Below are 51,924 nucleotides of genomic sequence, written 5' to 3'. Positions count from 1 at the left end.
GACACCAAATCTTGAAATAGATCAAAATGGAGTTATGTGGATGAAAGGACGATTGTGTGTACCTTACATTGAAAATATTCGTCAGGAGGTAATGTCTGAAGCACACAAATCAAAATTTTCAGTTCATCCCGGCAGTACCAAAATGTATAGGGATTTGAAAGGAAATTTTTGGTGGAATGGAATGAAAAAGGATGTTGCAGAGTTTGTTTCCAGATGTCAGGTCTGTCAGCAAGTCAAAACCGAACATCAACGACTTGGAGGATTACTGCAGCCCTTGGAAATTCCGGAATGGAAATGGGAGCACATTTATATGGATTTTATTGTTGGTTTACCCAAGTCAAGACAGGGTCATGACGTGATATGGGTAATTGTGGATAGACTAACAAAGACAGCGCACTTCCTACCGGTCCACATGAATTATAACCTGGATAAGCTAGCTACCCTATATATGGACAATATCGTGAGATTACACGGGGTACCTTCTAGTATTTTGTCGGATAGGGATCCGAGATTTGTGTCCCAATTCTGGAAAAGTTTTCAAGAAGTAATGGGAACCAAGGTTACTCTCAGTACAGCCTACCATCCGCAAACTGATGGCCAAACAGAGAGAACAATTCAAACCTTGGAAGATATGTTGAGGGCTTGTGCCCTAGACTTTAGGGGTAACTGGAGTGAACACTTTCTTTTAATCGAGTTCGCTTACAATAATAGTTACCACAACAGTATTGGAATGGCACCATACGAAGCCTTGTATGGGAGAAAGTGTCGTTCACCTTTGTATTTGGATGAAGTGGGAGAGAAAGCTATCACTGGACCTGAACTCGTCCAAACAACAGTAGAAAAAGTGTCTATCATCAAGGAAAGACTCAAAGGTGCTCAAGATTGACAAAAGATCTGGGTTGATATGAAGAGACGACCATTGGAATTTGAAATAGGTGAAAAGGCTTATGTTAGAGTCTCACCTATGAAAGGGGTGATCCGGTTCGGGAAAACGGGAAGTTAAACCCGAGATATGTCGGACCATTTGAGATTTTGGACAAGGTGGGAACATTGGCATATAGATTGGCATTACCACCAGATATGTCAAGTATTCACAATCTTTTTCATGTGTCTCAGTTGAGGAAGTATATTCCGGACCCAAGTCATATCCTTGAAAGTACACCCCTTATAATCGAAGGGAATCTAAATGAGGAACTTAAGTATGAAGAGGTTTCTATTCGCATTGTGGATGCAAAGGACCAAGTGCTAAGGAGACGAACCATACCATACATTAAAGTACAGTAGTCTAATCATTCTGAAAGGGAAGCCACATAGGAACTCGAAGAGAAGATGCGAAAACAATATCCTTATCTGTTTGAAAAGCAACTCAACTCAAGTTTCGAGGACGAAACTCTCAATAAGGAGGGTGGGATGTGAGAAATCAAATTTCCATCAGAAACAAAGAGTCATAGCCGATGGAATTAAGAGTTGATTTTTCAAATTCAAAGATGAAAGCCAAGAGTTGTAACCACCAAGAAGTTGTAACAGCCAAAATGAAGAGGAGTGATGGCTGATAATGAGAATTATTGTCATTGAATGGAGGGTCTTTCAGATGTTATTTTGCAGCTATAAGTAGTGGCTAAAGCTGAAGGGAGAGCACACAAACTCGAGCAGCACACCTCCATACTCTTGAGCAGAATTTCTGTCGATTTCCAAGAAGAATTCCTGCTCATTTTCGAGCAGATTATAGCCCAAATTCAAAGGAGTTTTCCTGCTCATTTTTGAGCAGATTAGAGCCCAGATTCGAAGGAGTTTTTTTGCTCAAAAATAGAATCCAAATAGCAGCAGTTGAAGCCTTGAATTCTGCTCATTCTCGAGTGCAAAAGCCTGCCCAGAACATCGAGAGCGGCATCGGTTCGAAACATAATTTTTGTCCATCTTTTGAGCAGAGTTCTGGTCCAAAGTTCGAACAACTTCTGGAAATTCTTGAAGCTTCTGAGTCTGCCCAAATCTGAGCTCCATCAGTAGGAATTGAAGCTCTAGGTTCTGCTCATTTGCAAGAAACTTTGTTGTCCAGAAAACTCGAGAATGCGACGTCATTTTGAGAAAAGGATTCTGGCCATTTCGAACAAGTACGTAATATTCTGATATCAAGTTTATGTTCAGTTTTGAAGCATTTGGATTTTTCTAAGCGTTGCAACAAAAACCTATAACAACCATCGAAGATTTAGAAGCGATCAAAGTTCATAAATCTGTCCAAAGCAGTCCCTACAAAAAACAAGCTCTTTAGCCACGGTTTTTAAAAAATCGTGGGTGTTTAACCACTGTATTTTAAAACCGTGGTTAAACAACCACGGTTTAAATAAAGCGTGGTTAATTTAACCACGGTTGTAAATAACCGTGGTTTTTTAACCACGGTTTTAAAATACCGTGGTTAAATTTAGCAACGGTTATAAAAAACCGTGGTTGTTTAACCACGATTTAAACAAAACCGTGGTTAAATAGCCACAGTTTTTTAAAACCGTGGCTAAATTTAGCCACAGGTTTTACAAAACCGTGGTTATTTAACAACGGTTTTTTTAAACCGTGGTTAAATAACCACAGTTAAAAAAACGTCGCTAAATTGACAACAATTTTTACAAAACCGTGGTTATTTACCCACGGTTTTAAAAACCGGGGCTAAATTAACTACGGTTTTTTTTAAACCGTGGCTAAATTTAACCCCGATTTTTTTAAAACCGTGGTTAAATTTAGCCACGTTTTTTAAAAAACATGGTTAAATGTAGCCACGGTTTTTTAAAAAACCGTGGCTAATTAATATGATATACATCTTTTCATTATTTAGATTACTCTGTAATTCATTTATTTTTTGTTGGTTGTAGGTGCTATATTTGAGCCGATTGGAAGTATCGATCAAATTTCTTTTTTTTCAAGAATTTATTTCTTAAATGTATAAGACAACTTTTTTTTTAAGAAAATTTAATCTCCAAAATTGAAAGACTTTTTAAATATTAAAATAAAATTAGGTAATTATTTCATTTCGTATATTAAATATTCTATTGTAATTCGTTTTAAAAATTCAACGACAAAATTTTAACAATTTTATATATTAAAGCATTTATTTGATAAATAATAATTAATTAAATTAATAAATTTGTATAGAATGATTAAAAAAATTTAAAAATAATAATTTATTTATTATTATACTTGTCGTATTTATTTATCTACTTTTTAATGGTAAATTTTTTAGCAAATAAAAATATTATAAACTATGTAAACTTGAGTCAATTATATGTGTGAAATATCTTTATCTATTATATATATATATATATATATATATATATATATGTATGGTATGAAGATATTTAAAATGTGTTTCTTTGCATTTAAAACATAAATAGAAATAAGTAGTGTTTTTTTCCTTTTTAGCTAAAAATTTTTGGCGGAATTTTACTATATTTGGCAAAAACTCAGTTATTATATATACTAGTATTACACCCGTGCGATGCACGGTGTGTTATTTTTATTAATTAGTTGTAAAAATTAGTAATCATAAGTGTTTCAATAAATAATTAAAATACAAATAAAGTAAGGTTGAGTTTGAATAAAATGATTTGAAATTTATGGATATAAATTTATTTTCATCGTTTAGATAACTTACACAAAAAAAAAATTCAAAGTTATCGTTATATTTATTTACACCAATGTTTTCATAACCGAACGCTGATCGAACCGATCTTATTTTTAAAAAAAATGGTTCAACCGATCGCACACTTTAATTGAGTTTATAATTAAGTTAATCACAACGGATTTCAAATCCTTAGAATATTAGAATCATTTGAAATTCATTGTGGTTATAGGGTGTTTGAGAGATCTTATAAGCTCTTTAATTTTTTTTTGGTAAATAAAAAAAACAGTTTCTAAGATGTCGAAATAAGTTGTTTGACATTTTATAAGATGATTTTTTTAAAAAATTTTGCTCCACCCCTGTTTTTTAGAAATGTCTTATTTTAATATTTTACTTCTCCATATTATCTTGTATATTGTTAAATGTCCTCCACCCATTTTTCACATTAGCCTAAAAAATTAACAATCACCCATTTTTCGCATTAACCTAATATAATAATAATAATTTTATTTTTAATATAGACATTTATGATAAAATTATAAAATTATTTTAGTGTATATGTAATTACTTACATTACCTTCATAATATCATATATTTTGTTAATTTTTACAATAAAAAAGATCTCACAATATTAAACATATTAAAAACTTTAAGTTGTTTAAAAGAAGTTCATCCAAACACCTTAAGAGCTTATTTTTTTAAAAATAATACCTAACAGTATAAACGCTCCTAGAATAGCTTATAAGATCTTACAATAAGTTTGATAAATGCAATAATTGTATTATATAAAACAATTAAGGATAAATTTTTTTAAATGTTAAAATGAAATTTTTTTAGTTTTTAAACTTTAAATACCAAGATATAAAAATAAAATATAAAAAATGCTAATATAATATATATCACGTAAAAATTTGATAAGATGATACAATAGTATAAAATGTTCTTATATCACTATAATAAAAAATTAATAAAATATTATTTTATCAATTTATAATTTAATCATAACAATGTAATTATATCAAAATAACCACCTCATTAAAATTAAAAAATTGAACTTTGTTTGATCATGAAAAAGATTAATTTAAATTTTGTTTAAACGCAATTATATTTTTTTTCTTTAATTAGATTAAATAGTCTATCACTTGTAATATTGTCTTTTTTTTGAATCTCTGTAAGCAAAACAACGCACCTATTAAAAGTCACAAAAAAAGTTTATTTTTAATTTTGTTTAAATTCAATCATATTTTTATCTATATTTTAAAATATTTATATAAAATAGTATAACACTAATAATATCACCTATCATGATTTTCAAATTGTTTTGGTAAATAAATATTGTATATGTATATATATCTATATAAAAATATGTAAATATTATAAAATTTTTAATAAAATGAATATTACAACTTAATTATGAAATTTTTTATTTACGTTTTTAGTAATACGGTTTTGGCGGGATTTTGCCAAAAATGGCAAAAACTCAGTTATTATATATATATAGATATAGATTTTTATTTCCGTTTTTAGTAATACAGTTTTGGCGGGATTTTGCCAAAAATAACAAAAACTCAATTATTATATATATATATATAGATATAGATAAGAGAAAGAAAGAACACATTTAATTATTTTGACAACGTTTTTTTTTAAATTTTAAATTGTTTTCTTTTAATTCTTTATTGTTTTTTTAAAAAAATTACTATACACAGGAAGGAATACAAGGAGAAGAAGAGAAACCCTTTTCTCAAATCTCATTCTCGGCTCTCTCACTCTCAATCTTTGAATGTTCGCATCTCCTCCTTCCGGCACTGGGTTTTCTTCATTGTGTCAGTAGCTTAGATTTGAACCATGAATCTCTATTTTTGATGCTCGTTACTTGCCCAAACCGAGCCCTGTTCCTGACCTGCTGTTGCCGTGCGTCTTCTCCGGTGAGATCTGCTCCGATTTCATGCTATTATTAGTGTTCTAGCTTGGGTTCAAAGCTTACGTTAGTATTTGAGCCAAGCCCATAACTTTATGCTCATTTCAACTCTCACATGTTTGCTCTTCAAAACGACATCCAGAACCGTCTCCCGTGCCCTATTCCAATGTCGTTTTGACCATTCTTTCGTAGCAACCCTCCAATCTCTTCTTCACCTTGAATCCTATTCCCGATCTGGAGTGAATTTCCGTGGAAGAAATTTCTCCACCGATGCGTCTGAGCTCATTACTCAAGATCGAAGGGTCTTGAAGATACATTGTATTGAATCCGACATTTTGGTGATAACAAACAATAACTCATTGTATAGGAGTGTGCTGCCAATTTTATGTATCTCAGGTATCTACTGCAACTGCTACCGCAACCATATAGCCCTTCAGATATCTACCGGAAGCTTGTCAACCGCTTATGTCTATCGACCGGTTGCAGTCACAAGTCTATCGACTGGTTACTCAAACCAGCAGAGGATAACTCTATCTACCGGTAGGATGTCAACTGCTTATAAAGATTTGTCAAGTCAAATACTTGAGACAAGACGTTCGTTGCAAGATCTTTTATCAAAAGCAGAACCGGCGTATCAGAAGATCTTTTGGTTCTTGCATCGAGACAACAGGTTGCACTAAAATGGCAAAAACGCAGAATGACTACAGATAAAGCATTCGACCGTTTATCCCATATTTGGACCCTGGAAGTTATCTGCATTTAAAGAAGTGTACGATCTTCATGCAGAATCATCAATGCATTTATGAAGCATTAAATGTGCATTCAATGCAGCCTCAGAATGTTCAAAATAAAGACGTTGATGATAGGCCTATATAAAGGGAAGATTTCTCAAGAAGAAGAAAAAAAAGGGGAACAACACGGACGAACACAATCAACTCAATCATTTGAATATTATCAGAATCCTTCATCTGATATACTGAAGCAATACTTGAGCACACTTATACGATCATTCACTTGCTGCTCAAATCAACCATCGCCTACATTCTACATATCTGATCTTCAAGGATCAATCTAGGGTTTCCAAGCCTCTCGACCGCTCTGCAGTTTGAGAAGCTCAACCGGACCTCGTCCACTATTGAAGATACTTGAAGCTACTCTGAAAGCTTCCACCAGTTTGATAAGAACTGAGAATCTTATCTGTGTGAATCTAGGAGTTTCGGATTAGGCATTGGATAAGTCCTAAGTCTTAAGTTGGTGTATTGCAAGACGTTGTAATAACCAAAGTCTTCTAGTGAATTCCTTCCTAAGTGGAAGAAGGGGAGACGTAGAAGGATTAAGCCTTCGAACTTCCATAATCCGTGTCTTACTCATTATTGCATACTTACCATATATCTTGCTCATACATCTTGTTTTAACTTGCTTGTACATCACTAAAACCTTTGAACTTTTTTCGCACTACTTAAGTTGTTCAAACTGTTTTAGAAGTTGAGAAAATAGATTAAGTGAACTAAACTTCACTTGATCATCTTTAAAAGAAAGAAAATAAGTTTCAGAGTGTATTCACCCCCCCCCCCCTCTACCCTCTGAACCGATCCCAACAAGTGGTATCAGAGCGGGTTTTTCCTCAACTGTTGATCTAAAAGCTTTGAAATCATGACTTCTTTTAACAAAATTCCTATGTTCTCTAAAGAAGATTATGATGACTGGAAAATTCGTATGCAGGCACATCTTGCAGCACAGGACGATGACATGCTATATGTCATAACAGACGGTCCTATCAAAATCATGAAGGTCAATCCAGCTCTAACCGTTGGTGCAGGACAAATGATTGAGAAACCAAGAGCTGAGTGGACCACCGAGGACAAAAAGAAGGCCAATCTCGACAATGTGGCCAGGGAAATCCTCTACAAGACACTGGACAAGAACATGTTCAGCAAAATCAAGTCATGCTCCACAGCAAAGGAGATTTGGGAGAAGCTCACTCAGCTGTGTGAAGGAAATGACCAGACCAAGGAAAACAAGCTCACCATGGCCATCCAAAAATATGACAATGCCAAAATGAAGCCAGGAGAAACCATGGCTGAATTTGATGAACGGTTTAGTAGTATCATTTGTGATCTTATTGCTTTAGGTAAAACTTATACTAACCGTAAAATTGCTGTGAAGGTTATGAGAGCCCTGCCTAAAGAATGGGAGATCAAGACAGTGGCCATGAGGGAGTCAAAAGACTTAAGCAAAGTTGAACTGCATGACCTATTTGCAGATCTCAAAGCCTACGAATTCGAGCTCAACATGAGAACATAAGATGAACCATCCACCTCTCAACCAACCAAGGCCTTAACCTCAACGGTGATGCGTCCACCGGTCGAGGAAGCTCCAAAGAGATCAGCTGAGCAAATCAGCAACGAGGCCATGACACTCTTTGTCAAAAAATTCGGTAGATTTATGCGTAAAAACAATTCCAAGTTTAAAAGTTATCATAAATCGGACCATACAGACGATGGTCCTACCTGTTTTAACTGTGGCAAGCCAGGCCACTTCATTGCAGATTGCACCAAACCAAAGAGCAATGATCAGAAGCAATTCTCCGAAAGAAGAAGGGGCAAGGATGACAAGAGGACGTTTAGAAAAAGGAGAGACCAAAAGGTTCTAGTAGCAGACGAAAGCAAAAGCAAATGGGCTGAGTCTGACTCTGACAACCCCGATACCGGAAGCTCTTCAGATGACAGCGATGATGAAAAGGTGGAATGTCTTATGGCTGACATCGAAGAAGAAGCTAAGGAGGTATTTGACTTTGGTTCACCCGAATTCACTCATAGTGATCTAGTTACTGCTTTATACGAAATGGCTAATGAATACAAAGCATTATCCAAGGAATTCGAGGAAGTAAAGGCAGAAAGAGCTGACCTAAAAGATAAGTCAAGCGAATCAAGATGCATGCAGCGAAAAGAGCTTGATGGTCTTAAGGTCAAGCTAAATTTGCTGGCTACCGAGAATGACACCTTGAGAAGAGTATTCCAAGCAACCTTGACTGAGAACAAAAAACTACTTGAAACCATTAAAGCTTGGAATAAATCTTCTGCAACCATTGACAAGATTCAAGAAATCCAAAGGCCGGCACATGACAAAACCGGTCTAGGGTTTGGAACAAATGAACAGTCTATGGAATCTTGTATTCAGTCAAGTCTGGACAAGGACAGTCTTAACAAAATAAGATTTGTCAGGTCCAGCACGATATATGAACATGATGAGTGCAACTTTGACAAAAATCAGAAAGTATCCAATGAACGAAGCTCCAAGCATAAAGGGCTGGGATATGTGGACCCCCAGATCTCTAATCGAAGAGAAACTTGGATTAAACCAAAACCTAATGAAAGAAGAAAGGGAAACCAATCTAATTTCAAAAGGCCATGGAATGAGTCCAACTACTCTAAGAGAAGATGGTCAAAGGAGAAGCCTTACCAGTACTTTAATTGCAGGCCAGTTCAAAAGAGATACATGCTAACTGATAAGGATCAAAGAAGCAAGCAACACACAACAACTTCACAAGCACACACAGTTACTGCTTATCGACCGCACAGATTTCTGGACACACACATGGGCAAACCTGTAAGGGTGTTCCAGGTGTGGGTCCCGAAAGGGCTAATCCGACCTGGACCCTACTAGATATGGGTACCAAAAGTTTTTCCTTTTTAACAGGTACTAAAAGTTCAAACGGGCGAGAAGATCACTTCTATCAAGGACACTACCTGGTACTTAGATAGTGGTTGCTCACGACACATGACAGGGAATCCAGATCTTCTAACAGAAGTTGTGCAGTGCAAAGGACCAAAGATCAGCTTTGGAGACAACTCCAAAGGTAAAACCGTGGATAAGGGTAAGATTATCCATGATAACATCATTATTAAAGATATTTTGCTTGTTGACAATTTATGCTATAATTTGATAAGCATTAGCCAACTATGTGACAATGGTCATTCGGTCGAATTTCACAAGCACACTTGCATCATCAAAAATGACAAAGGTGAGACTCTTATGACCGGTGTAAGAGACCTAAACACCTACAAGGTAAACTGGTCTTGCTCACATATTTCATCACCTACTTGCCTTACTGCTCATCATGATAAACATTGGTTGTGGCATAAACGGTTAAATCATCTAAATTTTAAGTCCATTTCCAATTTGAGGAAGCACGATTTGGTTTCTGGTCTGCCTGAAGGAGATTTTATAAAAGACAAAGTATGTCCTGCTTGTCAACTAGAAAAACAGGTGAGAGCAACTTTTAAAAATAAAGGGTGTATGTCTTCTTCCAAATGCTTAGATTTACTTCACATGGACCTATTTGGTCCTATACCAGTGAGAAGCATAGGGGGAATGAGATATGCTCTTGTAGTAATAGATGACTTTTCTCGATTTACTTGGGTCATCTTCCTCTCTTCAAAAGATCAAACTGCACCTCACCTGATTAAGCTTTTTAAACGCTTGCAAAATGAAAAATCTACTGTGATAGATAGAATCAGGAGTGATCGAGGGACTGAATTTTTAAACCACTCTTGTGACCTATCTAGATGATCAGGGAATCAAGCATGAGTTGTCAGCTGCTAGATCCCCACAGCAAAATGGGGTGGCTGAGAGAAGGAATCGTACCTTAAAAGAAGCAGCTAAAACTATGATTGCTGATTCTAATGTTTCTCAAAGGCTTTGGGCAGAAGCAGTTAACACAGCTTGCTATACTCAAAACAGATCTATGATTAATAAACGATTTAACAAAACTCCATATGAGATCTGGAATGACACAAAACCTGATATTTCATACTTCAAAATTTTTGGGTGCAAATGTTTTATCCACAACAATGATAAAACTCATTTGACAGCCTTCGATGCCAAAGCAGACGAGGGAATTTTTATTGGTTACTCAGCCGTTAGCAGAGCTTATCGAGTGTTCAATCAAAGATCACTAACGGTCGAGGAAACCATTCATGTTGTTTTTGATGAGTCTACTTTATGTACAGAACAATCTCAAGTGAGCATAAATGATCTGAGTCATAGACTGGAAAACACAAATCTACATGAAGAGTGACAGTGATCCATATCCTCCAAGGAAGGATGATCCAGTTCCCTCTACCGAGTGTGATCAAATAAGACCAGTAGAGGACCCACCGGTTGACAACGATCCTCCTGCCAATGATGATCCAGTGAACGAGGACGCTCATCAACCAATTGATGACAACCCTTTAAGGAATTATTTTAGGTGGAACAAAGATCATCCACCTGGGTTGGTCATAGGTGACCCCTCTGCTCCTCGAAAAACACGTGGTCAAATGATTAATGAATTCTTGCATGCAGCTTTCATATCTCAGATAGAGCCCAAGAAGATAGATGAAGCTCTATTAGATGCCAGCTGGATTGAAGCTATGCAAGAAGAGTTGAATCAGTTCACCCGCAACAATGTTTGGCATCTAGTTCCTCGACCGGAAAATCAAAATGTTATTGGAACTAGATGGGTGTTTCGTAACAAGCTCGATGAACATGGCACTGTTGTGCGTAACAAAGCTCGACTTGTTTCTCAAGGATTCAGACAAGAAGAAGGCATAGACTTTGAGGAATCCTTCGCAGCAGTTGCAAGACTAGAAGCAATCCGCATCTTTCTTGCCTATGCAGCTTTCAAGGATCTTAAAGTTTATCAAATGGATGTCAAGTCTGCATTTCTCAATGGTCTACTTCAAGAAGAGGTGTATGTTGAACAACCACCAGGTTTTGTCAATCCTACTCATCCTCAATATATCTATAAACTTGACAAAGCTTTGTATGGATTAAAAAAAGCACCTCGCGCCTGGTATGATACATTGCTAAAATTTTTGCTGGAACATGATTTCCAAATAGGAACGGTCGATAAGACCCTTTTTAAATTTGTAAAAGGTTATCATGTTTTACTAGTACAAATTTATGTTGATGACATTATATTTGGGTCAACTAACCCCAATTTGTGCTCAAAGTTCTCTAAGATGATGCAGGAGAAATTTGAAATGAGTATGATGGGCGAACTAACTTTCTTTCTTGGATTGCAAGTAAAGCAACTTGAAACTGGAATATTCATCAATCAATCCAAGTATGCCAAGTAATTGGTAAAAAAGTTTGGAATGGAACAGTGCTCAACCGTTTCTACCCCCATGAGTGCATCAATTAAACTTGATAAAGATGAAGGGGGAATCCCGGTCGAGGTAACAATGTATCGAGGCCTTATTGGCTCATTGCTTTATTTGACTGCTAATCGACCGGATATCATGTACTCAGTTTGTTTATGTGCTAGATTTCAAGCAGCACCTAAGCAATCTCATTTCATTGCCGCCAAACGTATTATTAAATATATTAAAGGCACTACTAATGTGGGTCTTTGGTATCCCAAAGATTCAAATCTTAATCTTATTGGCTATTCAGATGCAGATTATGCAGGTTGTAGAATTGATCGCAAAAGTACAAGCGGCACATGTCAATTCCTTGGAGACAGACTGATCTCGTGGTCAAGTAAGAAGCAGACATCAATTGCTACCTTGACCGCCGAAGCATAATACCTTGCTGCTGGCAGCTGTTGTGCTCAAATACTCTGGATTCAACAACAGCTTAATGATTATGGAATCCGGTCGAGTGAAGCTCCAATCTACTGTGACAATACAAGTTCCATAGCCATCACTCACAATCCAGTGATGCATTCTAGGACAAAGCACATTGATGTCAGACATCACTTTATCCGAGATCATGTCTTAAAGAAGGAAATCAGGCTGGAATACATATCTACCGATCAGCAAGCAGCAGACATATTCACCAAGCCTCTAACGGACGCTAAGTTTTCATATTTTCGAAATATTCTTGGCTTAGTAGATCTAAGTTAGTATGCATGCTTTTAGGGGGAATGATTACTAGTATGACTTTAATAGCTTAGCTGTTACATTGCCTTAAATGTTTGCATATCATCCGCCTTTAGCTAGTCCCTGACAGGCTCCGTACTAGCAGCCTTGTGCTTTGAACCAAAAGACACTGATTGGGCGCGGCGATTGTGTACTTCAAAACTTTTTGAATTTCAAAATTTTTTTATATTTGCAAATACATGACATCACCCTATGACCCATAGGTTCCTATATATTCTTGTCAAGTTGCACATAAGCTTTTCACCGTTTTTAAAACTTTCATACTGCATAAAATATCATCTCTTATTACTCTCAAGCTTTTTGCTTACTTCCTGTTTGAGTTCTTATCCACAGATCATCATGTCGATCTAGAAGACTTGCCTTGCCATCAGCTTTGACTCCGTCATTGAGGCAAATAATGCAGGAATCACTGAGGTCTTCACCATTCTTGAAGCCTCCGGACTGAAGAAATTTTTGGGCAGCAGTGCCATCTGCGATCTGCCTATCTTGAAGGACTTCTTTGCTACAGCTCAGATAGAGCATGGGACTGTCAAGTGCTTGATCCGAACAGAGTCATACTCATTCAATCAGAAGTTTTTCGCCAGCACATTTGATCTGCCCTCCAGGGGCTTGACAAAATGCGCAGACCTTCCTGATGGTAACTGCTCTTACTGGTTGAAGGAGTTCTCTGCTACAGACGCTCCGATCAAATTGCCTGCACAGAAGACTTCTCTTAAAGCTCCATTCAGGCTACTGACCAACATCGTGGCCAAGAATCTTCTTGCCAAGGCTGGATCGTACGACAAAGTGACGATGGAGAAGTTCCAATATATGGCATGTATTGCCTCTAAGATCAACATCAACTGGTCCGACATACTGTTCACCACTCTCTGTGAGATGATCAGAGGCAAAGGGAAATCCGAGGGATTTGCTCTGCAAATTTGCCACATTTTGAGTATCCTTGGAGTGGATTTTTCCAAGACTGAGCCACTGCATCCCACCAAATGGCTCAACAAGGCTACCATCTTCAAATTTTTGAACAACAAGGAGGTTGCGGTCGACACTCTGCCGTCAACCGCAAGTGCTGTTTCTTATGCTCAACCGATTTCAATGATACCGGTAGCAGCCAAGCAGGCTCGTTCCAAGAAGTCTGTCAAGCGTCAACTCATCATCGAGTCTGACTCTGAAGAAGAATCTTGTGAGAATGTTCCACTGATTCAAGCCTTCAGCAAGTCCTCTCCTTCAGTATCCAAAGCGGCGGTGCCATCCACGCCTGCAGGTGAGAAGAAGAGGCAACACAAGAAATTGAAGTCCCTTTCAGGACTTGCTCCTACCGTTCAAACTCCAGTGATGCCAACGGTCGAGGAGACTACTACTGCTGCTCCACGTCCTACCAAGGGCGTGATAATCATGGAAGGTGCCACATCTACTGCAAAGATCACTCCCTCTGATCCCAACGACAAATGGAAAGGTGTGATGATCTACTCACCGAAGGCCCTACCAGCAGCTACCATGGAGCTCAACCTGATCACCGCTCATACTCTCTGTACTGTCAAGCGTCATCTACAACACTTTGACAAGTGGCATCATTCCCGCACTCACTTGACACTCACTCAGATATTTCCCAAGTGGAAAGCTCTCAGCACCATTGAGCAGAAGATGCTTTTGCTCGCTGACACTGAAGACATCATGGAGGCTTTGGGAAGAAGACATCTCATTGATTTGAAGCTTCGCGGAAGCCTGACTTCTCTACTGATTTCTGAGCGTGTGAAAAATTTCAAGTCCAAGAGTCCTACCGCAACTGATGATTTTGTGATCTTGACTGGACTACAGAATAGCCTACGTCAAGTCACTCAACTACTTCAGCACTACCAATCTCTCAACAACGTTCAGACGACAACCTCTGCAACTTGCCTACAAGCTTATGGATTAGAGGCACATGCAATGATGAAGACCTTTCTTACCCAAGATCAGGGTGAAGAAGACGTCTCTGCCGCTGCTCTTTCAGATGGGATTCTCACCGGTCTCATTACTGTTGATCTGTTTCAATCATCCGCTCTAGGATCGATTGTGGCAGCATCCTCATCTCAACCGGTCGACCCCGCCTCAACCGCAGCACCAGCAGCCATCTCATTACCTCAACCAGAAGCTGCTGCTGATCATTCATCTCCAGCTGCGACCGCTCACAACTCTCCACAACATATTCAAGAATTTTTCGAGGATGTTGAACAAGAAATTCCTGTCACCGCTGTGACAGAGGCTCCAAGCTTCAGTGAAGCCGTAGTGCCCTCCACCATAATACCAAGCACTACTGTATCACTTGCACTTCCAGAACAGCCACTGACTATTGCTGACCCAGCGCTTCATCCGTCTCCATCAACTGACAAATTTATCGAAGATATCTTGATGGATGCACCGTTTGCTGATCCTGCTACTCCACCTACCATCTTGGCTGCAGTCGAGACCACCACATCTCCCACTGTACCACTACTGGAAGTCCTCCAGCCAGCTCACCAGCCAGATCACCAGCATCAACTCATCACGAGTCTAGCCCAGCTTCACCAAGGAATGAGCCAGAGAGTCAAATGCTTCAGCTTGACGACTCCTCTATTTAAGCAATGGCAGCAGATCTTGATCAAACGCTAGTAACCAGGCTTCAGGAGCTCACGCAAACAGTTCAATCTTTTTCACAATCCATCGCAGGCACTTCCGCATGGGTTGACAACTCAAGACAGACGATGATTCGGCACTTTGAGACCGTATCTAGAGAACTTGCTCTATTGTCCAAAGAGATCACTGCCCATCATCGCACTCAAATTAAATCACTCTCTACCGTCTCCGGTCAAGTCGTCAAATCCGAACAACGCCTTCATCAGCAATTGAACGATCGGATGGACACTATGCAAGCTACTCTGATTGCTCGAATGGATGCAAAAATTGACACTATGCAAGCCTGCCTTGGCACTCAACTCACTGAGATCGTCCTTCGACTCAACCAAGGTGATGCCAAAAAGGGGGAAGAAGAGCAAAGAAGAGCAGCTGAGGCAAGAAGACGAGAAGAAGAGTCTAGAAGAAAGGACGAAGCCGATAGAAGAAAGAGAGAAGACGATAGGTCAGGAGGAGCTAGTTGGTTCAAAAGATGAACTACTTGCCTCTTCTATACTTATCTCAGCTGTCTCTCATTTTATTTTTTCTTCAGTAGGTGTAATAAGACTGCTTCTTGTAATAATGAAATTCATTCTCTCAATGAAGTTCATTTTAATGCTTTCATACTTTATTTCGGAGCACTTTAGTTTTGTCATCACCAAAAAGGGGGAAATTGTTGAATCCGATATTTTGGTGATAACAAACAATAACTCATTGTATAGGAGTGTGCTGCCAATTTTATGTATCTCAGGTATCTACTGCAACTGATACCGCAACCATCTAGCCCTTCAGATATCTACCGAAAGCTTGTCAACCGCTTATGTCTATCGACCGGTTGCAGTCACAAGTCTATCGACTAGTTACTCAAACCAGCAGAGGATAACTCTATCTACCGGTAGGATGCCAACTGCTTATCAAGATTTGTCAAGTCAAATACTTGAGACAAGACGTTCGTTGCAAGATCTTTTATCAAAAGCAGAACCGGCGTATCAGAAGATCTTTTGGTTCTTGCATCGAGACAACAGGTTGCACTAAAATGGCAAAAACGCAGAATGACTACAGATAAAGCATTCGACCGTTTATCCCATATTTGGACCCTGGAAGTTATCTGCATTTAAAGAAGTGTACGATCTTCATGCAGAATCATCAATACATTTATGAAGCATTAAATGTGCATTCAATGCAGCCTCAGAATGTTCAAAATAAAGACGTTGATGATAGGCCTATATAAAGGGAAGATTTCTCAAGAAGAAGAAAAAAAAGGGGAACAACACGGACGAACACAATCAACTCAATCATTTGAATATTATCAGAATCCTTCATCTGATATACTGAAGCAATACTTGAGCACACTTATACGATCATTCACTTGCTGCTCAAATCAACCCTCGCCTACATTCTACATATCTGATCTTCAAGGATCAATCTAGGGTTTCCAAGCCTCTCGACCGCTCTGCAGTTTGAGAAGCTCAACCGAACCTCGTCCACTATTGAAGAGACTTGAAGCTACTCTGAAAGCTTCCACCAGTTTGATAAGAACTGAGAATCTTATCTGTGTGAATCTAGGAGTTTTGGATTAGGCATTGGATAAGTCCTAAGTCTGAAGTGGGTGTATTGCAAGACGTTGTAATAACCAAAGTCTTCTAGTGAATTCCTTCCTAAGTGGAAGAAGGGGAGACGTAGAAGGATTAAGCCTTCAAACTTCCATAAGCCGTGCCTTACTCATTATTGCATACTTATCATATATCTTGCCCATACATCTTGTTCTAACTTGCTTGTGCATCACTAAAACCTTTGAACTGTTTTCGCACTACTTAAGTTGTTCAAACTGTTTTAGAAGTTGAGAAAATAGATTAAGTGAACTAAACTTCACTTGATCATCTTTAAAAGAAAGAAAATAAGTTTCAGAGTGTATTCACCCCCCCCCCTCTACCCTCTGAACCGATCCCAACACATTGCTACTATTTCGAGTTTCTACGCTGCTGCGCACATTGTGTTCGATTAATTGCCTATTACAGAACACTCGATCACCACTGCTGCGTTTGAGGTACATTACTGGTGTTTGAACTCCTCAGCTATTGAATATCAAGTATTTGAGCCTCTACCAGTGCTTGTGTGCAAACTGCATTGTGTTGGATATTAGTGCTTGACTTGTGCTTTGGCGACATGCATTCTTTCCTATAATATGACAGCCTTTGGTGCATCACCCAGCAGCCTCACGAATTGAAATAGATAAGTCCAATGTTTACCTTTCTCTTCGCATTAAAAAAATGGAATCTCAGCTTGCTAAAGTAATTATGTTTCCCGTGATATTGGATACATGATATGTTCATCATCTTTAACAAGTACCTTAATGCTTTCTAATAGTTGTTTTGAATACATATGTAACTATACATATTTTTAATTTAATAGCCTATTTTAATTTGAATACATCTTTAACAAATTAACTTAATGGTGAACGAAGGGGTGGGGCGAGCACTATTTTATTGGCTGATGGAGGCTACCGATCACGCACAACAGAAGCCTCTTGTTCTTTGGCTCAATGGAGGTAAGTACGTCTAATTTAGTGTTGTGTTTTTATTTTATTTACAATAATTTATTTAAAATATGTATGTATAATGGTGAACTTAGATATTATTTTTTATTTTTATTTTTAAAATGGTATAAATAAATATTGAAATAAAATATAAGTCCAATCTAGTACTGCAATTAAATGAGAAGTTCCAGACATTTAAATGAGTGCTGTTGCATTGCTTGTGTCAGCAATTACGCTTCAAAAGTCACCTTCCATGAGTGACCTACTTCCTGTTCTCGCCCATGATACCATCCCCACCATGATCTACCCTGTGCAGCCATTCTTGTTTAACCTTTTTGCTGATCTGGTTGGTTCTTTTCAGTTCAATCGTTTTTTTGATTCTACTGTCGAGAAATGTTAAATGTTTATTTATTTTCTGTAAGTACTAATACTATAAACGGTGACTTTGCAAGTCATGAGCGTAAAAGCACTATGAATTGCATTGAAGTTGACATTATCAGGAATGATTCAGCTAATATATCTGAACTACTTGAATTAGGTAAAAAAATCTTGAGTTTAATTCATTTGTATTGTCATTGATATTTGATTTATTATTGGTTGTAGGTATTATATTGAAGTCGATATATTGAAGGTATTTGATATTTTTTCAGAATTTGTTGGAGCATAATTTCAAATTTCCAAAATATTTAAAATAATGGGTCTTTAATTATTCATTTATAATTTTTTGTTCTTTAAATTGTTGTTAATATTCGTTCATTGCACTAGCACGACTTGGGATATACTGCACAGAACCGTTTAGCATCCCATTAGCTGGAAAGATGAGAGTTTAATGTTTGATATTGTCTGATGAATTGTTAACACTCCTCTTTGACGAAGATGTGTATTTTGAAGTGATTGTTTTAATCGTCCAATTGAACTAATAAACTAAAAGTTGGTCTTTTCGTTAGGAACTCTCTTGCTGTTTGTGTTTTATCCTTGTGATGGGTGGGATGTTCCATTTTCTTTTCAGGAGTGTTAGTCTTTAGTATGTTTTGATGTTTCCCTTCTGCAGGTTGATATGTGATGTTTGATATAAATATTTGATGTTTTTTTTAACACGTATTAATGTCATAGGTCATTTTAGTTGTGGAGTAACAAATGATTAGACATCGTGATTGCTAACTTTAAAGTGAAATCTGAAATATTTGCAGTCATAAAGGTATGGTGACTCAACGTGCTTTTTTTTTTTTACAAGTTTATGCCAAGTACATCATCTTTTATATATTGAACTTGTGGACTATGTTTGGATTTGTTTTACGTGACTAATATCATGACACAATAATATGAATTTTTCTTTATTTGTACATGTATATACAATGTTCATCCTCTTTTGCTAGTGGTAACTTTTTTCTATAAATTTTTTTTATCTTCAACAGTTTGCTCAAGTTCTTCACCTTCTTTCATTTGTACTCTATTATCTGGCTTTAAATTTTTCACAAAGCTCTTAGAAAGAAGAATCAAGAACTTTCTAGGTGAGCGAATTACCTTTTTATTTTCATGATTAGATATATTATTTTTTAGGGTTTATTTGTGGAATTTTGTTGTTTTGTGGTGATTGATTAATTGCTCTAGTTTTTTGTGATGGTATCAAACCCAAATCTTGTTTAATGTGTTGTTCGACATTTGCAAAACTGCTTCCAAGGCTCTAGTGGAAGTAATGGTTTTATATATTATTTTATTTGTCAGCCTCTAAAGCAAGATGCACAAAATTTTTCAATAACATCTGTCACTGACTCTCCTATGTTGTAGTATGATGGACGAGGTTCTATTTCTGCTTGGTTTTCATCAAGCTTACGATTTTCAGCTACCAACTCTCCTGCTCGTGGATGCCCATTCTCAGGTCTACAATATTTTTTAAAATTTTACTCTATAGTATATTGTTGTGTACCTTAATCTTCTTGTAAAGTGTGGATTCAAAACCATTTAGCATTGCTTTCAAATTGATTAGAATTGTGTTTATGATATTTGAATATTCTGAAACAGTTTCGAGTTTTTTAGCTCATTTCAACAGTGTTTGGAAATGTTCTCGCGAGCTACCACCGTCAACCGTCATCAACAGCTACCAGTTTAGATCCAGGTTTTCTAGTTTCGTTCTTCAATGTTTTTAGGCTTGTTTCAGCTTGGTTGCTGCCCATTTTTGCGAGGTACTGTAGGATACCCAGAAATGAGTATCAAAAGCTTTGAATTTAATTCATTTTCAACTCATTTATGATACTATATTGATGTATTAATGTCGTTTATGTTGTAGGTTATACTATCAGACGAGTTCAAGGTGTTGACGCACAAGTTAGTTCTTTTGTATTCTAATTGAAGAATGTAGTAGTTGTTTTCTTCTTCATTTTGTCACGTTTTGGAATTTTTAGGATGAGTTTATTTAATACATTTTAGTGCATGCCATGGATTTTAGGAATTGTTGGTTATCATTTTATTTGGAAATTTCGAATAGAATTAAACTAATGGTTATGAAATATAGGAATTGCTCATATCATTTTATCTAAAAAGCTATTGTTGCTTCATCTCATTCACACAATAAGGTTATGAACGTGTTGTTTTAGCTATGTATTTAGATTTTTAAATGTTAAACGTCTATATAATTTTGATTAGTTTTAGTGTTTGTTGTGGGATTAGTTTTATTTTTTTTGTTTGATTTTATGTGTTCTGGAAGATATTTTTATCTTTGATACACATTTTCATTAGTTTTTATGCATTTGATCTTCTGCGACTAATTTAGATTAGACACAATTTTTTTTCATTTCCGCGGCTAATTTAGCCACGGTTTTTTCTAAACCGTGGTTAATTTAGCCACGGTTTTTTATAATTCAGTGGCTAAATTAACCACGGTTTTTTTATAACCGTGGTTAAATTAACCACGGTTTTTTAAAAAACCGTCGCTATTTTAACCACGGTTTTTTCAAAAACCGTAGCTAATTCAACCACAGTTTTGAAAAAAACGTGGTTAATTTAGCAACGTTTTTTTTTTTCGTGGCTAATTTAGCCACGGTTTTTTAAAAACCGTGGTTAATTTAACCACGGTTGTTTCTAAAACCGTAGTTATTTAGCCAATGTTTTTTCTAAAAGCGTGGTTATTTTAACCACGATTTTGTAAAAACCGTGGTTATTTTAACCACGGTTTTAAAAAAACCGTTGGTAATTTAACCACGGTGTTTTAAAAAACCGTGGCTAAATTAACCACGGATGTTAAAAACCGTGGTTAAACTTAGCGACGGTGGATTTAGCCACGGTTTCAAAAACCGTGGCTAAAACCGTGGTTAAAATTTTTAACCACGGTTTTAGCCACGATTTTGGGCGTGGCTAAATCCAAATTTTTTTTGTAGTGAGTGCTACATTCGATCAAGAAGTTTCATTGTTTCTCTGTCCAAAGTCCAAACAATATCTTCGGTCCTTCACTTGGTTTTGAGGATTTCTTAAATTCGAGATCATATAACAACATCTACTCCTTCACGATTTTCTTAGAAATCGAATACGATAAGTGGGCTTCTACTTCTTTTTTTGTGTGATATAAGTTTGTACACTTATATTTATTTTTGCGTGTGAGTTAAGTTTTATAACATAAATATTTATATTTTGAAAATTCGATCGGCATGATAATATTCGTTTCACTTTGATATATATTATTTGTTGGCTATTCGTGATATTATTTGAAGCATGTTAGAATTATTTGTAAATATTTTGAGATGCACTGTTAAGAGTCGATTTAAAAATGGTTAAGGAATTTCCGACTATTTGATTTGATTTGATATGGCCCTGATGCGGTGGGTTATAATAACCGTTCATTTGGCCTCTCCCCTTAGAGGAGTAACGCATAGGGGACTGATCAGTAAAACCACGAAAAATGAGATAATTAACAGTGCAATATTTGCTTTGTATTTGTTCGGATTCAACATGCTTATTTTGTTTCGAGATTATGAAATATACATGTGTACATGTAAATATATTTTTGGTGTTTATCGTGCTCGATCGGCCCCCACTTGCTGAGTGTTTCTCAAAACACTCACCCCCTTACTTTCCTCCCCAGATACCGAAGAACAGTTAGAAGAGGATGAACGATATGCTTTATGGGGTTGGTGATCAAGTTGAAGTTTTATTAGTAGTTATTTTCTGTTATTTTTGTCGTTTTCGCTATTGTCGTATTTTTTATTTGTAAAGAAATATTTGATTATGTAAAAGACTGGTTGAATGTTATTTTCTATACTATGTGGCTTGTTGTTTTACGATTCGAAATGTTAAACAACGCCGATGTCAACTAGGCCCGGTTTGGGGTGTGACATAACTTGCAGTTATCGGGTCGGTTTTCAGGCAAGTACCCCGGTTCACATAAACCCGAACTATGTGCAAATTTATATCCGAGAAGACAAGTTTTGTCCAAACAAGAGACAAGATCCTAGTTTAAGGATACGATAATAGCAATTTGAGGGATAAGATGATGAAAATGAAAATTAATGTTGTGAAATGACCATGGACAAGGCGAATGAAACACAATGTCATGAATGTGTTGGACAAGGAGCGGTCCACACAAGTACAAAATGTTAAAAAGGTGATTAATGGAAAAAAAAATCATGCTTTTGTAGCCCATTTCATTTTGTCTGCACTTGCAATTATGTATAATGTCAAATTTAAATTCTAAATTCAATTTTGATAAACTAATTTGTAATGGTTGGACATCATAATTTTCCATCCTGATCAAAATATAACGATCAAAAAATATAACGATCAGATTATCGATCAGTATTCAGTTGCATCATTCTCATCATCTAAAATTTTTTATTTCAAAAGCCTCCACCACATACAATTAATCATAGAACCAAGATCATAGACTAAGATCACTTATTTGATTCTAATAATAATGGTGAGGGCTTTTTTAAAGTAACAATTGTCTCCTTTGGTCGATGGTTCAAATATGAATTTAGTTTGATATACTTCTCTAATATTTAAATTACACAATTACGATCATCATTTATACAACAAGTGATTAATGATTTGATTGATATAAAATAAATAATTAATATATGGATAAATAATATGATAAAAAAAACGTGAGATGAAATATGATAAGTTATATATATATTAGTAATATGGTGAACAAAATGGTGTCTATATTATATAGATGATCAGTAAGCTTAATATAAGTAATCAAATACATGTTCGCTGAGTGCAAACTACAGAACAACTTTTTATATATATACAAAAGTTAGTTTAATATATCGTATACAATTATTTTAAAAAATCAAGAGCAAAATTTTTGCATCTCCATGGATTAAATCTTTAAAGATAAATAATTGCATTAAATCGAAAATTATCGATAATCATTTATCAACTAATTCATGATTTTAAGGGTTACATTAGATGTGTACCGTTTGGTTGAGGGATATGATAAATAATACATATAAAAGTAATATAATGTAATAAAAAATAAATAAGAAATGATAGTTAATATAGTATTGGATTTGATTGATAGATTATAGTTTATTTGATTTGATTGATTAAATGTTATATAAAAATGTTAAATGACCATTTTGTCCTTTTAACATTAAATAAAGTATAAATAATATTATTTATAAGGGGTAATATAGTAATTTAAATTCAATGATTTGATTTATACAATATAAATTATTAATGATTTGATTGATATAAAATTAATAATTAATAGATGGATAAATAATATAACGAGAAGAACGCGAGATTGAATGAGATAAGTTATACATGAATTAATAATATATCGTGTACCAAACGGTAAGGTATCGCTTGGTAGTTATGATGAAATAAATAATACATAGATAAGTAATATAATGTAATAAAAAATAAATAAAAAATGATAGTGAATATAATATTTGATTTGATTGATGTATTATAATTTATTGATTTGATTGATAAAATTTTATATTAAAAAATAACAAATTACCATTTTACCCTTTTAACAATAAATAAAATATGAATAATATTATTTATAAGAGGTAATATAATAATTTAAATTAAATGATTTGATTGATGTAAGATAAATAATTGATGATTTGATTGATGAAAATAAATAATTAATAGATTGATAAATAATATGATGAGAAAAGCGTGTAATTTGATAGGATAAATTATACACATATTAATAATATAGGCAACCAAACGAAGCCTAAAGGTTTTAATTAACGATGGCAATATCAAGTAGCTAAAGGATAAATGGGGTGATGGGAAAACTCAATATTTTTATGGATTGTGGAGGGAACAGAAAAACAATAAAAGAAAATTAATGGAGAAATGTCACTTTTGTCGCCCATTCATTTTGTCTGGCCAAACTATATATAGTGGTCATAGAATATTCTAGTGTAAAGTTTATTTATTTCAATCATCAAGAATTTATGTGGCTGACTTGATCAAGATGTGACAATCAGATACAAGATGTGCATGACTTGGACCATTCCAACTTTTCAAGTTGTACCCTACAAATTTATAGGGGCAAAAGTTATGTGTAATTATATATGGGCAGAGATCATGAACATTAGAAAGCACTATCATATTTGTGTTTTTGAACATTTATTTGGTCATGTTTCGATTTCAGTGCAATGATTTTCGGTCTTGTTATCGACCAGTTCACAATTTTAGTCTATTAATTTGTATTTTTAGATCCTCATTTTAATCATTTTTAATTAAAGCGCTGACGTGAAACAAGTCACATGTTAACATTTTTTAGTGTCACGTTATCATTTTCTGATTTCAAGTGAGCATTTTTCTACGTCACTCAAGCATTCCGTTCAAAAAGACTACAAATGGGGGAAAATACAAATCGGTGAACAAAAATCGTGAATTGACAGATAACATGAACAAAAATGAAAAATAAATGTAAGTTACCAAACTAAAATTGTTATAGTCTTAATTTTGCGAAGAGAATATTGATTAAATGATATTTTGACTGTCATATGATTTAAAATATTGAACTTATGATATTACCACTTAATATCTTTTATAGTTTTTGATAATGTGACAACCGTTAAATTGTAAAACTATACTTTTTTTATTACTACTTTAATTTTTTTTTACTATTTATGCTGCACTTAGTATTGTAATAAAGCCTTTAAAAAAACTTTGAAATACTAATATTGGATGAGCTAGAGGCCATGATGAAGGTAAAATCCCCGTTCTTAGAGATGCCGAGTAGATACATTGTCATCTTATATTTAAGATATGATATTATATTACTCAAGAAAGCAAGAAATTACATGGGCTGAAAAACAATTGTAACTATTATATTGAATCAGAGATCACGGGGATCAACGAATATAATCTTGGAATGTGATATAGAAGACGATTTCAACCATTGATCATCACAATTTTGTTCCTTAACATCTTCTTGAAGTTTCTTTATACACCAAACATCCTCGTCCCATGAAAATTTTCTCCAATGGGGGATGGCCTCTCTCACAGGGTCCGTTTGCCCTACCTCGGCCACCACGGCCCTACAGCCACGGTCATCTCTAGCCATATTGTGCGCGAACTTGCACAAAGTTTTCATGAGCCGCGAACCATCCTTGCCTTCCATGTGAAGCCCATACAAGAAATAGAACCCGAAACTCTCGAAAACGTTCGGTATCGACGGTATTTTTAGCCATGGCAGCATTGCATCGACAACCCTAGTACCTAGGCAAGCAGCATGTGTTAGAGATGAAACTCCCTTCACTTGTAACCTAAAGACTTCCTTGGTGTTCCATATGCTACAAATGGAAAACGACGCCGGCAAATCGCCCGTTTCAGGGTTCCAATCCGAGAAATCCCTCTTCGATAAGGCGATGAAAGTTCCTAGATTGAGCTTGTTGTGTAGTAGCACACCAATATCTTTAGGAAAGAATTCTGAGTTTGAGAATAGAGCACAATACATTGTCTCAGCTAAGTTCGGAGAAACACGAACAATAGCTATATCTGATGGTAATGATTTATAGTGGCCGTGAACTGGTTGTACCAGAACCGCGGGATTTCGGAATTTGACATAATTGCTTTTTTGGGTGAACAAGCTTAAGGAGGGTTTGTTGCTACATTCTGTAGCCATGTATGCATATTCAGCACCATTTTGTTTACTCCAACTCTCCAATTCTTGAACAAGTTTTGTTGCAATTCCGAGGCGCCTGAAGTAAAATCAAGAACCCCCCAGGACAAAATTATTAAGGAATCGACTAGTTGACCATAAAGTTATTTCTATTTTGATTATATTTAAGGCCGATTGAAGAAATACCAAAAGAGAAATTACTTTTCAATAAGTTTAATTGGCTTGCAAAATAACCAAAAAGAATATTTTTACATTACTAATGTGCATCGAGACAGAGACTATTTTGTAGATGAAGTTGTAAATCGTTCTCAAATCAATATATTTTATATGAAATCCATTGATCCAAGAGTTGTTGTCGCATCGAACAATCTCTATCATGCATCAAATGGTGGCAAGAATGGACTTTGATTATTTTTTTTGATAAAGATGTACTTTTGAATTAAGGCAAAGTGGAGTACCTATCGATCGCTTTTTTTTTTCCTTTCAAAAAAGTAGAAGATATTGTTTATTTATGCAAATGGGACATATCATGCAATCTAAAACTGTACGGAATATGTTCTTTGACAAAAATGATTAGTTTTGGTGCATCGATGCACCTAATGGAATAATTATTGCACCAAATATATAAAGAAAGAACAAATGGAGATATAGCCAAGGGGACAGGTTGCATCAACTTACCATAAAATATGTCTACTATCATATTAATATATTGAAAAGCACAAATATATTTTCAGTTGACGAAAAATTTATATAATTATATTCATATTCCGTCTCTCTACATATACGTACGTGTATCTCTACGTTATATTATTTAACTTAATTTTTTTTTTTGTATTTTATTTAATGTTAGTTTTACCTTGATTTAAGATAATATTCATTATTTGAGAAAAAAAATTATTATCAAAATATTACTATATAATTCTTTAGTACAACTAATTTTGAAACTTTTTATAATTTTACGTATTGTGTGTGGCAATGACTAGTATAATTGCATCGCTGACATGACATTTTTTGCATCACATCAATCGATACACATATGAGTGGTTGTTCACCATATCAAAATTATATATATATATATATTAAATTTGATATAATGTATTAGAAATTAGAGATGGGCAAACCTGTGAGAAGATGACACCCTGAGTCCAAGAATATAGGCCAATTTAACATACACAGGAAATTCATTCGACCTTAATTTTCCACTTGTCACGGTTTTTATGCAGCACCTTATAACACCCACGATTTCTCTTCCATCACCATGTTCCGCAACCTATACATTTTAGGTCAGCATACTCAGCACCTCGGCCATCTCAAATTTGAAACGAAATGTCGTATTTGATACTTAATCGTAACAAATTTCTCTCGACACAATATGTCAATAATTTGAAGAGGAAAATAATAGAATGTTATATAAATATTAGATTATATATATATAGTTCTCATTCCTACCAGCATAATGTGTGACGAGAAGTTCCGGACTCGAGCAACGGGGTCACCCATGAGGTCAGTGACAAACGCCGGTTTCCCCGGCTGCCCCACCTCGCACCGCCGCTCCAGCTCCTCCACCGCCGCCTTGTCTCGCCTCTCGTCGTACTTTCTCACTGCCACGGACGCGGCCACCGGCGGATGAATCGCGGCTGCTATTTTCTTGGAAGACATGGTGGATAATATATAACTGGTGATATATCAATATGCCTCGGATGAAAGTATAAATATGTATATGTATAAATCCTCGGTTCTTGTGAAATTCCCGTGCTCCGAAATTTTTGCATCCGAATGACCAATATATAGCCAGTGGGATTTGGTGACGTGGCAGCTCCACTGCAAACGTGTATATATACTGCATGCGATGGATGTGCTAGTTCTCGGGTTTTTTTTAAACATATACTAGTTACGAGCAGATGTATTGTGAGTGTAATAAAATAAATGATATTGTGCTTCAAAAATGTATGTGGATGAACAGTTAGATTTTTAATTGAAGAGAAAATGGGAGAAATTGCTTTGAAAATTTGGCTGCAATCAAGAAGGAAAACTGGAAGAAAATTTTGGTGTCCTCACATCATATCAAAAAATAGTTTTTATAAGGGTCTCAAATATTATAAATAATATAGATAGCATAGATATTAAGAATGGTTTTTTTTATATATTAATGCAAAGGGAGCTAGCAAGAACTCAAACTCAAGATTCCGCCAATTGACAGATAAATGAGATCAATTAAATTACAAACTCGATCTCTAGTCTCGTTTTATGTGATAAATAAAAGGGAATATTCCCACATATATCTCTATATGTAGTCGACATTGAGACTTGAAGGAAGAAGTGTGTTATTGTCATCGTATTTTAAATATATAATTTTGTTGCATACAATACAATATTCTGAAAATGTAATTAATCAGTTTCATTTCCTTAAACAAGTACGATAATTAATAAAAATAAGTTATCTAATTATGTAAAAGTTTTGGAACATTGGATGAGATGCGTATATTAGGGTAGATATATATGATTATATGAACAGTCAGTGGTCAGAATTAAATGTTTAACGTTATAGTCTTATAGATTCTCTCGTACCTCTACGGTTTTCTCATTTGTTTCGCTCCATCCGTCTTCGAGTAAAGGGACTTGAACCTGAATTTTTTTTATTTTATATTTATATATATTGTGGGTATATACATATACATACATATATATGCACGAAAACTCAGATTTTATTAAAAATGACGATGAAATTCATCGATTATTTATAATTCATTTAAGATATCAAATTTAGAACGAGATCTCATATTTAAGATCAAATTTGAATTGTATTAAAAAAATTATTTAAGGTTATTAAATATTTCTTAATACTAAGAGTCACTAATTTTGCGGTCATGGTTTAATTTTTGAAAATTTCAAAAATACTCTTACAACAAAAACACTTCCTCTTAATTCAATAAAAAAAATATCATAAAATATTATTTTAATCAATTTTTTTTATCTATAATTATCATAGCTGATAAAATATTCTTTATCTTTATAGATTTTTTTAATGTTTAAATGATGATATCTCATTTACCATAAAAATATTATAAAAAACTATTTTTAAATATTTCTTTTTGACATCATCTCTAAAAATTTCAAAAAAAATATACATGTTTAGAATCTTTAATATTTTTATATTAAACATCATTTATATGAAAATAATTTTTAAAAATATATTACGTTTATGTAATCATAAATAATATCCGTGTAGTATATTATACACGTAATGTATATAACTATATACCTCAACTACTAATAATATGTAATAAACGTAAAATTTATTATAAAATAAATTATTATTTAACTCAAAACCACCGCCGCTTAATTTGTTTTCCCAATATCCACCAGCTAATAACAGTATCCACTTGCATGAATTCAAAAGCAATGTTTTTATAATTGGACCGGTGATTGAATTGGTCTACCTTAACAAAACGATTCAATCGGTTCGACCGTTTTAACCGGACGGTCGGACCGAAAAATCGTTTATATAATATAATATAATTAATAATATCTTTTAAATTTTAAAAATCCAAAAGATGTATATAAATAAACAAAAATATATTTATCATAGTTTTAAAAATAAATAACTATATAAATATATTCAAAATATTAATTATAGTTCTATATACTATATTTTTAAAAATAAATTAATTAATTAAAAAATATAATAATAAAAAAATAATATTTTTAACGAAGTACAAATTTCAAATGATCATGGGTGTATATATAATAAAATATTAAATTAAGATTTTAAAATTAAAAAAACAATTTAAAAAAAAAATTCGAAAACCGGTTCAACCGGTTTTCTGGCCAGTTCTTAGGACCGGTTCTTGGCCGGTTCGACCGGTTTTGACCGGTTCTTGACCGGTTCTAAGCGGTTGAACCGTTAAAACGGTTTTTAGGGGTAATCCGGATCGGACCAGTAACCGGTTCCCGGTCGAACCGATCGAATCGACCGATCCGGTTTTTAAAACACTGTTCAAAAGCACTAGCTTTCGATTCTTTAGAGATGTCTACGTTGGTCAAATATGTAACAAATTATTAATTTATCCTACATGGAGTAGGTTGGGTTATACATTATATTTAAAATTAAATAATTATCTCTGCATTTTATTTGGAAAAAATATTTCAAAAATAACCCAACCCGCCTAAAAGGTGGGCTGGCCCGCACCGCCCCATCTAATGGTGGGTTGTGGTGGGTTGCGGGTTGGCCCGCAAAAACCCGCCAATTAACACATGTGCTCGCCGGATCGTCCCGCCCCGCCACCTAAAATAGGTGGGTTGGGTTGGTGTTTTTCCAATCCGCCTAAAAGATGGGCCGCTCGCCCCCACCCCGTCTAATGGTGGGTTATGACGGGTTGTGGGTCGCCCCGCCCCGCTGGCCCGTTTTGACACCTCTATATAGGATAATGAATTAATCATGTAATTTTAACTATAATGTGTAACACATTATGTAACACTCCATATACATGTAGCATTCCATTCCTCTTATCAATATTTTCTTGGATGAATATGTGCATAAATTTGGTCTAATATAATAGTGTATTTTATTTGACTAATATTAACCAAATATATACCAAAAAATATAACGATTGCAGATTACATCTTTCCTAATAAAATAATTTGTTTAAAAAACGGGTGAATTAGAAATCAGTCCCTAAATCCAAACATATATATGTTTTCAGTCCCTTGTCAGTAAGAAATTTGTTTAAACTTCCTGGGCCCACATTTTTTTTTCGGATGAAAATCGGTACAAAACATTGAAAATATGGTACGAATGCATGATATTCGAGCACTAATTGTTCAATATCGAGTACAAAAAATAAGATTTTGAGTATAAAATCTGAACATCATTACTAATATGAACTTTAATATATGTTTGAATACTAAAAAAATCATACAAAGTCGGTACAAAATAATGAAAATATGGTACGAATACATGATATTGAAGAACTAATTATTCAAGATCGGGTATAAAAATAAGATTTTGAGAGTAATTCGTACCATCTTTATTAAAATTAACTTGCAATATATGTTTGAATACTCAAAAATAATAAATTTGTACCAGATCTAACACATTTGGTACTCAAAAATCATATATTAATACCATATTTTCAATATTTTGTACCGATTTCCATCAAAATAAGATAAATGTGTCATTAATATCAATATTTTTTTAGTACTCAAAAATCATATATTTGTACCAGATCTACCATAGTTGATACTCAAATATCGTGTATTTGTACCATATTTTTAACGTTTTGTACCGAATTTTATCAGAAAAAATTATGTGGGCCCAAAAAGTTTAAACTATATTTTTCTGACAAGGGATTGATGATGAAATTATGTTTGGGTTTAGGGACTGATATCTAAATTGCTGTTAAAAAACTCTAGCTTTTGAAGATCCCAATAAATACACAATAATTGTGCACACATACATAACGTGTAGCTTTTAATTTATCAAAAAAATTTTCGTGTACCAATAATTGCCATAGAAGCCACTGCGAGATCTTTTTTTTTTTTTTATCATGTGTGTTTATGGTTGTGGCGGCGAATATGGAACTTTGCATTTATAAATTAAACTTTGAATATATATATATATATATATATATATATATATATATATATATATTCAAAGCCTCTCACCATATTATATAGATAATCATGCCTTTGGTCCACAACTTTTTCTCATGTTACAAAAGATTAAATACTTTTCCCACTTCCTCTATTGGCTTCTTTTAAGTGACAGTGAGACTATATTGGGCAAAGTATAAAGTAAGATTACGACATTAATTTTAAGATGTGGTATGAATCAAGATGTATATATATTATTGTGGATTTTTGTTCCATGTTCCTTATAAGATACATGGAGAATATCATCTTCCAGAATATTATTACGCTAGCAGATATAGTAAATTGCACATGCTTCCATGTTTGCGATGTGGCATCTGCCTCGAAATCCGTCGAACTGGAGTTGAAATCCACCATTTCATCACCGTTAAAATTTAGATATGGTATATATTAATTAGAAAAAACTGCAATTTTAGTTTTATATGTTTATCACTTTGTGATTTCGGTATTCTATGTTTTCATATTTTAGTTTTAGTCCTATATGTTCAGATTTTTGGTAATTTTAGTCATTTTCTTCGAAAATGCTTACATGAAACTATGCACGTCAGCTCCACATCAGCACTGCATTGATGCTACGTCAAGGTCACGTAAAAAAAAGACTAAAATTACCTATTAATTACAACTTTTGTTTTTTTAGTTCTCAACATGATATAATTCAAAACTATCTTTATTACACATTCGACATGGATGGGATTCCAAGAGATGAGTACGTATGTAATCATGTAAGATTGAGTTTCTTACTATCTGTCACTGGACATTTCATTAATTAGAATGATATCTAGGACTGGGATAGCGAACCAAAATACCGACTTTTCGGGATATCGTACCGAAAGTTTTTTCGATATATACATTTTTTTGGTATATATATCGAATTTTTTTTCGGTATCTATACGATATTAGTATGGATTTTTTCCATACCAAAATTTCAGAATTTCGATATCGGTATCGGTATGAATTTTTTTCATACTAATATTTTTGATACGGTATACCGAAAACTCATCCCTAAATATCACTATATAACTCAAATCTTTTAATGTTATAACACGCAAAGTATAGATTTCGACATCACTGCCTACCATGTTAATTTTCAACTAGGGTTACTACCTCGATGAGATTAATTACATTCCCACATCTTTACCCTTGGGAAAGATGCAAATGAGATAGCTAGGGGTTCACAAGTGGCGGCATAAAATAAAGTTATAAGTTCTTAGGATCAATAATTAGGGTGGTAAGTGAATTTATTGGCGAACATGTGGAAGAGTTTAATCGTATTATTATATGTATGTGGTGATGATCACATGTTCTTCACTAGTTGATTAATTATAATTCAGAGACTTTTATTTTTGCTTTTATAAAAAAATGGTAATGACATAACACACAACAGGTGTTGGAAGGTTAACAAATTTAAAGCTATAATTTTTCAATTTAAAACTCTAGGTAACACGTCGTCTAAATTTTATTACCAACTTAATAATAATGATATGAGATTATTTTGGGAAAATTACAAGATTATCGTGTATGTTTATTTTTTACAAACTTGAGCAAGAACTTGCACAAAACTTGAGTAAGAACTCGAGACTTGCTTATCTCGAGCAAAAAAATTACAAAGAAATCTACCTAAATAAACTAGGACAACTACCCGCAAACAGCGGGAATCGAATCTGAGATCAATTGGTCTCAGGATCTCAGCCTTAGCCACTAAACTAAGACTTCATCGGCTTATTTTCAGTCTTATTTATATATATATATATATATATATATATATATATACTGTTGCATACTACACACGTTGTCTTTTAAAAATGATTAAAATTTAAAATTACAAAAAAAAAAATCTAAGATAACAAACTAAAATTGAAATTTGATAACATAGATTATCAAAAAACAAACACATATATGACAAGAATCATTAATAGGTTTTCAGCGAGACGGTCTCACGGATCGACTCAATCCATATAGAGATTGAAACATGGGCGAATCTATTAAGGGGCAAGGGAGGCCGCAGATGCCCTTCCTTGAGTTTTGATATCAAAGTACTAGCATGTCTTTAGATTTTAAAATTAAAATTATGCACATAAAATTAAGTCAATGATCTAGAAGTTAAAGTTTACCACTTCTTATGTCATTTAAGAATCGTCTTTGTAATCCAATGAGATGAATATCTGAATGATAATTCAATTATGTGTATTGAAAATGAGATATTTCTTAGTTTGTTTGTGTTTCGATTATATAGATCAAATTTTTTTCTCAAATATATAGGCTTATCTAATATATTTATAATCTTGTTTCTACTCTTTTAATAATACTAGTAAAATGCACGTGCGATGCACGTGGTGTCACTTTATTTTTATAATATATATTTATTATTTTTTTATAATAATTATATTTAGTTAGATTTTCACGACCTCGGGATAAAATTCATATTTAAATTATTAATTATAAAAATCAACTAAAATAATACAATAATTATCAAAAAAATTTCAAATGTACGTCTTATTATTGATATTTGAAAATATAATGATTCAATCTAAAATTAATGATAAATAAATAACTTAATCATTAAATTACTAATTTATTATATTAAAAAATTACTAAACTATTAAGTTATTTATTATTTTAACTCTTTAATTATATTTTTTTAAATATAATTTTTATTATAAATTATTAAAATATAAATAAGAATACATTTTTCAACAAAAAAATCATATAAAAATAACGAAAAAAATACAATTTTGATCTTTTTATTTGTATTTATGTTTCATTTTTTGTTCTATTAATGATGAATTTGTATTTTCAGTCTTATAATTTCAATATTGTTTTTTGTTTTTGGTCATGTTACAGTATATTTTCATTTGTAGTCATGGAGCTTCTATATTGTTTTTATTTTTTTGTCAATTAACTTGTATGTTAGTTTCATTTTGATTTTTTTTACCATAGTCCATCGTTTATATCAGTCATAAAAAAGATCAAAAATTAAAATAAAAACAAATTAAAAGATAAAAAATAAAAACAAACAATAATAATAACCAAATAAAATTATAAATTCAACCATTCAATTTAAAATAACATTCTATCCTAATATCATAAAATTTATTTATAATTGGTTCAATAGTTATCATAATCATCATAAGAAATGTTCGTACCATGATTAATTTTATTTTATAGTTTTGGAATCATGCATAATCTCAAATCTATTAAAGGACACCAATTTTAATGCACGCTATCCTAAAATTTAAGACAATTATTATTGATATAAATGAGTTATAAATATAATAATTGAATTGAATTAAATTATTATTCAATTAATTAGATAATACTCCGTCCATCACAATTATATAGTTCACATTTTTTGTCCCAAAATATATAAAAATATATCGTATTTAATAATATTTTTTTACATTTTTTTACTAATATACCCTTATTAATTAAACCTTGAAAATTGTGAAATAATTTTTAAAAATATTTAAAGGAATAAAATTTGAAGTTTGTACGAAATTTGTTTTTCCAATTATTTTTCTTAATATGTGTACAAAAAAGCCGGAGTACTATAATCGAAGTAATCTAGCAACCCAAGCGTCATGGTTCGATTGTTTTACCCAACAAGGACAATTTTTGCACTCAACAATATTCATTGCAGTACTCCTTGTAATCAATGAGAATCGAACTCATGACCTTAGCTCTGATACCAATTGTAGTACCAAACGTTTGTGACTTTACCAAAAGTTTACAGTTTCATTGTTCCTCACTTACGGTCATCGTTATTTTATAGCTATATATATTCACATTTTAAAATAATATATTATTAATAACTCATGTAATTAGCATATAGATATAATGTTTAATATCGTTTTAATTTGACACAATATTGATATTGATTCTTATGCAATTATTTAACTCGAGTTTCCATCATTTTGTTGATTAATATTGAGCAAGTATGACATATTTGGTACCATACATTTGTTTTATTTTATTTCTTATGTATGTATGCTCTGAATTGATATAATTTATTATGTATTTGTTAATAAGTAAGATATGTTGATCAAATTAAATTAAATATTCATTTTGTAATGTTCTAATTTATGTGTTAAGTACTTGTTTTACGAGTATTAATTTATGTAAAAATAATAATAACAAAATATATAATTCATTCTAAACCTTAATTTAAATTATTAATAAATATTTTTCCTCTATATGTTGAATTTTTATTTATTTCACGATTTTTTTTTCATTTATCATGCATTATTTTTTCTCCATGAAAAAATCAATATTCTTATCATTTTTATTAATAGCAATTTCTATGGTGGGTCTGGCAAAACGCGAAGGCCCACCCGGACCTGTTTGTGAACTCATTTGGGTGAGTTTAAACTTGTCTTTATGGGGTGGGTTTAATATAAAGTTAAGTTTAGACTCGGTCCATATCATCCCTTCATTGAAATATTGTCGTTCTTTAAATAAATTATATTTTATAATAATTGGTAATATATACTATTTGAAAGAAAACTATTACATGTTTATTTATGGAATCAATATAATCTTTAACATTACAACTAATAAAAAAATTTGCAATATTTTCGAAAATGTAACCCTTGATTTTTAATATTTTTATTATTTATGGTCATCATTATTTTATATCTACACTAAAAGTTTAAAATAAATATTATCAATAACTCATTTAAGCTTATAAATATAATATTTAATATAGTTTTACATTGTCACAATATTGATATTGAAACTATGCAATTATTTGAGCTAGTGTTTTGTATTTTTTTTTTTTTTGATTAATCTTGAGCAATTATGGTCTGTTTCGTATCATGAATTTGATTTATTTTCTATCTCATGCATGTATGCTTTCAAGCAATATTATTTATTTTGTATTTGTTAATAAGTGAGATAAGTTAATTAAATTAAATATTTATTTTGTACTTTCTTATCTTAGATGTTGATTATTTATTTTGTGACTATTGATTTATGAAAAACAAATGTAATATAGATAATGCAATAATATTCTAAACCTTAATTTAAATTATTGCACAATTAATTTTTTATATATATTTTAGATTTTTCTCTTTTCACTTTTTTTGTTTCCATTTAACATCCGTTTTTTTTATTTCTCTATGAAAGAATCAATATGCACATCATCTTAATAGAATTTTTTTGATGATTTTTTTATTCATCAATCATTTACATTTTGCTATCGTTATTATTTTATGTTTTCGTTGGACATACTTTTTTATTACTAAAAACTTTTACTTGTAAGAATAACAATAATTTCATCATTCCCAACTGCATTCTGGTATGAATCTTCTTCTATTATTTGTATGTCAATATCGTTAATGATTGATATAATTGTTGGACATCTTTTTTTAAAAAAAATTTTGTTTTTCAAAATCTAATTATCTTCTTTTACTTATAATGTTTTCGTTGCTGAAATTTTATTGAATTTTAAATGTCATTAATTACAAACGTTTACATTTAATCTTTTATTTCAATCTTTTTTTATATTTTGAGAGTAAATCCGTATTTAATTTTTATTTATTTTGGTGTATCCAAATACTTATGATATATTGAAATGTTTAACGACTTATCTTCATATACGTAAAGCAGATTTTAATAATAATTTTTAATCATTATATAGTTTCATTAAAAATAAATAAATTATTTATATATCTTGTTGATGGATTGAATCAATATAATATTTAACACTGCAACCATAAAAATATTTACAACATTTCTAACAATGTAACTGTAACAGTTTCAGTGTCGTCATTTATGATAATATTTTTTTTTATATTTACATTAATAGTTTAAGATAAGACATTTCAATAACTCATGCGATTTTATAAATATAATGTTTAAATGTAATTTTAAGTTGACACAATATTAATAGAATCTATTCAGTTATTACAACTTGAGTTTTTCATTGTTTTTTTATTGATCTTGAGAAATTACTACATGTTTCGTGTCATAGATTTGTCTTTTTTATCTTGTAAATGTACGTCTTGAAGCAATATAATTTATTATATATATTTTTAATAAGTGATAGTGATTTTGTAATTTCCTATATATCTCATGTTCAATACATGTTAAAACATAAAACAATTACCTTCAAACTATTATTTGTAAGTTATAGAAATTCATAACCGATTTATTCATCTCCATATCTTGTAAAAAATATTCATTCGTTAATTTTAAGATCATCCCATAAATAATTTTTATATTTTTTTATCCTTTATGATGAGGAAAAATATTTAACTTTTTCATATTTATGTTTACAAATATGTTATAAATGTGTTAGTGTGTTCTTTATTTAGATTTTGAATTAAAAATTAACTCACTTTTAATTGATTTATTTCAAATCGGTGTGTAATTCAAATATATGTTTAAATAATGGTTAGAAATCTGATATTTTTAATTGCAAGACCGACCATCTCATAATTTTTTTAAATGGTTGCCCGACTTTCCCAAATTCCCACCACCGGCCCTTTTCAACTTTTATATATATATATATATGATACGATATGTGTGTGTTGGTGTGTTTTTTATTTATTATTTTATATTAAAACTTGACTCTACTTGAATTGATTTATTTCAATAACAATATTATTTAATTAACATATATATATATATATTAATAAATTTTACAAATCTAATATTTGTATATATTTAAATATGATTTACGTTTATGTCCTATAACTAAAGTGTTGTTTTTACTTTTATAACCCTATATTTTTTTATATGGTTTTACTTATAGTGTAAATAAAATGACAAAGCTGTTATTTCACAATTGTAAAACTTTGACCTTTTATTCACTCTTTTATATATATAAATAAATATTGATCTACGTTTATGTCCTATAACTAAAGTGTTGTTTTTACTTTTATAACCCTATATATTTTTATATGGTTTTACTTATAGTGTAAATAAAAGGACAAAATTGTTATTTCACAATTATAAAATTTTGACTTTTTATTCACTCTTTTATATAGGTATAAGTATAGATATATACTTCTATTAAATAAGTTTTGAAAAAAGTGTAATCATTTTTGAATGAACCGAGTAGGATAAAATATAAATTTTGTGTGTAAATTTATTTTTCCAATGATTTTTATTAATTTGTGAGTTTGAAAAAATAAGTCTATATAATTGAAACATATGAACTATTTTTTTTTATCTTTGGTTCTTTGCCCTCCATCGACAAAATTCGTATATCCGCACCTTCATTGAATAGTAATATATACTTTTGGAATAAAAAAGTTTTTTTTTATGAGTAAGTCAAATAAAATATATGTATCACAAAATTAACTCGTAGTCCGATCTCACATGAATTTTATTGTTATTGTTATTGTTATTATATCAGATTTGATGATATATAATTAAATTAATATAATGTCGCCTTCTCATAATTATTAATAGATCAACAAAATCAATTCCTTCGAATCAGATTCAAGAATTTTCATTTTACTAATTGATAGAAAAGATAATATAGTTGATGCATGCGAATATTGACCTAATCTCTTTTGCTATTTTCTACGTCCCTATAACTTTTAAGAAATATTTCCTTAATTAGTTAAAGAAAGTAAAAAATAAAAAAATAAAACTACCTATAACTCATGCGTATTTATGCTAACTTATTGAACTTATTCCGATAATCTTTGTTGATTGTTCATGAAAAATATTGAATTAAGTATATGATTATGAAATACGTATAATAAATATATATATATATATATATATATATATATAAATAAAATGATTTATGATTTTGATAATTATAGAACTTGAACCAAATATTAAATGAAACAACATTCGGTATATTGATTTAATATTTTACTTGTTAAAGTACAATGGAGTACCCAAAAATAAAAAAATAAAAGAACAACTCAATTGCTTAGCAGTTAGCGAGTGGAATATATTGATCAGTGCTAAGAATAAAATCGATTTTTAATATTAATACACTTCATAGAACGTTGTCCACATATAATTGGTGCCACATATAATTTATACAAAAAATATGTCTTAAAAGGAATTATTTTAGATAAAAAGGTCTCGAAATGACAAGAAAAGATGGAAGAATGACAAGAAACTTAAGAGGGATTACATGAGCTTGAACATATTCTTGGATTAAAGTCGATGGTATATATGAATATAATTTACATTTTGATTCTAAATTTAATATATGTATGGTTGGAATGTGATCTTTCACTATTCATTTGTTTAGGAATTTTTGTTCTCTTTTCTAAAGTTTAATTTGATAGTGTTAGTTATTCTGGATATTAAAATATTGGGTGATCATGAAAAATTAAGCAATGTGTTCAAGATGCAAAGATTCGGCTACGTTACGTGCAAATGATGAGATTCAACATCATTATATTACCTCACACTTAACTCGAGTTTTACTATAGTCTTTCAAGTTATCGTCGCATCTTTCATTATCTTATCCCAATCGCCAGTCGATGATATCCCTTAGCTATGTTCAAATACTAAATGGCCATATGTAACAATCACATCTTTGGACTAGCTACTTTTGTCTCTAACAATTCAGAATATTAAAAATCAATATTTACAATCTTCAACTTTGAAAAATTAAATGACATTTTCATCTATATAGTTCAGATTACTCAGAAAATTGATCTCAATCGCAGAGTTTAAACAAGAATATCGAATACTTTTTCGATCCCCGCTAATGCTCAACTGGGAAAGCACCTTGATGGCAACTGGCTTACTTATTGACAGTATAATCTTTTTTGGGGGATAAATAGATGAATATTCTGTATATTTAACAGGTCTTTGGTCATGCCTCACAAGAATGCATTAACTTTTTATGCAATAGCCAAAGGCAATGTGAAAATCTGGATTACAGTCTTTACAGCTTCAACGTCGATGTCTACAAGTTTCCCTGTCTTGGACGATATTATGGCACATTTCTTTTCCTCTGCATTCGGGACGAATATCTTAGCTTTATCTTCAGAACCAAATAACGCCACACTGCGCCGTTAATACAATCAGATTAACATGAAATCTCTCCGATACTATCATATGACACAGCTGAAATTGTATCATGCTTCATCTTTACATGTTTTTTAGTTCCTTACCTTGGTTTTCCACGTGCGTTCGCAAGTTGTATGGCAGCTGTATTTGTAGCTATCACTCCCGCTGAATCATTTATTAGAGCAGCAAGCTATCACAAGATCAAAAGGTAGATGGTAAGTTCTACTGATTGGACCGGAGTTTCAGCGTAAACATAGCTCCAATTTTCAGCTCCCCTAGTTGTAGTTTTAGTTTTTCTTCATATTTTGCAGCAAGAAATGTATAAAGACTAGATTTTTTTTAAATTCTGTCTTTGATGGTTGGTGCAACCGATGTTTAACAAGAAGGGCATCAGAAAACAAGAATAACAAGCCCATATGAAAAAGGCAAACCTGTCCAGGGGTGGTGATGAACACTATGCCAGCATCATATCTTATGATTTCTTCGACGTTTTCCCTCTCTTTCTCATGTGGGATGACGAACACCAGTGTGAGACCCCTGTTGACATTGTTTGATCAAGTAATGTGCAAGTTAGCAAATCCACAACTCAAAAAATGTGTTCTGAATTAGTATCAGTCAGTGTAATAGAGAATATAACACCCAAGTGTGCAAAATGATTTAAAACAAGCATTTTATGTCATTTGAGCTTGTACACCTTATCACACTGGTTATTTCATCCCATATCTCAAGGGGTAGCATGCTATCTGTGTCACCCCTGGATTGCATTGAGGCCTTGGAGTCTGATTGTATCCCATGAATCACTATATACTTTCCCTTTCGCGCACCGGCATTCTTATACTTTGCCTCAACAACCTCCTTCAGCTTCCTCGAAATTGAAACTTGCAGAGGAGGCAGGGGCTGCCTTGGTACGTTACGTGCTGGTCTCCCTAGCCAATCAATCATCTCATGATACCTAAAGACCCCGAAATAGTTAGGTTAAAACTAGAGGATTAGAATTCTGGGAGATTTTTTAAGCTCACATGTTGTAACCACCCTCGGAGAGATTCATGCTATCAGGCGTAAATGTTTCAGAAAGCATTAGGCCCGCTCCTACAGCATTAACATTGGGATATACATAGCTAACTCGGTCCCGAGCGGTGGACATGAACAAGAATGCAGCATGTCCAAGTCCTGCTAATTTGGTCGATAAGATCATATCATAGTACCTATTCTGCAATCAAGTAAATATCGGATACTACATAAAAACAACCAAATTCACAAGCTAGAGCTTAAGAAAATCTTTCAATGCAATTCCCTCCATAGAGGCATGTAGGATCAAGTGCTGGTCATTTTGTGAAAGTTTGAATCTTTTATCAACTCATCATTCACGTTTTTAGCCTGCTTGACAACACACATTTTGATTGCGACTCTGTTACGTTGACTAACATTTGAAGCTGAACTCCATTTTTATCGAGTCATCCCAAGTCCAGTTCTGTGCTAGAATTCAATCAGAATTTAAGCTCAATATGCTGTGTTCAATCTAATGTTTATCTCTATATAGTGAAAAACTCAAAACGTCGCTAGCTCGAACTCATGCAAAATTCTAACAAATGCATTGAGTAAATCCAACATATTTATGCATTGCGAGCAAACCTTAAGAACTCCAATCATGTCAGTATAGTCTGCTGGCTCAGGCCAATCATCATCTAGATCATACTCATTAGCCCACCTCACATTCTTGTTAATCTCATAAGTCTGTTTCCCCCTAGCCGACGAAACAACATCCACCTGCACGCCAGGATACCGATCCTTGATCAGCTGAATCGCCGGAAAAAACAGCAGGTTTTCATAAACGCCACCCGAAATCACGCAGCAACACCTCCTAACATCCCCTCTAATCTTCAACGGCAGTGAAGCGAGCTCCACTGCATACCCTGCCGGGAACTTGAGGAATCCGTACGGGTTATCCGGGTTATCGGGCAGCCTCGGATCCTCTTCCTGCTTCCCATCTGCGAAGAGCTGTCCATACTCCATCTCAGGATCGTCTCCTTGGTCAAAAGGGTCCAGCCATGGGTTCTTCTTCTTGGCATTGGGGAGGACGGAAGCGAACTTCTTGGATTGTTTGGCGGGATTCGTTGAGAATGCGAGATGGGTTATCTGAGTTGATGGGATTGAAGGAGGGATCGTGAAGAAAGGTGGGATTGATTTGGGATTGAGAGAAGCAGTCGCCATTGTTGGTGTGGAGATTGATGAATGTTTCGAGTGATAACTGAGAAGCCTGTGAGATTGCTGACCAGAAATGAAACGTTGGATTTGAATGTGTGAAGAAGATTGGATAAGTGGGTCCAATGCCTATTATTATATACTTATTTTTTACCACATATATAAAATAATAGTAATAATAATTAGACAAAAAAAGATTGATTTTCTATTTTTGTATTGAAAAATTTCATCATATCCTTACAATACGGTCCAGTAATGTATCTAAAATAACATTTTATAAATAATACATGTGAGGGTTTTTGAATTATTTATTTGATTCAACTTTTTTTCTTATTATGTGATAGAAATCTAAAAATCACAAAAATAATTTTGATTGTTTGATGATATCAATAAATGCGCAAACACAATATTTTAGAAAATCATTAATCTCATATAAGATATATGTTGCACCAAAATACACAAAGTTGCTATCAAGAAAAGTTTTCCGAGCTAGTTCGTGAGTCGCTTAATTAAGATGTTGGTGTGTAGGATTGATGTTGATGGTGTTTGTGAACAACTTCTCACGATATAGATAAGTAGGTATAATATTGTAAGGCCCGGGATTAATTACTATTAATCCAAATTTATTCAATTTTAATTCGAGTATATTTAATTTGGAAATATTTAGAGTTTTGATTTAAATTTTAATATTCTTAAATTATTTATGATTGAAATTGAATTAAAAAGAGGGTTGATGACTGAATTGCAATTTCTGAAGCACGAGGGACTAAATTGCAATTATTCTATAACATATCCGATTTTTATTATTTTTAGTCGGATTGATACGTGTTCATGCCTCAAGAATTCAGAATAGCATGAACAGAGCCGAGGGAATTTTCATTTTCCTTTGAAATTGTGATCTTCAAATCCTTGTAACTTTTGCTCCGGTTATCCGATTTCGATTCCGTAAATTGTTCTTGAATTCTTACGACGAGGGATTCGATCTCGTGTAAGTTTTGTGTTGTTTTATATGGATTTCAAAATCAGTAGTTGACAGATATCAGATTCTGAGTTCTTGATCATGTTTATCGATGTATAGGCAATTCTATATTCGAAACCGGATCGAATAGTTTATCCTATTTGTTCTTAATCTTGAATTCAGTTATGATTCGAAGTTTATAGCTGATGTTAGGATGATTTGGATGATGATTTATTGAGTTAGATGCACGTATGAATGGTTTTGAAGATAGAATTGATTTCGATATTTTGTCGGTTACCGATTTTCAATCGCTACGCCGTCGAATCGTGTTTTGAAGCTGTTTTGATAGCCTATGTTTGAGCTGAAGTCTTTATCTAGATGTTATGAATGTTATAGTATTTTTATTCTTCAGTTTCTGTTGAGTTTGAAGGCTAACGATACAAGACGCCGAGTTGAATCGAATAAGAAGAAGTTGAGGTTTGAAATGAGATTGATTGACAATATATTGATGGTTTTGATTCGTTTCTGATATAATAAGCTTGAATGAAGTTTTATATGAGTATTTTGATTGTTATATTTCAGATTGAAGAATTCAGAACCGAGATATTCGAAGGTATAATGACGACATCGCGAGTTAGGTACTTTGAAACTCAAGAACGACTATTCTTGAGTTGGCCCGCAAAAACCACATACTTGATATGTTTTGATTTATGTTTGATGTTGTCGATCCATCTCAAGTAGTGGATCTTTGAGTTTGAGTCGATATGATAGTATATTGAATTGATTCTATGCCAAGGTTGCGGTTAACCTTATTTTATAGCCGGGATGGCTACGATAGATGGATATCCATGTCAAGATCGGTTACGAATCTTGATGGCAATGATGTTTTATGAATCAATTCTTAATCGATATATGCGTTATTTACTCTATTGATTAAGTCGAATATGAATAGAGTTGATATGATTTTGTTAACGCTTTATATATATGTCGATTATACTGAGAATGATTTCTCACCGGAGTTTATCCGGCTGTTGTCTTGTTTTGTATGTGTGCATGACAACAGATGGGGCAGAAGCTAGTTATTGACGTCATTGACAGCTGGGAGAGAGAGTCTAGCAAGTGAAAACTCGGGTTGTAGATGAAGTCTTGAGATCTAGAAACATCAAACCTTAGAACTTGTTGGTTTTGGAATGCATGTATGAAACTTGAGATAGTTTATGTCGTTTATCATTATTTAGTGATTTGTTTGATGTAACAAATGCATGTATAAATGCTTGAGAGGTTGTTTATGTTTATGTGTTTGATTTGGAACTAATAAATCATGTTTTGATTTGATCTTGCATGAATTATGGGATTGGAATTCAGCTTTGATAGCAAAACAGTCATGCAGATTTTCTGGGCAGAGAGGCCGCTCGATCGGCAAGATTTGACCGATCGAGCGAGGCCTGTTTTTCTTAAACAGAAACTTGAGTTTTCTTGCTCGCTCGATTGGCAGGATTTGACCGATCGAGCGAGACCAAAATATGCTCAGACCCGAGAAGAGAGATTTTCTTCTCGCTCGATCGGTAGGATTTAACCGATCGAGCGAGGTGCGAGTTTTAAAAAAAAAATTTATTTGGTTTGAGTATTTATTTTAATACTTGATTAATTGTGTTATTAATCATTAATTGCCCTAAGATGAGATTAGCAACCCGAGGTCCCCACAACAGGTGGTATCAGAGCATAAGTTTCTCGGACTGAGAATAGATGAGCGGGGTAGATCGAGTCTTTTATTCTGATTTATTTATTCGTGAAGCATGGTTATTATCTGACTTGATTTACAGCTTTACGAATTGCATGCTATCTGTTATCTGATATGATTGGAAGCATGTATGACTAAGACTGAATCAGATTCGATCTTTTGAGAAGGCATGGTGTGCTTATCAGAGGCGGACTAAAACAGATTTGTTTTATCTGAGATTGAACTGTACACTAATCTGTTTGATTATCAGATATGCCTCCCCCACCAGCACCGAGAGTTAGACAGACATTGGCAGTGAATGAACCAAAACAGACAAATGATGCACAAGTCCCAGTGACAGCAACTGAACATGGACAGAGTAGTACTTCTGTTGATCTGTTTGGTGATGCCAATCCAATGGAGAAGCTTTTGAAGCGATTTCAGTCCTTCAAACCACCGACATTACAAAGGACTGAGAACTCTGTTGACTGTGAGAACTGGCTGGAAGATATAGAGCAGTTATTTGAGTCACTTGATTATGCGGATGAACGACGAGTGAGATTGGTAATCCATCAACTACATGGCCTTGCGAAGAATTGGTGGGTAGCGACAAAGAAAGCATTTGAAAACTGAGGTACTGTTATTACTTGGGTTGTATTTAAAACTGCTTTCTATCAGCGTTTCAATTCTGTGTCTTATCGAAAGGACAAGGGAGCGGAATTCGCAAGTTTGCAACAGGGCCAAATGAATATCGAAGATTATGTTGCAAAATTTACGAGTTTGATGAAGTTTGCTCCACATGTTGCTGCCAGTGACGAAGCTCAAGCCGATCAATTTATAAATGGCTTGAATCCTGACGTGTTTACTCTTGTAAATTCGGGAAGACCGAGTACCTTTGTTGATGCTGTGGGGCCTCGGGTTGCTAATCTCAAATTTTAAGGGGCAATTAATGAATAAGCATCATTAATCTAATAAGAAAAGAATAAGGATCAAGAATTTTTTTTTTTTCAAAAGGGGGTGGGCACGGGCGGTCAAAAACTACCGCCCGGGCGCCCCTGTTTTTTTCCAAAACAGTAGGCTGAGCTCCAGGCTGCGCTCGGGCGGTAGTTTTATGCCGCGTGGGCGCATCCTGGGCAGAAAACCTGCTTTGTTCTTTTGTCAGCAACATTGATCCTTTCAATCGATTCCAATCCATCAAATTCGACCCAAAACATGATATATAAGGTCCAAATCATGCATATAAACATAAACAAGGTCTCAAACATCTATAAATGTATTTGTTACATCGAACAAGTCGCTAAATAACGATAAACGACATAAACTATCTCAAGTTTCATACATGCATTCCAAAACCAACAATTTCTAAGGTTTGATGCTTCTAGATCTCAAGACTTCATCTACAACCCGAGTCCTCACGTGCTAGACTCTTTCCCAACTATCAATGACATCGATGATCAGCTCCTATCCTCTCTTTTGTCATGCACACATACAAAACAAGACAACAGCCGGATAAACTCCGGTGAGAAACAATTCTCAGTATAACCAACATATATAGAAAGCGTTAAATAAATCATATCGACTCTATTTAAAACTCGACTCAACAAATAGAGTAATCAACGCTTCAATAAGAACTGATTCATCTCACTTCATTGCCATCAAGATTCGTAAACGATCTTGACATGGATATCCATCTATCGTAGCCATTCCGGGCTAAAAAAATAAGGTTAACCGCAACCTTGGCATTGAATCAATTCAATATACTATCATATCAACTCAAACTCAAAGACCCACTACCTGAGATGTATCAAAAACATCAAAACATAATCAAAACATATCAAGTATGTGATTTTTGCGGGCCAACTCAAGAATAGACGTTCTTGAGTTTCAAAGTCCCTAACTCGTGATGTCGTCATTATACCTTCGTTTATCACGATTCTGAACTCTTCAAATCTGAAAGATACAATCAAATACACATATATCAAACTTTATTCCAATCTATCGTATCAAAATCGAGTCGAAAACATCATAAGATCGTCAATCAAACTCATTTCAAACCTCAATCAAACTTCTTCGGTACAAAGTTGACGTCTCGATTTGTTGGCCTTTCAAACTCAACTGAAACTAAAGAATAAAAATGCTATAACATTCATATCATCTAGATAACGACTTCAGCTCAGATATAAACCATCAAAACTGTAGTAACCCAGAACTCATTTTAAGATAATAATATGTTAAACATGTTTAAGGGTTGGTAATTAATCAATTTCGGAGTGTTATTGGACTTCGGAAGAGAATTTGGGCTTTTGAATTTGGGCCGGATCGGAAGCTCCGAACTCAGATCGGAAGCTCCGATCCCAGCCACTTCGGAAGCTTAGCGGAAGCACCGAGATCGGAAGCTCCGATCCTGGAACGGACGTTCCGATCTCCAGCTGCCAGCAATGCTCAATGACTCAGCCGCGAGTTTTGACAAGTGTTGAACGTAGAGCAGATCGGAAGCTCCGATCGCCCGATCGGAAGTTCCGATCCCGACGTGTCACACATGCACGCAGTGAGCTGGATCGGAAGCTCCGATCCTGAAATCGGAAGTTCCGATCCTGGTCGGGAATTTTGCCTATAAATAGGGCTTCTCAGATTCATTTCTAAATACGAATTCCCGAGTTTCTTTCTTCAGTTATATAGTGTGAGATATACACTTGAGGGCCCTATCGGTTATAATAGAGGTTCTGGAATAACCAAGGTGTGGTTATAGTCATCCGGGACTAGCGACTTCAAAGGGCTAACTACGGACGAAGGTATGGTCCGGGAATCTATTTAAGTTTTGGGAGTACTTATTAGCTTAGTTAAGGCTTATAGAATTTATGTAGTGATACGGTGAACTTTTGAATATAGGCTTGGAACCTAGGATCTTACTATACTTGAACTAGCCTAGAGGTACGTACACATTGACTGAGATTGCCAGCGAGTATACATGTTATATGTTGAATTTATTTGGAATTATTATATGGCATGATATATGATTTACCGCTTTCTATATTCATATGTCATGTGCATATACACGTTGAGCCTATACCTTGTTATACCTGACTATAGAGCCGCTCAGCTCTATACTCGATAGTCTGTCACTGAGAGTACCGCGACGGGGGCATTTATGTCTGTCTACTCTGGTGTACTAGACGAGTGTGGTTGCACCCAGAGGTTGATCCGTGCGGTGGCAGCACTCATGTGGCGCCGGTTCTGAGCATGATTTTTCAGATGACCCTGTACCAGTCATCATATTGCATGCATTATATACATATGTTTACTCATGTCTATGTACTGGGAATTAGTGCTCACGTCCTATTTGTTATCTTGGACACCCTATTCCATGGGGCAGGTCGCAGGATGGACGGAGCTGGTAGTTCAAGGCAGGACTAGGGAGCAGGAGCCTTGAGGATTTTATTATACAGCAGGATTCGATATAGCTGTATAATGTTTACTATTTAAGGTTTCGATTTGGTTGTATCACTACAGATTTAAGTCTGGATTATGTTACTAAGCTGATATGTAAATTATGGTTTTGTTTCCGCATGTTTTACTCTGTTAAGTTATTTTGTTGTATTAAGTTTAATGCATGCTATTAGTTGCCAGTTAGTAGGTGATATCATGCAGGGTCACTACATTTTTGGTATCAGAGCATGCTTAGATTTTGGGATTAGTACTTGGGATTTAGTTTAGTTTTGAGTAATTCTTGCGCATTTGGGATTTTAATGTGCAATTTTTTTCAGGATATGGCTGACGAGAGTCACGGTAGTGTTGGCCAGGGAGGTGGTCATCATCATCGTCGCCATCATCATCAGGATGATCGACATCGTTCTCATGAGGGTAGACGTCGCTAAGTTCATGCAAGTAGGACCGAAACCCTTGGTGGGAGGCGAGAATCCTGAACAGGCGAGGAGTTGGATGTCTAAACTCAAGAGTACTTTTCGTGCTTTCGATTGTACTGAGGATCAGAAATTGGAAGTTCTAGAATTTGTTCTAGAAGCTCGAGCACATTTTTGGTGGGATGCCAAAGCTGCTCAGGCACGTACTGAGAGAGGACAGGTGACTTGAGGGGATTTCTGTCGGGAGTTCCAGAAATTGTATTTTCCTCCGGATGTTCGCCAAGCACGATCGATGGAGTTGCTTACTCTGAGGCAAGGATCAATGACTATTGATCAATATCAGCAACGATTTCTTGATCTGCTACCTTTCAGTCCTCATATTAATGAGAGTGATGCATCGAAGTATGATATCTTTCTACAAGGTTTGAACCAAGATATCTACTCACAGGTTGTCGTCTGTGATGACCCGGTATCTTTTGAGACTTTGGTGAACCGTTGCCATCTTGTGGAGACTAAAAACAGGCGGGCACAGTTGATGATGCCAGGACAGCCTAGTGGATCTTTTGAGCCTCGAGCTCAATCTGTTGTGCAATCTGTACCTACATCTTCTTCTACTCCTAGTACTTCGTCTGGTTCTCGTGGTTCACGAGGTACATTCCGTTTCGGAAAGAAGAAGGAGGAGGAGGAATTTTGTAGCCATTGTGGAGGGAAGCATCCTGCAGCTTCATGTCGGAGAGCTACTGGTGCTTGTTATATTTGCGGTCAGCAGGGACATCTGCGGAGAGATTGTCCTCAGCGCATGGGTTCTGCTAGTGGATCGGGATCACAGGTTGGATCTCAGGCTTCTATTGTTCCACGTCAGCAGCCAGCACCACAGAGTTCTTCTGGTTATCGTCCCCAGACTCAAGAGCAGGTGTTTGCTCTGTCTCAGGAGCAGGCTACAGAGGGAAGCGATCGCATGTTGGCAGGTACCTTTCTGTTATGTGGTATTCCTGCACTTGTATTAATTGATACTGGAGCATCGCATTCCTTTATTTCTAGTCGCTTTGTTAAGAGACATAGATTACCTTATGTATCATTAGATATGGATTTAGTTGTATCTACTCCGTTGGAGCAAGAGATAGTAACTAAGCGTCTAGTGATGGGTTGCCTTCTGGAGTTTGAGGGTAATGTGTTAGCAGCTAATTTGATTATATTAGCGATGACAGATTTTGAATGTATCTTGAGAATAGATATGCTGACTTTGTATCACGCTACTGTGGATTGTTATCAGCGTCTGGTATAGTTTCATCCGGATGAGGGTGATAGCTGGTATTTTTATGGTGAGGGTGCGCGACCTCCGATGCCACTTGTTTCGGCTCTGAAGGCATGTCATGTCTTGGATTCAGGTGGGGAGGGCTACCTCATCTATGCAGTTGATATGTCCACGAGTAGTATGGGTATTGATCAGTTACCGGTTGTCAGCGAGTTTCTTGATGTATTCCCTGATAAGATTCCTGGTTTTCCTCCAGTGCGAGAGGTTGAATTTGGTATTGATTTAGTACCAGGAACTACGCCTATATCCCGAGCACCTTATCATCTGGAACCTTCAGAGATGAGGGAATTGAAACAGCAATTACAAGATTTTCTTGATAAGGGATATATTCGTCCGAGGGTTTCTCCGTGGGGAGCACCTGTTTTATTTGTCAAGAAAAAAGATGGATCGATGTGATTATGTATTGATTACAGGCAGTTGAATCGTGTCACCATCAAGAATAAGTATCCTTTGCCGCGGATTGATGATCTGCTCGATCAATTACAGGGTACTTCTGTTTACTCGAAGATAGATCTGAGATCTGGATACCATCAGATACGGGTACAAAACTCAGATATATCTACGACTGTTTTCAGGACTAGATACGGGCATTATGAATTTCTGGTAATGCCATTCGGTTTGACGAATGCACCGACAGTCTTCATGAATCTGATGAATCAGATATTTCGAGAGTATCTGGATAGATTTGTCATCGTCTTCATTGATGATATTCTTGTCTATTCTCATGACAAGGATGAGCATGCACAACATCTAAGAAATGTTTTACAGACGTTACGAGATAAGCAGTTGTATGCGAAATTAAGCAAGTGTGAATTCTGGCTTGATCGGGTAGTGTTTCTCGGTCATGTGATTTCTAATGAAGGGATATCTGTTGATCCTAGTAAGATAGAGGCAGTGCTGAACTGGTCTCGTCCGATGACGGTTGCTGAGATTCGTAGTTTCTTGGGTCTAGCTGGATATTACCGTCGGTTCATCGAGAATTTTGCACAGTTGGCAAGGCCTTTGACACATCTTACACGGAAAGATGTTGCCTTCATATGGTTCTCGGATTGTGAGGAGTCATTTCACGAGCTGCGTAGACGTCTTACTACTGCACCTGTGCTAGCTCTACCTTCTGGATCAGGAGGTTATGTTGTCTATACTGATGCCTCTGGTCAGGGATTAGGATGTGTTCTGACACAGCATGGACATGTTATTGCCTATGCTTCTCGACAGTTGAAGACGCATGAAAATAATTATCCAGTACATGATCTCGAATTAGCCGCCATTGTATTTGCACTCAAGATTTGGAGGCATTATCTTTATGGCGAGAAATTTGAGATATTCATGGATCACAAGAGTTTGAAGTATTTATTCACTCAGGCGGAGTTGAATATGCGACAGAGACGCTGGATGGATCTTCTGAAGGATTATGATTGTGAAATCAAATATCATCCAGGTTCTGCCAATCTTACTGCTGATGCCTTGAGTCGGCAGGTGAGACTTTCTGCACTTCAGACTAGTGAAGTATCTCATATGGTTCAAGAGTGCT

At 34.2% G+C, this 51,924-nt stretch overlaps 2 protein-coding genes across 3 annotated transcripts; both read right to left on the bottom strand.

The window, feature by feature from the left end:
- Positions 1-24,897: 24,897 nt before the first annotated feature.
- LOC140867207 (probable N-acetyltransferase HLS1) lies at positions 24,898-27,444 on the bottom strand. Its single transcript, XM_073272282.1, has 3 exons — positions 27,151-27,444; positions 26,823-26,971; positions 24,898-25,780 (listed from the first exon to the last, which is right to left on the bottom strand). The coding sequence occupies exons 1-3, from the start codon at positions 27,358-27,360 to the stop codon at positions 24,916-24,918; spliced, it is 1,224 nt and encodes a 407-aa protein (XP_073128383.1). The 5' UTR covers positions 27,361-27,444; the 3' UTR covers positions 24,898-24,915.
- A 12,471-nt stretch (positions 27,445-39,915) lies between these two features.
- LOC140865669 (photosynthetic NDH subunit of subcomplex B 1, chloroplastic) lies at positions 39,916-42,619 on the bottom strand. 2 transcript variants are annotated; one of them, XM_073270383.1, is made up of 7 exons: positions 41,971-42,619; positions 41,358-41,548; positions 41,033-41,290; positions 40,770-40,875; positions 40,443-40,528; positions 40,143-40,335; positions 39,916-40,111 (listed from the first exon to the last, which is right to left on the bottom strand). In XM_073270383.1, the coding sequence occupies exons 1-6, from the start codon at positions 42,547-42,549 to the stop codon at positions 40,170-40,172; spliced, it is 1,386 nt and encodes a 461-aa protein (XP_073126484.1). In that variant the 5' UTR covers positions 42,550-42,619; the 3' UTR covers positions 39,916-40,111; positions 40,143-40,169. The 2 variants fall into 2 exon arrangements, with proteins under 2 accessions (XP_073126484.1, XP_073126483.1); XM_073270382.1 differs by having other exon boundaries at positions 39,917-40,335.
- Between the last annotated feature and the right edge of the window lie 9,305 nt (positions 42,620-51,924).

The sequence above is a fragment of the Henckelia pumila genome, chromosome 4 (genome assembly GCF_033568475.1).
Source record: "Henckelia pumila isolate YLH828 chromosome 4, ASM3356847v2, whole genome shotgun sequence".
NCBI lineage: Eukaryota > Viridiplantae > Streptophyta > Magnoliopsida > Lamiales > Gesneriaceae > Henckelia > Henckelia pumila.
The sequence above is the reverse complement of the archived record's forward strand: the minus strand, read 5'-3'. Positions and strand labels throughout refer to the sequence as shown.

What these genes read in the sequence shown, in the direction of transcription:
- LOC140867207 (XM_073272282.1), bottom strand. Translation starts at nt 27,360, where the DNA reads ATGTCTTCCAAGAAAATAGCAGCCGCGATTCATCCGCCGGTGGCCGCG. An exon ending in TCTCGTCACACATTATGCTG is followed by an intron (nt 26,972 to 27,150) that starts GTAGGAATGAGA and finishes TAAAATGTATAG; the next exon opens with GTTGCGGAACATGGTGATGG. An exon ending in AGGGTGTCATCTTCTCACAG is followed by an intron (nt 25,781 to 26,822) that starts GTTTGCCCATCT and finishes ATTTTACTTCAG; the next exon opens with GCGCCTCGGAATTGCAACAA.
- LOC140865669 (XM_073270383.1), bottom strand. Translation starts at nt 42,549, where the DNA reads ATGGCGACTGCTTCTCTCAATCCCAAATCAATCCCACCTTTCTTCACG. An exon ending in TCATCACCACCCCTGGACAG is followed by an intron (nt 40,529 to 40,769) that starts GTTTGCCTTTTT and finishes ATCTTGTGATAG; the next exon opens with CTTGCTGCTCTAATAAATGA. An exon ending in AACGCACGTGGAAAACCAAG is followed by an intron (nt 40,336 to 40,442) that starts GTAAGGAACTAA and finishes TTAACGGCGCAG; the next exon opens with TGTGGCGTTATTTGGTTCTG.